Consider the following 72,089-nt stretch of genomic DNA (forward strand, 5'->3'; position numbering starts at 1 on the left):
ATATAAAGGAAGAAAGGAAGATCAAAGGTCTGGGAAGAGGAAAGGTTAAGGAAGCGTAAGGAAGAGACCGTTCGCGTAAGAGGAAGAGGAAAGGTTATGGGTATTATGGGAAAGTCACAAAAAAACAGTCTAGATATATAGTGGGCTGAGTAAATGGGTTAAATATGTAAATGAGTCTCCCCATTTGACCCAATTTTATTATTTTCCCTATATATATATATAGGGTAAATTCCAAAAAAAAACCCTGTGGTTTGATGTTGTTCCAAAAAAACCTCTGTGGTTTGTTTTTACAAAAAAAAAAAAGGACCGTGGTTTCACCGTTACCCGAAAAACGGAAAATGACTTAACACCGTTAAAAATGCTGACGTGGCAAGGGGTAGAGTTGGAAAATTATTTTTTATTTTTATTTTTCTTTTTTCTTTTTCTTCTTCTCCTCCTTCCTCTTCTTCTTCTTCTTCTTCTTCTTCTTCTTCTTCTTCTTCTTCTTCTTCCTCTCTCTTTCTTCTCTTCTTCTTCCTCCGCCCCTCTTCTTCTTCTATTTTTTTTAAATTTCTGAAGTCCAGACGTTACGTCTGAAATTCAGACGTTGAACGTCTGGATTTCAAACGTTCAATGTCTGAAACCCAGACGTTCTTAAGAACGTCTGGATTTCAGACGTCCATATTTTCTGGAAATTTTTAGAATTCTGGGAATTTTCCAGAATTTCTAGAAAATAAAAAAAAAGAAAAAAAAGATGAAAAAAAGAAGAAGAAGAGAGAGAGGAAGAAGAAGAAGAGAAAGAAAAAGAAAAAGAAAAATTAAAAAAAAATAAAAAAAATATTTTTCCAACTCTACCCCTTGCCACGTCAGCATTTTTAACGGTGTTAAGGCATTTTCCGTTTTTCGGGTAACGGTGAAACCACGGTCTTTTTTTTTTTTGTAAAAACAAACCACAGAGGTTTTTTGGAACAACATCAAACCACAGGGGATTTTTTTGGAATTTACCCATATATATACTACTTGATATTAGTCAATATGTGCTGCCTTGATGACCTAAAAGGGAGAAACCGCCGGCGAGAGAGGAACCAGAGTCCGACAAACCCACTCTGATGCTTAGATTAGCAAAGGTTGAAGAGAATGAGAATGTTAGTGACTGTGACATTAAATACCTTTTTAAGGTGCTCACCTTATCTATATATAATAGCTATAAGGATAGTTGTTGTAATATTTGGGAATGTGTGCCCTAATGACTCATCGAACATATGTCATTATTTGATTGATTCTTAAGTCCTCAAACCGTTATAACGTCAGTGCACCCTGTCATGGAAGCTACGTAATCGCCTCACATGATCCAAGGATTCTCCTTTTTTCATCATGATTCTAGTTCAAACTGTGGATATTGATGCGCCCTCGGTATGTATCTGAGTTCTTTAGGGCTGGATTTTCATATTGGACTTGGTAAAATGGCACGGTTGAACAATTAGGTAAAGTCATTTCTGTCCTTTTTCATAGATTCGGTGGAACGCATGAAGTCACTCTCTAGTGCTTGCATGAGATAGCTGGCTATAGAGAATTATGGTTCTTCAATCTGCACACGCAATTCTAGGTGTCTATTTATCACTTTCTCTCTCCTATTGGGATTGGTCAAGAATCTTCAAGCCTTAAACCTCATCATTAAACTCATTTCATTACGATCATTGTAGCGTCGTTGTTGTTTCAATTGCCTATAAATACTTCCCTTCAATGTTTTCCTGCATTTTACTTGTGTTATTTCTCTTCTAGTATTTTCAATGATATGTTTGCACTCTCCTCTTTTCCGGCGACATCTGTTTCCTCCGACCAAGATTATTCAAATTTCTCTTTCTGTTTCTTTTTATCTTCCTTCTAGTACGACCGCTAAAAATATTGATCTGTCGAACCAAACAGGAATTTGGAAACCTAGAAAACCCCGATAGCAAAAACCTAAAAGTGATAAGCATGTTTCCTTCATGAATAGTTTTTCGCTAGCTAACCTCACCGCTAAATACGCCCATCTAGAGGTGGTTTTCCTGGTGATAATCAATTTATCACCCATGCTCCAAAAGTCTATATAAAGTGAAAATGGCTATTAATTTGTAAATGACGTTGTTTCAAAATGGTAAAAAATGCCCATTTGGGTTGCCCTACCAGTGCATGCGCACACATGTCGCACTTCCAAATGATATAGGGTCATTCTCGTCAAGTCATAGCTTGGGTTAGATGCCATAATCAGAGCAACATTTTAGTCTTAAAAAGCGTTTTTATCCGCTTTCTTTTTTTGGTGGGGGAATGGGGGGCTTCTAATAATTGACGAATGTTATCCGTTAAGCCCCAATGAGCAGTTTGAGCCAGATAGCCTTAATCTGGATGTTTAAAGATTCAGATCTTACATCCACAAGAATGGTCGCAAGACATACACATTGAAAGTCTAATGTAGATGAGTTCCTAAAAGGTGGTGCATGTGTTAGCTTCCTATTAAGACATTACTTACTGAAAAAGAAGTGAAGTCCTACTTTATTGAGGACTATAAATAGACTATAAAAGATAGGAGTTAGAGAGTCTTGGTATGTTACATATTCAAACCTACTTTATCTTAAAATATTACTTAGGCATCAGAAAATCCTCCAACGAACGACGGATGCTTCTCTCTTATTTTGCAGGGAGCAATCAAACGTGAAGATAAATTAGAGATTCAACCAAATCTACACTAATTATTATTACTATATGCAACGGAAAAATGTAGAACGTATTCAAGTTATCAAATCAAATTAGAAGGCTAAAGATTAGTAATAGCCTCTTTTCTTTTTCAAAAGCAACAAATAGTTGTCATATGTTATTCAAAGATTAATTATACTGTCTGAAATCACGGTGGTAACTGGTAAGAACATCAAGTTTCTTTTTCAGAGTAAAAAAGTTTAAATATAATGGTAAATCTATTTAAAGTCAAACCAAACATTTATCTCTTTTTTCTGTGGAAAACATTTATCTCTTTAAATACATTTAAGATTCAGAGAAATTTAAAATAATGTTGGAGTATACCTTAATTATAAAAACTAATTACATATATATTTTTTATTAAATTTAAAAAAGAAAGCGATGCCAGTAAATACAAATGCAGTAGTGAGCAGAAGATCCATTTATTGTGAAAATAAAAAATGAATATTAGTAAAGTGAAGTGTTGAAATGAAAAGATTGGAGCAGAAAGGGCCAATAAATAAAATATGATTAGATGAACTTTAGCAACAAAAAACAACAACGTCCCACTTGTATCATATTTAACTCAATATCCTATTTTCATATTCACCAAACTTCCTTTCTTCTTCACTCCTTTCGAATACTATACACAACCATTTTCTGAGATTTCATCTTCTCACTATTACATTTTCTGCACAAAGTTTTCATATTTTTCATTTGGGTCCACTGATATTGCAAGAGAAGAGACAAGGAGTTGTTGGTTGATTTCTTTCTGGGTTTGATATGATATGGGAATGGAGATTGTGGCCTCTTTGCTGCTTTTTTTAATGGGTATTGCGGCTTTGGTGCTTATTCATCTTTGCATAGTTGGGAGAGTTTTTGGGGGAGACATGAATGGAGACACCAAGATTCCTGGACGGATCTCAAATGAGGACTTGAAGAATCTTCCGTGCTTCAATTACACACAAGAATCTAGTACTTCTAGTACTAGTACTGGGGATTGTGTGGTTTGCTTGGAGATCTTTAATGATGGTGATAAATGCAGGATGTTGCCTAATTGTCACCACACCTTCCATCTTCAATGCATAGATTCCTGGTTGTTGAAGACAGCTGTTTGTCCTATTTGCCGTACTAGAGTTTGTCCTTTGAAAATCACCTCGATTTCGGCCCAAGAATCTAGCGTTTCGGTTGCGGTTCAATCGTCATAGTCTATGACGGATTCAAAATTCATGAATCAATGGAGTTTTCCAAGGATCGATGGGTTTTTAAGCTCCCTCCCGGCCCTCCTACGTCCACCCCTGGTCATGGCGATGTTAATTGGACTCGTAGCAGTTGCTTGTCTTATTTTTGCTTTATTCTTGTTCATACAACCATTGGAGCAATCCTATGTTGCATTCAAATTTCTATTCTTTCATTAACTGAGCTAGAAGAAATAAAAGTATTCAGCTGGAAAGATAACTTTGTTGGATTTTACACATTACAAGGCAAATTGTGCTAAGCAAAACGTATTGTACAACTTTTATTAATGTGTAACTTTAATGCTTCTGTTTGGTGGTGCCATTTTTGGATTTTACAACTGATACTAGAATTTCCCCTTTTTTTCCGACTTCTGTATTTGTTCAATGAAAATGAACCAGAAGTGTACCAGTTTCTGTATTCAATGTCTGTTATTTACTCAACAGAGACCAATGAAAGAGAGCATGCCACTTGAATGCCTGAGAATTTGGGAGACAACTTAACTTGCTTACCTGAAGCATACTATGTTTCAGGTTCTTTTAATACGCAATTGTAATGAAATATTGGAGTAATTGCCAAGTGGAACACAACTTCTAAAGTATAAGATAAGATTCACATCCATGAGAATGGCCCAAAAGAATAATGGAGGTAATCACTAATCAATCACAAATATAAGTATTTGTATACTGTAATGAAGCAGTCAATTAAGATCAAATTTCCACTCAGAGAAAACATAATTGTCTACAGTTTCGTAGCTTGATCTAATTTCACTAATTCTTTTCAAAGTAAAATTGAAGATCCACATTCAGACAACATAACAAACAACTGAGACAGAGCAAGAGTAACAGAATAAGTGACAAGTTTGAAACTCATTTTTTGCCAGCATCCTTCTCTAATTCCTTCCTCAGCTGCAATGAGAAGTCATCATTCACATCATCATCATCCCAATCATCTTCCCACTGTTGTGCCACCTCTTTTCCTTCCTCCTTTACTTCCCACTCTGCCATTAGAAGCATAAGGATGATTCATAAAGCAGGATGTCAATAAATTTTAAACATTTGTGATGATTAGAAACAAAAAAACACTTAAAACCAACAAATCCAATGAAAATTAAAGAAACACTGGTTACATTGGTATTAAAAGACAGAGCAAGTCAAGGTGATAAGTTTTTCTCATCCTTAATGCTTGTCCATTATTCTGCTGCATAAAGTTGCAAGCTCTGTTTACACATATTTGGTAAAGATTTTGTAGCTAACATATTACGAACAATTTTTCTGCTAAAATATTTAGGAGTGCAGTTAAATAAATTTCAAATGAAATTTTCTCATCATTAAAAATCACATGTTAATCAGCACCAGCATCTAAGCTTGATAACATTTTCTTTGCTGACATTTATGAGGTTTCTTTCTCCTTTGTGATACAATATACTAAGACCATAATTATGGCCTTTGGCCATTATATTAAGGACAGCAAGAGAAGCAAGGTGCAGATATCGCAATGAGTGTATGTGTGTGCACTCATGGCCCAAGCAAACAAGGTACAGTGAATCTGTGAGTCATACTTATTTCTGATAGTGTACAAGCATTTGCGTGTGATGTGATCGATAGTAAAAGTGGTGAGATGATAGTGTATTAGAAGGCGAGCCTTGGCGCAACGGTAAACGTTGTTGTCGTGTGACCAAGAGGTCACGGGTTCGAGTCTTAGGAGCGGCCTCTTGCCAAATAAATTGGCAGGGGAAGGCTTGCCCCCAGTACACCCTTGCGGTGGGACCCCTCCCCAGACCCTCGCTCAGCGGGGACGCGTAGTGCGACCGGGCCGCCCTTTATATATATATATATATTAATAAAATAATTTGTTTTATTTCAACCATTTGGTATCAACTATGAAGCACGGAAACTCTTCATGACATGCGTTTCCCCGTTTCCGGCAGATGTGGGAAACGGAAACTCTCGGAAACTGATACGAAACGTTTCCGGGCACGTTTCCGTAATTACCCAAAATATGAAACGCGTCTCTCAATTTTTAAACAGTTTTCCCTACCTATTTCGATTAAAATTCTGGAAATTCAGACCTTCTATTTTACAATTTCTATTCAATCTAAGATTAGAAAAATTGAAACTTCCAATTTGAGAGATAATTCCTTCCATGTATCCTTCAATTTAAAACACTTACCCATATTTTTTTCTACTATAATCTTTGTCTCTTGAATCTCGATTGAACTTGGAATTTCTTCCTCTTGTTCTTCAATCTTGTTCTTTTAATGTATTATTATATTTTTAATATTTATAAATATGCCCCTATATTTTTAATATTTACACGTTTCCCCCACGTTTCCGTTTCCTATGTTTTTCAAAAATTACGTTTCCCGTATCCGTTTCCGTTTCAGTTTCCGTGCAACATAGGGTATCAAATCCTGGAAGGAAGATATTTCCTCAACTAAAGCTGGAGTTGTTGATGTACATCTTTGTGCAAAGAGCAAACAATGATAGCTGAACTGCTAGTGAGAAACAGCAGCATAACTATTTTAGTCATTACAAGGATAACACCTAGGAGAGAGCTACCTGAGCCTGTGCAAAAGTTGACTAAAAGAAGAATAACTACCATGTGAAGCTACCTGGAGTAGTCATATCGGACCGTGTTTGATGACCAACCATCATGAACAGTCAGGAAAAGTTGTGAAAATTGGACTAAAACTAAGTTTTATTTGTTGGATTCCAGTCACCACCAAATTATGATAGAAATAAACTAGAAATGATGAGGAACTCCACTTGAACCAAGTTTCATGAACCAGTAACTTGGAAGCTTCATCATTCATTGAAGTAAATCTCAAGCAACAAACTCAATAATAAGACAAGTATGCTGACCGCAAGCAAGAAGCATGGTAGTGCAAAGAGACACAATAATCACATGATCAAGAGAAAGTCAATGTTGAGACCAAGTGTTAAGAATTAAGAATTCAATGTTGCTTTCTCTAGTATTTTCCTGCTAGAATTCTCTAGGTTTAATAAAGCAATGTTATCAAAAGAGCTTTATCAAAATAGCGGTAGCAGCAGCTACAAGAAACCTCAGCCTCTTGCAGTTCCAAACCAGCAATTACTGAACCATTAATAATAGAATTAGGCAATTAACTATTTGAGCAATTTAACAATTAGCTGCATAAAACAATTCCAAGATACCATCCTATCATTTATTTCAAGAATTTGGCTACTGATAATAGAAGAATCGGGAGATTTTTTTTTTCAAAACGTTATACACTCTGCTACTGCGCCCACTCGATAGATCAACAGGAGATCCAAAACGAAATTGGGATAACCAACAAAATAAATTCATCCGAAGTGGCCAAAAAGCGATTAGATCGAAGGAGTTCAAACTCGAAACAAAACAATAGCAATAAAGAGCCGCTCAAGGTAAGTTAATAAAAGTTTACCTTCATTGATCTCAAATTCTTCAAATTCATCGTCATCCTCAAAGAGGTCCATCTTGACGTCCTCAGTAGCTGGTTTAGGTTCAGTCGCCATTATCAGAGCTCAAAAAACGTCCTACAATTGCACAGTTTTTTTATGAGACGAACAAACAACCAACGAAACAGAGATCAAGATATGGATTGAGCAAAGAGAAATTAGGAACTTGATGATAGTACAGATTTACTTAAAGAAGCACAAGCGTAGATAAAATTTACCTGAAAGAGAATGGAGTCGAAGAGAGATGTAGCGAAACCCTAACTTGTCAGAACAGTTTTGGTTAATCTTGATAAATGAAGGGGAAACGAATAAATCTCATTATATAAAGTTAATCCACTACGTCGTCGCTTGAGGGTAATTGACAAGCCGGAAGTCTTTTAACTTCACCAAGTGTGTTTATAAAAATAAAAATAAAATCACAAAATGTGGTGTGGAAAATCCCGGCTCCAATTACAACTTAGAAGTGGCAAAATGACATAAGACACGATTATACGATACAAATTTTTAGTATTAGTGTTGAGTTTAGTAAATAATGGATAATGACACTAAAGATTTCGGATCGTGTTTGGGTCAACCCGAAAAACACAAAAATGACACGGAAAAGTTAAATTATAAAAGTACCCTTATGGTTTCATATTTGATTGAGTATAAATAAATTATAAATCTTAAAAACCTAATTTTCTTCTCTTTTTACCCGGTCGACAGACACATGTTCTAATTATATTAGTACTAATTTAATAGTTTGAGTGGTTTGAAATCTTTTAGATTCTTCAAATAGGTCAGGTTGTATTAGTAGTTCGAGTCGTGTTAGCAGGTCGGGTCGTGTCGTGTTTTTCGTGTCAGCAGGTCGAATTGTGTCAAATTAACACGTTTATCTATTTCTATACAAAACTCGTGTCGTATCGTGTTTTTCGTGTCAAGAGCAGGTTGTGTTTGGATTTGAGCTTTTGACACGAAAATGTTTTCATGTCGTGTTCGTGTTTTTGACACTAACCCAGAATTTGACACGACACGAATACAGATATTGCCACCTCTATTACAACTACTCATGAGTGGTTAGCGTTCTATTTGATGAAAGATAGATTATGCTCGGATTGATTTGTAAAAAGCTGCGCTTGAATATGGTAAAACTTGGTTTGAAAACTTACGAACAGCAATGATTATAGGGTTAATAAAAAAATGCATGAGCAAATTCAATTATAATGTTCATGAACATGCTCGTGAACGAGTTTGGTTCGATTATCTTTTTTTAACAATATTTCTATAAAAGGAAAAATGTAAAACAACGTAGTTTTTCGAATGTATGTAGTTTTGTGTTAAACAAATTTCAAATCAATATAATTAATGAACATAATTAATGAGTTGTTCGTGAGCAAAGTTCATGAACTGAATTAACGACAAGAACGCGAACAACTCATGAGCAGTTCACGAACATAATGTTGAACTTGAGCTTGTCAAGTTCTCACGAGCCGAGCATGAGCAAGTCAAAGCTTGGCTCGGTTCGATTACAGCCCTATATCTTCAGAGGTTAGACGTAAAAGAACGGAAATTTTTTATTTCCTTTCTTCATAAGATGAGAATGAAAACAAAACTCTCTAGAGACGGAGATGAGGCAAAGACGGATATCTTTATTCCCACCCCCCAGAATCATCCTCACCCTACCATGTCTTTACGAGGAATCTTTGTAGGATTCTTAAAAATATATTCACTCTGATTCATAATAGATGTTTTTTTAGAAAAAAATTTTGTTTTATAATACATGACGTTTTGATTCAATCCATGCACATTAATTGTTTTTTACTAAATATACTTTTATTTAAATTGTTTTTTTTTTTACTTCATTCAAAAAAAAATTATTTTTTTTTACTTTAAGAATAGATAAAAATTTATTAGTTGAACCAATCAATACAATGATAACAAAATCTTTTAGTTAAAATTAGGAGATGTTAGTTTACTTGTTTTTCTTCTCATGTTTATCTTTTCACTTTAAAATGGGGAGTTTTAATTAAGTGTTTGGTTAGAGACCTCGTTTACCTTTTATACATAAAAAATAATTTTTTATAAAAACAGATAAATTTTTTTTTTGGAAAAGTAGCTTTTTCGAACCATAATAGCAAACAGCAGGTAAACCAAAAAGCCCCTAAATTAGATTTTTTAATTATTATGCATCAACCTTAAGACATCTATTGTGGAACAGATGGAGTATATTATATTTGGTAGATTAATATACTTTTTACATTGAAAATAAACACATAAAGTAAGGCTTACTTTGTTAAAAACAAAGTAAGCATAGCCTAACCCTGAAAATATATATTATATTTGATAAATTAATTTATCTTTTACATTGAATAATTTGTAATAATTTATATGAAATTGTAGATATTCATTTTTATATTTGGTTAATTTTTATTTATTTATATATTTGCTAAATTGATGTGCTATTTAATTATCATTGATGCGTTTTTTTTGTATTAAATATACTAATAGTTTATAGATTATATTTTCATAATAGTATTATACAACAAAATTTTAATTACACCAAAGAAAATGGTATTTAGAATTTAATTAATAGGGATTCTTGTAGGGACTCGAATCGCCATGAGGATGGGGATAGAGGTAATCTTTTCCCAATTTCATAAACGATGATGGAGATTCTCAATCTAGACGGGAGCGGAGATGGGGGTAGCAATCCCGAGCCCCAACCCACCCATTTGCAACCCTAGATGTGGATAAAAAAAATGTCAATGTCTCACTTTTGTTGATGAGTCAATTACCCCTAATGTTGATAAATTCAAGGCCGACTCTATGTCTGGAGAAACCTAAAACGAATTATTCAATTTGATATATATTTTTTAGAGTATAAAAAGTATGTAAATAAAGAGTTAACTACCTTAAAAATAAGGATTGCTTTAAATATTTAAAGAGTCATATAAATTCGTAATTAAGCAGCATATATTTAACAAATTATTTGAAGTATTTTTTTTCTCTATGAAATTTACTCCTTTAGTTTTCTTTGATGAAAAATATGTAATTAAATTTGTGTAATAAATTTAGGAAAAAGTAGAAAAATAAACCTTGTGGTTTGGACCATTTTCAAACATAGACTATGTGGTTTAAAAGTTGGCAAAAATGTACATTGAGGTTCATTTCGTTAGCAAACACATGCCAAATTGACTAACGGTGTTAAAAAAAGTCAAAAATCAAAGAGAAAAGAGAAAAGAGTTGATCAGTCCCGCTCAATTGGACCCTAATGACCAAGTGGAACTTGGACCTTCACCCTTGGATCTAGTCTATTATAATCCTACAGTTGGTTAAATCAAACAATTAAATGTTAATTAACACATTTCTTTTTTTTTTATCTATTAATCTCATCCAACTCCTAAAAACAAGGAACACCTTAAGAGAGAGATTCATAAAAGCAAGTAAGGAATCTTTGAGTTTGCAGAACCACCTCCTTCTTAAAGAAAAATCCATTGGGATACTTTTGAAGAAAAAATCTTTAATATTTTTTTAATATCTTATCCAGGAAAGACAATGGAGTGTTAGAATTTAATTCTGGATATAGAATATTTGGGGCAAATATGTTTTCCAATTTCCTCTTCCTAGATTGGCTATGAAAACTGGTAATTTTACTAATCATCAAAATAAGCACATCATTCTTCTTCCTTCCTTCAATATTAAAATTTGTAAACTTCAGTTTTGCCAACTGGAATTTTCTGGGTTTTTGTTGTTCGTTGTTCTATAAATTGCAGCCAATTGTAATTTTATGCGCGAGAAATTGCTTATATCAGTGTTCAATCTGCTCAACAAAAATAATTCAGAAGAACTCGAAATTCCATAAAGTTTTGGACATAAATGGCTCCAGCATTTTTTCCTTCTCTCCAGAAAAGCTGCGATCTGCAAACTATTTTCTCTCTCTTAAGGTGTTCCTTGTTTTTAGGAGTTGGATGAGATTAATAGATAAAAAAAAAGTACAAAAATAAACCTTATGGTTACACCTGTTTTCAAACAACACCCATGTGGTTTAAAAGTTTGCAAAATGGTACCTTGAGGTTCATTCCGTTAGCAAACACATACCAAATTGACTAACGGTGTTAAAAGTCAAAGAAAAAAGAGTTAATTTGGTCCTTATATTTATTTATTTTATAAATTAACCCCCTTTATTATCTAATTATCACAAACAAACCCCAAAATAAAAAATAAAACTCAAATACACCTTTTTCTCTATCTTTCCCTAATTTCTTATTTTTCTTTTTCTTTCTCTCTTCTCTCTCCTCTTTGTTAATTTCTCTCTCTTTAAATATAACAACCATAATTCCGTTGTAAATACAACAGTACCACTTTATCAAATTCATCATCAAAACTATCATTTTAATTCTACTTTCTCCATAAACATGGCTACTACAAGCACTTTCTCTCTAATAACATTACCTCTTCTTCTTCTCATTCTCCTCACAAGTCAATTAACTTCAGCAGCTGATCCCCCCCATCTCACCTGCATCTCTCTGTAAATTCACCCCTGACCTCTCCTACTGCAAATCCCTCATCCTTAACCAAACCTCTAATGTCTACGACTCTGCCAGATTTTCCGTTCGTAAATCCCTCTCTCAATCCCGTAAATTCTTAGACTTGGTTAACAATTATCTCACTCGCCGATCCTCTTTGACTCTATCTGCAATTCATGCACTCGAGGATTCCAAATTCCTAGCTGAATTGAACTTCGATTTCTTATCAAGTTCATTTCAAACTGTTAATACAACTACTCGAACCCTTTCTTCGCTCAAAGTCGACGATATTCAAACCTTACTCAGTGCTATTTTAACGAATCAACAAACCTGCTTAGACGCTCTTCAATCGACTGCGTCTGCTTGGAGTGTCAAAAATGGCCTCTCTATTCCTTTATCTAATGATACAAAGCTCTATACTGTTTCTTTAGCTTTCTTCACTAAAGGTTGGGTTCCCAAATCCAAGAGTTGGAAACTTATAGGGAATAGTAGATTACCCAGCTTTAGAAATGGAAGATTGCCATTGAAAATGTCAAGCAAAATCGCTTGAGGTTTATCAGTCTGTTAGTCGGACAAAACTTCTTCAGGCCAATGAGAGTGGTGTTTTGGTTAGTGATACTTGTTGAAACACCTTTCCACATAATTTTGATTTGACAAAATTATTTAAGTCAATCCATGATTAAGACAATTAAATTTAAGTGCTTTGATTTAATTGTACTAATGTGTTTTTTCAATGATAAGTATAAGAATATATAAGAACAGGAATCAAAAAGTAAGACAGGACGAAGTCAGCATGAGAACACAGCACAAGCTGAGTGGAGTGTAACTCAGCATTATAGAAGATAAGTCTTCTTCAGAACTAAAGCTTACAGACAAAGCTGACCACGGAAGCTGAGTCAGAATATGACTCAGAAACAAAGAACAAAAAGCAAAGTCAATGAAGTCAAGCTGAGTGGTCGTCAGGACAGCGCGACTGATCCGTTTACTAAAAGACAAGATCCGACAACTGTCTGCACTAATAACAGAAACTTTGGAATTACGCACAGAGTCAATTTCAAGATGCATGGGTCAACTGTCCTCTAACTAAAAGATGAAACTGGCGCTAGAAGAGGAACCTGCCGGAAGAAGACAAGCCTGACACCTGCTAATTTCAGACGATAGGATTGGCCTGCAATTCTGAATGCTGACCAAGAGAATGACGCAATAGATCCGTTTGAATCCAACGGATACTTCCAAATTCAAATCATTAGAGCTTCAGAATCAACTATAAAAGGACAAGTCCATCACTTGGACTAATTGCCGAAAAATACAAGAGAAAAAAAAAAGCATACATACAAAGCACATTCAAACAATTTGTTCAAATTCGAATAGAAAAAGGTAAAAATTTGTTCAAATTCGAGCCAAACCCCGCCTACAGGTCACGTGTCGCGACCGAGAATTGTCTAGCCGCGGTCGCGGCACGTGAAATTCAAAGAATTTTTCACTCTGATTTCGGCCTGTTTTCGCTGGACTTACCGAGAATAATAAATTCTCGGTAGAGAATTGGTCATAGACGTCTGTTTAGGTGCATTTTGACTAGGTTTGTGTGATTGAATTGATTAATTGTCTCCTGAACTTAATATAAACTGTACCTGCACTTAAGAACTTAATTGAAAAACATTAAATGCAAGGAAAACCAAGGGTTTATCCTTATTAAATTTTTAGTAATGAGACATTAAATTCCTAATTAGAGTTCTTCTAAAAAAATAATGAACGTAAGTTTATGTAGGTATTTATTCATGCTTAAAACTTAAACATGAGCTTTATTCAAATTAAATAAGCATTCAGATAATGAAACATTTAACCTTAATCGTTAACCTTATTCGAATTGATACAGATTCATATGAAATATTGTATGTTTTATTTTAAGAAGTTCATACGGATATATATAATAGTCAACACGATATAAGTTCATAATTTCATAATTAAAATTAAACTCAATGGTTGCACGAAAATGAAATTTTATTATCATGTTCAATAGTGAATAACTTATTAGCATTAAAGTGATTCATACAGATTCATGTGATAATAGTGTAGAAATCTGAACAGACATAAAAAATTAAAAGTATGAAATCAAATGAAGTTTTATTGCATAACACATGTGTACATAAATGAACAAGAACATATGGACTAGAAAAATTAAAAACGGTCCTATATACAAAAACAAACAAATGAAAATTAAACAAATCAAATGAAAATTAAACAAATCAAATTATTAATCACGTATTCATATTAAATCTGAAACATTGAAACTTATGCAGATTAATGAAATGATATACAGATTCACTTAAACATCATATACACATTTATGTTTGAAGTTTATACTGATACATTTTAATATTATATACAGATTCATTTTAATAACTTGCGTAGTTAACATATACTAAAAAAAATAACCAAAGAATCAAAGTTGATATGCTATCAAAATTGAAAAACATATGGACAAATAGAACTTAGAATTATCATATAAAATGAATGTTCATGAACTTGTTCATGAACTTGTTCAATATTAATGATTATAACTTATTAGTATGTAAAGTCAGATGTGCAGAAACATTTCTGAAATGGATATAGATTCATGAAAAATAATTACAGATTCATGTTAAAAGTTAGACTGTTTTATTTAAACTTAGATTTGGATGTATTCGTATAACTTGTTTGTTTAACGTATATTAAGCAAAAAGAATCAAGAATCAGACTTGATTGTTTTATTAAAAAAAAATAGAAAAACACATATACATAAGAACACAAAGAACATACATATAGAAAAATGAAAACAATCCTATGTACAAACTATACACTCAATGCAAAATCAAACAGAACAAAACAAATTAAACTAATTTCTCATTCCGTTGAATTGGGATACACATAGCCCGTATAACGATCAATCATCGCTTGCACGAAGATCTGTCTTTCTTCCGCAGAAAGAAATCGTGGGCCAAATCGAAAAATTCTCTGGACAAATCCCTCAGGAATTCATAGTCAAGGATAGGGAATGGTTATTTATCAGCCCATGGAACCGAAATAATGTGTTTGGTTCCTAAAATAATTTCACATATTGTATTCTCGTATCCAATTTGTCTGTCCATGGAACATGAAGCGGCAACTAATCCCTCCATTAAGATTTTTGAGGAATGAATGGTGTTGCCTTAAAATATGTCTCCTAACATATATATTCCTTCATCATGATTAGAAATAGGAAATGGTTCTCCAAACTCAGAAACTATACATTCCTTCATCATGTTTGGTGAATAAAGAAAAATGTGTCTGTAACTGTTTGGAAAAGGTTTGAAATAATTGAGAAGAAATCAGAATGGTCTGATAGAGATGCAAAGTATGGAAATCTGATCTTCTCTAATTATTTATAATGATGTTAGGATGAATTAATATGTCTGTTGGTGGTTTTGAAAAGAAGAAAAAGTTTCTGTAATTTTGTTTTTTTTTAAATGTGTGATAACTGAGAAGAAATCAGATTTTGTCTGATGGAGATGAATAGAAAATATAAGTAACAAAAATCTGATCTTTTCCAATTATTTATAATCAATCCAGGACAAATCAAGGTGTCTGTTGGGATTAAAAAGGTGTAAATTCACACCATTTGAACATGAAGAAACTTAATTTTTCAAAACTTTCAACAATGGTGCATGAACTGAAGAAGAAAGAAGAGATACAGGTCTGATATAACCCGTGTCGCGACCGTGAATGGCGATTCGCGGTCGCGGCAAAGTTTTTTTTTTTTAACTCGCTGAAGTTACCGAGAATTTTAAATTCTCGGCAGAGAATTTTGATTCTCGGTAAGTTCAGAAATTTTTTTTTTCTTCCTTTCCCTTGAAATTTTGAAAATCCTGAATTCTCTACTGAGAATTCACATTCTCAGTAAGTTCAGAAATTTATAAGGCAGAGAAAGTAAAATTCTCAACCGATTCTCAGTAAGTTCAGAAATTTTCAAAACATCAAACAAAAGTTACAGTAGAGATTTTAATTATGAAAGTTAAATTTTGTGTAACTTTTAATTCAATATCGTTTAATGCTCACAAAATTTTTATTTCTAATCCCACCATTATTACTAAACTAAAGACTAATGTATAAACTGAACTAAAATGACATGTAAGAATTAAAAATATGAAAAACTAAAAACTAAAAAATGTGATAATCCTTAAGAATTCTCAAGGAGAATCAAAATCATGGACAGAATCAATTACTTAGACCGGTTTTAAATAATGGTCCTGTCCATTTAACTTACCTGGAACAAGATGTTTTTTTTTTACATTTTTAAACGCTTCCTTTATTTAGCGTTTTCTCAATTTAAGGATCTAGTGATTTCGGTTAAATGTCCGAACTTCTGGTTCTGGCCTCGAACAAAAACTACGCACATAAACTGAAACTTTCAAAACTAAATTAAAAGTATACAATTCCTTTCTGGCGGATAAGATAATTTCATCCTACTTCTGATATATCTGTCTTAGAAGAGTTGATCAGCTATTTCTTAGAGAGATAAATGTAGGTGTTTTAAGGAAATGATAAAAATGAAAATTATTTGGGTTTAGTGTAGGAATTGAATAAATTCTTAACAAAGAGATATGATATTTTGGTGAAGGGTTAAGTTTATAGAAAAGAGGTAAAGGTGTTTGGGAAGAGGTAAATTTTCTGGAAAAATCATTTGTCACGTCTGACATCCTATTTCAAAAATTTGCTTTCCTCTCTGATGTATCTGTATACGGAATTTCTTTTCTATAGACTCCTTCTGTGCATTTCATTGATAATCAAATCTCCAGGTTATCTTTGAAAAAACTTGAATTTTTTTTTATCTGCAAACATTTAAATGCAAACGTTAAATAACAACGAGGATTTAGTCCTAGTGACCATCCTCAATAAATAAAATAAAACTATAAAATAAATAAATAAATATATTATAAACCAAGGTTCAAAATAACACGAAAAACATAAATTTTTGTTAAAAATTTGGCGTTCCCCGGCAACGGCGCCAAAAACTTGTTGAGCGATTTCCGCAAGTGCACGGTATACGCTTGTAGTAATAAAAGATATCGATCCCACAGGGAACGTTTTTTAAACAAAACTTATTTATAATCTGTTAAATTTACTTTTAGGTTTATAATATGGAAAAATCGTTTAATCGGTTTTGGTTTTGAAATTGCTAGAATGAGAATTAGATAGAGTATAAAAACGTTAGAAAATATTCTGATTTAAGAATGAATTTGCAAGATAGGAACGTTCAGTACTTTTTAGAAAAGTAAACAGATGTATTTGTTTGCATTAAGCAAAGAAAACAACTTTAAACTTTGTACGAATTATAAAGATGAAATAAATGACGGAACCTCTAATTAATTGGCTTTGAACATGACAAAACCCTTCCGGGATAGTTGCCCTTAATCAAATTAAAACTCTTTCGAGATAATAATTTGCCTAAGTGTTCAACAAAGTTTCCTTGTAAAGATTTTGGATTAAATACGTTTTAATGAAAACACCAGCAGTTACTTTAGTGGATTGGTTACCATAAGTGCTGCATAAAAATCTATCCAATAGAACAGACTTTATTAGATGAAATATAAATTGATACAAGTTTACAGAGAACATGGAGCATGGAAACATTCGACGACTTGCAAGTGAACGGGTTGTCAATCCTTTCCTTGGGTTTTGTTAGAGTTTGTCAAGCTCAGGGGCGGATCCTCTACTCAATCTTCTCGTTGAATCTTCGTAATAGAGACTGGGTCGGTCTACTACCAAAATGAAAACTAAACTGGAACAATGTCTAAACGCTACTAAACTTGTTATTATTGAATAAACAATGTGTGTACATCATATTGCTTTTGAACAGAAATGAAATCTAATCTCTGACTCATTTCTGAGTCAGAGTTTCTGCATAAACTCTGCACTAATCTCTTTCTTCTACATATCTTCAACTCTCCATCAACTCTTTATTTATAGATGTTGAAGAGTCTTGATTGAAGTGTCGTGTCCGTTGTGGAGAGTCGTGTCCGTTGTGAAAGGACGTCTTTATCCACCCGAACGAACGCGTGTCTTGGAATTAAACATGTGTTCATTGTACTTGGCAGAATTTCTGCTCTTACCGAGAATGGGGAATTGATTTTTTCAGCCTTCGGACGAAAGGGGGAAGGTGACTGGCGAAGGCGTGTCGCGACCGAGAATTTGAGATTCTCGGTCGCGGCCCCAAAATTCTCTACCGAGAATTTGCATTTTTCTCTGTTTCTGACTTCGTCTTTGTCCTCGTTTTGGTGTAATTGATCTTTGTCGCTTTTGACTCCTTTTGTAAGGTTTTTATTCTGTTTTTGAGCTCTTTTCGTTCCTATTTGGATTTTACCAAATATTTACGTACCTTGCAAGAAATAAACATATTCGAGAGTAAAAGCTTTCCAAACAGTTATAAATAGAATAAATTCGTAGCAATATTGATGTAATTATTGATGATATTTTAGGTATATTTTGGGCTTAACACCAACTTCATATTCCCTAAGGTCAAATCCTCCTCATCAGCCTCCAATTTCGAGCAGTGTTTCATCTGGCACATGCTGACCTACAAACCACTCAACATGCACGTATTTCTTATCGGTGCATTCTAACGGAGCACAGGGAAACTCAGGATGGGCTCCCTCATCACAAGAATTCTTGAGGACCATCAGGTAAGCACGGTCGAAGAAGTTGAGACTTGGGGCACAGAAATAACAACGGCTCTGCTGTTCGGGTTAGCATACAACCAACCCCTCAAGTCTAAGAAAGGAAAGGGGGTTATTGAAGAAAATGAGGAAGAAGTTAATGCTGAGGAAGGAGCACAAGCTATGCCGACCAAGAAAGGAAAGAAAGTGGTGGTGAACAAGGAACCTGCTGACCGCACTAGACAGGATAAAAAGAGGAAAGTTGTCCAAACCTCTTCCAAAGATATTAACTCAGCACCGAAGAAGATTCGGTTTGTATCAAGGGCGAAGAAAGCTGATGCTGAGCAAGGTCAGGAGGAACCTAAGTCAGCAGAGAAAAGAAAAGAGCCTAAGGAAGAAAGTGAGGAAACCCCTGAGCAACCTTTGCAAAAGAAGAAGAAAACTTCTGGGTTAAAGCCGATTGATACACCTCCTCTTGACTTTTTAGTCTCTGAAGACTCACACTTTGTGAGAAGTCAAGAAATCGATCTCGAGAAACCTCCCACTGACCAAGAAGAAGAACATGGTGGTCTTGGAGGTCAGTTTGATGCTGATCAGACGGGCTCTGCTGAGCGAAGTGAGACAGTTGCTGCTGAGCAACAAAAAACAGTTGATGCTAAGCACACTGTGAATCCAACTGAGCCAAGTAAGACAGTTGATGCTGAGTCCACAGCGAAAGACAAAGCTGTGAGAGATCTCAATGCTGACCTTGGACTGAACTCCTCTTCTGAGTCCCTTGACTCCATTGCTGCTGATCCCTCTCCTCCAACTCATAAGAACAGCACAGGCAAACGACTCAAACGAAAGGCTCAAAAATCTCCAGTCATTGACCTTTTGGATGATTCTCCACTAAGAGATCCGATTACTGCCCTCACAAAACTCCAGTTTCAATTCTTCACTGAACCAACTCCAGATCAACCTAAGGAAAAGCAAGCCTCTATTTCTCAAGTTGAGGAACAAGCCGACCCCAAAGCTCCTCAAGGTCCTGTTTCTGCCGAGCAAGTGCTCGAAGTTCCTGCTACTCAAGACAAAGAGTTAGCAAAGGAAAATCCTGCTCAGGTTAGCACTGAACTACCTCAACCTTCCGAAACCAGTCAGCTTCAGACTGACTCCGAGCAGGTCAATATCTCTATCGATCCACCTCTTCCTACTCCTTTATCGCAGAATGATAACCAGTCAACTCCTTTTGGTAATCTAAATAAAAGCCCAGCTGCTGATCAAGCTGGCACATCTAAGTCTGGACAACACCAAACATCTCCTCCATCAGGTGCTATTCCAATTCCGGCCTCTGAACCACAATCTGATGAATCCTATGCTTTCTTACATGCCACTGAGTCTGGACGACGAATCATCGACTCAGCTCAAGCCCTACTTCAGGATCTTCATCAGCCTCATGCCGATGCTGCTGGGTCTGCCTATGTTGAGCCAACACAACTTTCCTCTGTCACTCAACTTCTAACTGAAATCAAGGGTCTAAAGGACTTGATGAGTGTCATGACATCCTTCGCATCTCAACAACCCAAGCAAGAATCAATAGTGAAGCTGGCTGAACTCCAGGTGACAATGGTCAATCATATGAACTCCATCCAGGGCCAACTTAATACTTTGTCAGCTGCGAACTCACTCTATGCAACCTCTACTGAGGTTAATCCACTTTTTACCCAGCTAACTTCTGAGCTGACCGGAGCTCGTGATTTAATCTCCTCCTCCTCCCATTGTTCCATTGAGCAAATTAGTGAAGTCGTTCGCCTACTCAACTTGAGTAAAGAAGAAATGGACACAGACCAAGTAAAGACAAATGAGATTCTGCAGTACTCTCAAGCCACATTTAAACATGTCCGGCATACCAATGCTCGACGTCAGTTCTATGATGCTGCTTTGCTCAAAATGTATCATCAATCATATGCCAAGCTGACTGGCACTATAACTTGGATCGGGAAATCTCAAGAGTATCTTCTCAGTATGCTCAGTGCCACCATTAGGATACCCGCTTCCACTCTAGACGATGGCATGGCAGTCTTCAATGGTCTTCGGGAGAGTACGAGTCAACTCCAAGCGTACTCATCAAAACTGACTCGTGCTGTTCTTTGCGAGACATTTATTCCTCCTTCATTTGATGATGGCAAAACGGTGGAGAAAGAAAAGCAAGCTGCTGGAACTCAGCAGAAAATGGGGGAGGCATCTGGTTCCGCAACTCAGAGTCAGTAATAACGAACCACCAAAGGCAAAGGATTGGCTAACCAAGCTCAAGTCAACAGGAAGAAATAGATTGAATAGTCTTAGTACTTGACTTGTAATTTTATCTGGCGTGTTCTATTTTGTTAATGCTGACCATCTATATATATTTATGCATCTTTCATTCAAACTGATAAATCTTATGTGATGCTTACTTACTTGTTGTGCTATGTGCTGATCTGTCTTAAATGAACAAACAAACAAAATTAACCGCCAAAGGCAAAGGATTAGCTAACCAAGCTCAAGTCAACAAGAAGAAATAGATTGACTAGTCTTAGTACTTGACTTGTAATTTTATCTGACGTGTTCTATTTTGTTAATGCTGACCATCTATATATATTCATGCATCTTTCATTCAAACTGATAAATCTTATGTGATGCTTACTTACTTGTTGTGCTATGTGCTGATCTGTCTTAAATGAACAAACAAACAAAATTAAAAAGGAACATACTCAGTACACATTAGCTCTGATACACCCTTTCATAACTTTGATACCTAAAATGACTATGTATCAAACTGAGTAAACATATGTGTCAAGCATTGAACTCTTCTGAAAGCTGACCTAGGCTCATCTGAATTAGATCTTGGAAGGTCTAGAATTGAACTAAGTCAGTATAGGCATGTCTTAATTTTACTCGATTAAATCTTAGAAGGTTTAGAGTTAATTTAAGTCAATAGATGCAACCCTTACGGGGGAGTAACTTTAGAAGTAGAAAAGGAATTTCAATCATGGGGAATCTCAATGCTGAGTTCCATAATTAAATATTTTGCCAACATCAAAATGGCGGAGTTTGTTGAAACACCTTTCCACATAATTTTGATTTGACAAAATTATTTAAGTCAATCCATGACTAAGACAATTAAATTTAAGTACTTTGATTTAATTGTACTAATGTGTTTGTTCAATGATAAGTATAAGAATACATAAGAACAGGAATCAAAAAGTAAGACAGAACGAAGTCAGCATGAGAACACAGCACAAGCTGAGTGGAGTGTAACTCAGCATTATAGAAGATAAGTCTTCTTCAGAACTAAAGCTTGCAGACGAAGCTGACCACGGAAGCTGAGTAAGAATATGACTCAGAAACAAAGAACAAAAAGCAACGTCAATGAAGTCAAGTTGAGTGGTCGTCAGGACAGCGCGACTGATCCGTTTGCTAAAAGACAAGACCCGACAACTGTCTGCACCAATAACAGATGCTTTGGAATTACGCACAGAGTCAATTTCGAGACGCATGGGTCAACTGTCCTCTAACTAAAAGACGAAACTGGCGCTAGAAGACGAACCTGCCGGAAGAAGACAAGCCTGACGCCTGCTAATTTCAGACGACAGGATTGGCTTGCAATTCTAAATGCTGACCAAGAGAATGACGCAATAGATCCGTTTGAATCCAACGGATACTTCCAGATTCAAATCATTAGAGCTTCAGAATCAACTATAAAAGGATAAGTCCATCACTTGGACTAATTGGCGAAAAATACAATAGAAAAAAAAGCATACATACAAAGCACATTCAAACAAGAAAAAGATCTTACACCAAATTTCCATTTTTGTGTAAAAGCTAGATTGAATTTTTTTTTCATCTAGAAAGAACAGATTTGTATCAATTGTAAAAGATTGAGAGAGTGGTGCTGAGTACTCGGTTTTAAGTACTCAGCGGTAGAGAATCTGAGTGTTTGGTTATAGCGCTCAGTAGGAGTTGAGTAGACGAATAGAGGAATGTACTCTTGCATATTCAACTTCCTTGTAAACGGTTTTAGCTCTACCTTTAAAGAGCTCAGTATTGGATTGAAAAAGCCCGGAGGGATTTTGGGGACTGGACGTAGGCGGAGAGGCCGAACCAGGATAAGTCTGCTGAGTAATTTCTAACTCTCTCTCAATATATATATTTGCATGTGTTGCTTGATTAAATTACTCAGGATATAAATTGTAAAAGCTGACACTAAGTAATCTCTGTGCTGAGTTGGAAGCTGACCTCAAGTGTTAATTCCCAACTCACAAGTAAAACAGTTCTAGTCAGCATCTGACTAAAGCTGTCTTACATCTCTCGGCCGTGCTGACCTAAACTAAATTAAGTAACTTAAAAAATTGATTAAGTCAGCATAATTAAGCGAAAAAGTTACATTAGTTCCTAACCACCCCTAGAACTAATCACACGGGACCAACAATATTGTGACGGTGAATCAGAATGGTAGTGGCGATTTTGTTATAATCAATGATGCTATTTCTGCAGCTCCGAAAAAATGGAATGGTGCTAATGGTTATTTCATGAGTTATGTAACTGGTGTCTATGAAGAATATATCAACGTTCCTTTATAAAAAAAAATAAAAAAGAGACGAAAGGGATGGTGTAATTGATTTTTATTTTTTATTTTGAGATTTGTTTGTGATAATTAGATAATAAAAAGAATTAATTTATAAAATAAATAAATATAAGGACTAAATTATCTCTTTTCCCTTTGACTTTTAACCCTGTTAGTCAATTTGGTATGTGTTTGCTAACGGAATGAACCCCAAGGTACCATTTTACAAACTTTTAAATCACATGGGTGTTGTTTAAAAACAGGTGTAACCACAATGTTTATTTTTGTACTTTTCCCTAAAAAAATAAAAAGAAATACGTTAATTAATATTTAATTGTTTGAGTTAACCAACCGTAAGATTATCAACAGACTAGATCCAAGGGTGAAGGTCTAAGTTCCACTTGGTCATTAGGGTCCAATTGAGCGGGACTGAGAGTTAATTTTGTCCTTATATTTATTTATTTTATAAATTAACCCCATTATTATCTAATTATCACAAACAAACTCTAAAATAAAAAATAAATATCAAATGAGCCACCTTCTCCATTTCTATTTAATTTCTTACGTTTTTTATTTTTCTCTTTCTTCTCTCTCCTCTTTATTAATTTTCAATGGAAGAGTTTCCTTCCACAGTTCCTTCCCAACAGTCAAAGCTTTTATGTCACCCCTATGAAATCATTAGTTAATAAACAAATTCCACTTTGCACACAAAATGCATTAGAATTCAGAATCATAATGAATCTAAAGGAATATACCCATGGAAAATGTGAATTTTAGTGATATCACCTCTCACTTAAAAAAGCCTTAATACATCAAGAGCCTCCGAAAGTTGGTCCAAAAAAGGGATTTCCTCCATGAACTTATAAAGTGTCTCGTTAACTCTCCGAACTTGCTTAAAGTGACACGATGAACCTCTTAAGTTGATGTGGTAGAGCAAGAAATGATTAAGACAAATTGAAATGTATATCATTTTAAGCAAATTCAAGACCAGTAGATCATAGTAAGCAAGTTGATGGGATCAATGAGTCACTTTAAACTAATTCAGGTAGCTAATGAGACACACTATATGTCCAAGGGGTCAATCAGGTTTTTTGGCCATATTCACGAGGGGTCTGGTATATTAAACCCTTAAAAATAATAATAACCATGCCAGTAGGTAAGAGAGTAATAAGGAGGGGAGGGGGAAATTTTTAACAACTAGATGTTGATGTCATTTAATTTGACATGAATGTTGTATGCATCTATACCTAAAACCATTACAATGTGTCAAAACCAAACAATAAGTCTAAAACTCATCAAGTAATTTTAGAACTTCTGTTCTTAAAAACAGAATGAGCATTTATTCCACAAGAATGAACAGAAAAAAAATTAATCAGCATTGCTCTACAAAATTCTATTGGAAATGGCTATCAAATTACATTAGGTAAAAGTTGTAAACAATTTATGGAGATCAGAGAAGTACATAGTTATGTGTTTATTAAGTGTGAAAATATCAATTAGAGCCACATACCTTAAAATATTAAAGAAGAAACTATTGCATGTCCAGAAACTAGAACAATTGATGTCATTTCAATCATTTAAAGGCACTAACACAAAATCTTCAGAACATCCAATGCCTTTCAAAAAAAAAAATTCAAACATGAAATGGTTACACGAATTTAATAAAACATATGAATCAATTGTTCTTAACAAGCATGCACAATTATCATATTATCCTTTTAAAAGCCTTTAGTTACTAACTTTCACCAATACTACTTTTTATTCACCTAGCCAACAACTATTAGCTTGTAATGTTAAGACAAAAACGGTAACCAAATCCTCCTAAAACTTAATTCCCATATCTATTCAAAATATCATGTCCATACAAATAATGATTACAGTTGTATGTTGTCAAGCTCTAGTACATCAACCATACCCCTAAAATAGCTTATTCAAACCATGCTAGTGAGAGGTGGGCAGAAGATGTTAACATATCATAACACACTGTGCAACATTCTAAAAATGAAAAACCAATATTAATTATACACTGCCATCTAGACTATAATCCACAATTTAGCTTATATAAGCAATACATTGCTTACCATCACATTTCTCAAACTTACAAACAGGGCAAACAAGCTGCAAATCTGATAGCAAAAAACCAGGTTATCTACTATAGAGTATTCTTAAGGGCTTCTGCAACAAATATGTTCATAAATACCAAAATACGTTGGTTGAACCAAATTTAAGTTACGTGCCACCTAAACTCCCTCTTTGACGTTTCTTAGAACAGAAGCCCTACATACTTCCAACATCTTCTTTGTAGCATCTTGTCTGATTTTCACTTGTAAGTTGAATCTCTCTACTAGTCCTGCTATATTTGAGTCAAATTAAAATGCACCAACTCGCATCCAATCGGATTGTCAAAAAAGAAAAACCTATATTAGGTGAAGAAACTTTATCCTAGGGAAACACAAACACTAGCTATATGCCTTAATCCGCTGTGGTTTGTTTAAAGAGCCAAAATGCTTGTGTTCATAATATCAAGTCTATAGCAGATAGAAAAGCTCACATAATTACCTAAATCTCGTAAAAATGGAAATATTCAAACGGGTAAAAAAAAACCTTACTCAAATGCTTCTCTTGCTCGTGGAAAGTGCTAGAGTTATTGTCATCGTGGAAATATTCAAAGTGTAAATTTTAAGATATTTTCGCCCATTGACCCGAGTATTTGTTTCTGGCTCCGCCACTAGCTATGTTTCTAATTAATGGACCTTGTGAAATGAAGGTGAGAGTGTACACTGCATTTAATGTTTAAAACAAACTAGATACAACAAAAAAGAAATTAAACACATCAATCAAAATTCATAATCAATAGTCAAACTAAACTTAGAAAATGCAAACCTATATTGAATTAATAGCCTTATTCCTATTAATTCAAACCCCATAAACACCCGAATTTCAAATAACAGAAAAGCAATTACATGTTGCCATTGTGGAAGAAAAATAGACCTGGAAGGACGGTCAAAGACAAGGAGGTGAGTGATGATCGGTCGTTTGAAGGACTTCAGAGCATTTGAGGATGTTAATTCTAAAGAATGAGGGATTTGGGCGGAAGGTATCGCAAAACATGGGAAATGGATGGGGACTTCCACTCTGTTGGGTTTAAAGCGTGTGAGAGAGAATAGAGTAAAATGTTTTTTTTATCTGCTCATAAAAATATTTCTTCCCACTCATAAATTTGTCTCATGTAATCAATATATTTACGTATAAAAACTTAATTAATTTCTATTAGTTGAATATTATCTTTTATTATATATTTTAAAACAATTGGAGGCAGTTAATATAGTTGTCCCCTATATTAATTTTAAGATTATAACTGAGGATAAAAATTATAAATCGTCTTTAACTATTTGTATCCATAAATCAATATTTTTTTGTAGTGTTTGATGGGAAGTTAGGATGGATGGACTCTTGATTGATTTGGCCTTCTGTACCTGTAGCAGGAGCGGTCTCTGGAAGACACTCTAACAATCAAGTTAGTGGAGTAGTTAAACATAGTATAAAATATTGAGAGAGAAAGTAGAGAGATAGATGAAGCATCCATGTACCATGAGATGAATTCTCTTATTTATAGTTTACCATTGCTGAGTGTGGTATGCCTTAAATGACCCTGAGTTGACTCATGATCTCGTTGTCGCAATCGTCGCATCAGGTTAGCGACGATAGATTGCTGGTGGAATAAATAGGCTAAAAATGTAATCGTTGGTCCAAATACACTCTTTGGCCCATATCCTTCATCAGTATTTAAACTTTACATATAAAATGAATAAATTTTAAAACTCTAATAATTATTATTAAAATTGAATTATAAAATATATATCATAATATTTTATTTTATTTTATTTATACAATAATAATAATAAATATTTACTCAAAAACATATATATTTTTTTGAACTTTTTATATCTTATGTTATTTTTAATTTATCACATTGAATTTATCATTTTGATATATCAAAATACTAGAAATTGGTATTACAAAAAATATTGCTATGAGTACAATCTTTATTAATAGTATCAATATTTTACTATATTAGACTATTAAATAAAAATAAAAATATCATTTTTACATGCTTTTTAAAATTTTGATTGCATTATGATTAAACGTCGATTGAACCTTTAACCTTTGATCATTTATTTTTTCAAATTTTTTGACCGATCTGATTTTAACAATCAATTTTTTCTAAGTATAAATCCCTATGTATATAGAAGAAGAATTGCATCTTATCACAATCACTTTAGGAGTTTTAATTCCATCTGTATCATGATAGAATTTTATCCTATTATTCATGAATAAGATTTTATTTTATTTCAATCACCATAAATAAACGGATATAAATTCTAATAACAAACTAGAATATATAAAGTATTAATTTTGCATAAATATATACATACGCAATACACTATCAATTTGGTATATACTAGCAATATATATATATATATATATATATATATATATATATATATATATATATATATTCATATATATTATTTCTGTTAATAGTTGTAAATTGAAAATTTATTTATGTTCAAGTTTCTATTCTCGGTAAAAAAAAAATTGAATCCTTTTGTCCAACATCCAAATATTATTGGAAAGATATAGTCACCACCGACTTCTAGAATTTGGTGGAAAATTCTACCAAAATATCCTATAATAATTGAGGTAGATCTTTTGATTCCACCGATTTATTTTATGGTTGAAAATAATTCAATGTTCCTATAAATAGGAAACATCAGTTGATAGGTGTGTGTATTATTGGTAGAGAAACAAAATTAAATGAGTGAGGGTGTGTGCACATGGTGGTGAGATTGAAGACAAAGAGAGTTTTTTTTTGTAGAAATTGTTATTTAGTTATAATAAAAGTGCTATATTTCAATTTAAGTCATCTAATTCTTCAGCAAGTGGTATCAGAGCAGGCGGCCAGGGACCAGTACATGGTCGAGTATGAGCAGGCGGTCTGGGACCAGTTACCGAGTGCTAGGAGTTCGCGATCCGGGATTGTGGTGGTATGAGGTACTTTAGCGTGCAGTTTAGGATTATGGAAATTATTGGCCGGTAACCAAATTTACTTGGTTGATTAAAGGAGATAACCAAGTTGTCATGGCAAATATATCTACCTCGGTAAGCACTCTGGAAAAACTTAATAATAATAAATATAGTACTTGGAGTACTCGTATGCAATTTTATCTGTTTGACCAAGATTTATTGGAGACTGTTGGAGGTAATGAAACAACGCCTAAATGACCTTAAAAAGTGGAAGGTCAAGTGTGGTAAAGCTATGTATACTTTACCAATTCCGATGGAGAACGATTTGCTGCAACGCATCAAGGATACCAAAACCCCTAAAGAAGCATGAGACACTCTTGCCGGAGTATTTGCAAGAACGAACGACGCCAAGCTCCAACAACTCGAGAATAAGTTACTGTCGGTCTCGCAAAAAGACACGACAGTGAGTCAATACTTTACTAAAGTTAAAAACTTTATGCAATGAAATTTTAAAATTGGATCTTGAAAATAAAATTACTGTAACAGAATTAGAAGAATAATAGTCCATGGATTGCATCTCGAATTTAACGCATTTGTCACAACAGCCCATGGATGGGCTAAAGAGCCAAGTTTAAATGAATTAGAAAATACCTTAGCTAATCAAGAGGCTCTAGATAAACAAATGTCTAAAGTCCCAGTCAATGATGAAGATAAAGCTCTTTTTAGCAGTAAATATAGCAAGGATCCAAAAATCACGAGATCGAGAAATGGCAGAAGATTCAAACAAAGATAGCAGCAAAAGCAAGAAGGAGGGAGTTGGCAACAAATGGGAGCTGACCACAACCACAACCAACTGAACGAGAAGGCACAACGTCACAAGAATAATCAATGTTATAATTGTCTCAAAAGAGGCCACTATGCTCGAGACTGTCGATACAAGAAAGTAGAAGGAAATGATGTAACATCCACACATGCTCAAGACGAAAGAGATGAAGATTGGGACTTCGAGGATCCGTGTGAAATTATAGAGCCAATGACATGTGATACAGTTATGCCCTCCAAAATAGATGCACAAGATAAGTTAGCACTTACTGCTATAAGTAATAAATTTATCAATTATAATGATGATTGGATAGTGGACTCTAGATGCTCTAATCATATGATTGGAGATAAAGAAAAATTATCGAGCATGATAGAGTACAAAGGGGAGCGAGTTGTTGTCACCGCGAACAACTCAAAACTACTAATCACATATGTTGGCAAGACAATGGTCATGCCCAGATACAAGTCTAAAGTAGTGCAATTGGAGAATGTATTCCATATACCTTGGATGATAAAGAACTTGATATCAGTATCACAACTAACATCCTCAGGAAACTATATGGTATTTGGTCAACGATATGAAGGTCTATCGAAGTCTGAAGCTGACAAGCACACCGTTTATGGAGGGAAAAAACTTGAGTCTGTCTATGTAATGTCAGCACAAATAATCTATGTAGATAAGGCTAGACAAAACGAGACAGTCGATCTGTGGCATGCACGATTGGGACACATGAGCTATCATAAGTTAAAATTATGATGATGAAAAAGTCGATGCTCAATGGACTTCCATAACTTGATGTTTGAGAAGAAATTTTATGTGTTGGATGTCAGTTTGGGAAAACACACAAGTTGTAGTATGAAGATTCTGAGTATCGAGCAAAGGAGCCATTTGAGTTGGTGTACTCTGATGTATTTGGTCGTGTGAAGCGGCCATCAGATAGTGGTCATCAATATATGATAACTTTTATTGATGATTTCTCAAGGTACGTGTGGGTGTACTTCATGGAAAACAAATCAGAAGCATTTAGCAAGTTCCAAAAGTTCAAAGAGAAGGTCGAGAAGGAATTTGATCGAAAGATCCAATGCCTTCGCACTGATAATGGAAGAGAGTATGCTTCGTATGAGTTCTGAAGATATTTACAAGACTACAAAATTCAACGCCAACTGACTTGTCCTAACACTCCACAACAAAATGGTGTAGCAGAAAGGAAGGACATGCATCTTGCGAAGATATGTAGAAACATGTTACATGTGAAGAATGTTCCACCTCGGTTCTGGGCAGAGTGTATGAAGACAGTTGCAGATGTTATCAACAAACTACCACAAACACCACTTGGATTCATTTCACTCTTCCAGAAGCTATGGAAGATCAAACCCACTGTAAGTCACTTTCGAGTGTTTGGCTGCATATGTTATGTTTACGTTCCTGATCATTTATGCATTAAGTTTGATAAGAAAGCTATAAGATGCATCTTCGTGGGTTATGATAATCAAAGAAAAGGGTGGAAGTGTTGTGACCCAACAACAAGGAGGTGTTATATGTCAAGAAATGTGTTGTTTGATAAAGCTTTATCCTGGTGGTCTCCTTATGAAGTTGTATTACCTGATTCAAAAGAAATTGATGAGAAACTACAAGAAAAAGTTAAAAGGGTCGAGCCAGTTGAAGAAATCACTCAATAAGTGGAACTGGTAGAAGAAAACCTTGGGATAGTCACCTGAAAAGACTTAATCTCCATGGAGTATATGAGTGCATCATCAAACATCTAAAGAAGAACGAGCAATTCAACTCGAGGAGATCATTGATGATCATAAAACAACAGAAGAACAATAATCACCGGTACGAAGTTCAACACGAAACGGAGACCAAATCCTAAGTACACAAATACGGGAGTGATCGAAGAAGCAATAGAGGAGCCTGCAACGTACGAAGAAGCATCCTTAATTAAGGAGTGGAGAAAGGCTATGCAGAAAGAAATAGATGCCTTGAAGTAGAATGAGACTTGGGATTTAGTTCTCGAACCCAAAGATGTAAATCATATTTCCTGCAAATGGGTTTATAAAGTAAAGCAGCGCCTTGATGGATCAGTCGAAAGATACAAGGCTCGATTGGTGGCTCAAGAATTCTCACATAAGTATGGTCTGGACTATGATGAGACATTTAGTCCAATTTCAAAGATCACCACAGTATGTGTTCTACTAGCACTTGCAGCTAGTAAAGATTGGAAGCTATGGCAAATGGATGTGAAGAATACTTTCTTACATGGCGAATTAGATTAAGAGATTTACAGGGATCAACCTCAAGGGTTCGAAAGAAAGGCTCAACCAAACTATGTATGCAATCTGAAGAAATCGTTGTATGGATTGAAACAAGCACCAAAAGCATGGTACGGTAAGATAATAGAGTTCCTAATTCAAAGTTGCTATATGATGGCACCGGCTGATGCTAGTTTGTTTGTGAAGGTCCAATGTGAGAAGTTGGCTATAATATTAGTTTATATTGATGATCTTATAATCACAGGTGATTATGCTACCGAGATTAATCAAGTCAGAGCCAACTTATCGGTAGGTTTCCAAATGAAATCTTTGGGAGAGTTAAATCATTTCCTTGGTCTTGAAGTTGAACACACAAAGGAAGAAATTTTCTTGTGTCAACATAAGTATGCTAAAGATCTTTTGGAGAAGTTTGGGATGCTCAAATCAAGCCTATTACAACTCCAGTAGAAGTACACATAAATTTATGTTCTGCTGAAGGAAAGGATTTGAAAGATGCTACGATGTACAGACAACTAATTGGAAGCCTGATTTATCTCATTCTGACGAGGCTAGGCATATCATATGCAATAAGTATGGTAAGTCGGTTTATGCAGAATCCGAAGAAGCCTCATTTAGAAGCTATCCGAAGAATTCTTCGATATGTTAGAGGTTCGATGGACAATGATATCTTATACAAGAAAGGAGGAAAGTGTGAGGTATGTGGATATTGTGATGCTGATTACGCTGGAGATCATGACACAAGATGTTTGACTACATGTTATATTTTTAGTCTCGGATCAGGACCTATATCTTGGTGCAATAAAAGATAACTTACAGTGTCCTTATCAAGTACCGAGGCAGAGTACAGGGCAACAACAACAATAGCTCAAAAATGTACCTGGCTAATACAGCTTGTGAAGGATCTGCATCAGCCAATCGATTACTCGGTACAGTTATACAGTGATAATCAGTCAACTATCCACTTGACTAAGAATCCAATGTTCCATGCAAGAACTAAACGTGTGGAGATGCATTACCACTTTGTACGAGAAAATGTCTTACGTGGAAACATTAAGATGCAATATGTGAAGACTGAAGACCAAGTTGCTGACATCTTTACGAAATGACTTCATGGTACAAAATTTGAACAATTCAAGATATAGTCACCATCGTCTTCTAGAATTTGGTGGAAAATTCTACCAAAAATATCCTACAATAATTGAGGTAGATTTTTTGATTCTACCGACTTATTTTATGGTTGAAAATAATTCAATGTTCCTGTAAATAGGAAACATCAGTTGATGAGTGTGTGTATTATTGGTAGAGAAACAAAATTAAATGAGTGAGGATGTGTATACGTGGTAGTTGATGGATGTGTATATTATTGGCAGAGAAATAAAATTAAATGAGTGAGAGTGTGTGCGCGTGGTGGTTGATGGTGCGTGTATTATTGGCATAGAAACAAAATTAAAATGAGTGAGAGTGTGTGCATTTGGTGGTTGATGGGTGTATGTATTATTGGTAGATAAATAAAATTAAATGAGTGAGGGTGTGTGCAGATGGTGATGAGATTGAAGACAAAAAGAGTTTATTTATTTTAATTTATTTTATAAAAATTGTTATTTAGTTATAATAAAAAATACTATATTTCAATTTAAGTCCTCTAACTAATTCGTTAACAAATATTTTTAGGCTTTAAGATTATTTTTTTGCTAATCCATGGAGAATTTTTTAAGAATTTTGGCTAATCCATGGAGAAATTAAAAAAAAAGACTCGAATCCCGATACTCTTTAACACTTCGTAGTTTTCATATAAGACCATCTCTAATGGTTCTAATAACCTTGTTACCTTCAATCAAATTGTTATGACCAACCACTAGAGCTCTTGTTGCTAAATATTGTTTGTTATATATTCTAGTAACAACCTCCTCTCTCCTCAAAAAATTGACTATAATATTTTCAAAAAGATAACATAAATACACACAAGCATTTCATTGGCTGTTTTGGGCGCGTACACCAAAGAGCAAATGAGGTTCTTCTTTTACATTCATTACCATTAATTATAATGTACCTTTTGACAAAAGGTATAATAATATTTTATTCTACTTTACTTTTAGTGTTTGGGTTATTATTTTATTGTATTCATAGATATTTAATATTTATTTTATTGTTTCATCATTTTATTGTGTGCATAGGTGTTTTATTTTATTGTTTCATCATTTTCGTAGTTGTATTTAATTTATGACTATTTTATAAATTGATGGGTTTTATTATTATTGGTAAGAAGTAGTTAAGTTGGTAAATATAATTAATGTAATAAATTGTGTAATAATGGTGGAAAATTTTACTTTTACTCTATAAATCAACATAATTTTCACTCTTCACCACCAATAATCTTCTATTCTCTCTAATTTAATTGTATTCTGTTTGTTTTTCAATGGAGAACAATGAAGAATATTTTAGCCAATATTTTTCTCAAGTTCCAAACACTCAAAATCCCGAAACACAAAACTCACAATCCCCGAACCAAAATGCAAAAACCCCAAATACGTCAACTTTTGAAAGTTCTCCTATTAGGCCAACAGCACGAGCCTTTTATGATCCGTATATCTTCATTATTCTCCAAACCCTCAAAACTTTTTCAATCCCGAATTCCCTCACCCCTATATGAATATGTCAGGAAATTACCCAACGAGGCCGAACTACTACCCACGAGCGCCATTCGCTAATGATCCGCTTACGGGTCAACAAACAAAACGAAAGGCCGGTTATAGTCAAGTCCCCATTAATGTTGAATCTCCAAATACAGGTTCAATGGATGAGTGCGTTAAAGCAACCATACCTCAAACACAAGCTATTGGCGGGTCAACAACGAGGTTCAAGTGGAATAATACACTTGAAAATTTTTATGCACTAGTTGGTTAACAATTGCAAACGACGAAATCGTTGGTACTGATCAAAGGATGGGTGATTTTTTGAAGAGAATCACCAACCATTACAATATTTACAAGCCCGAAGGTCCTTCTTTAATCAAAGAGAATACGGCTTCAATAAAATTTTACAGAATTAGTAAAACAGTAAGTGATTTTGTTGGGTGATATTCTGATATTGTCCAATTGAAACCAAGCGGGCATTCAGATTCGCAAATTATTGAGAAGGCCGAGGAATTGTATGCTCAGAGGCATGGCTCCAAATTTCAGTTTCTTCATTGTTGGATGATAATGAAAGACGAGCCCAAATGGCTCGCTTTTAAAGAAAGACACAACGATGGCGATTCATCAAAAAGAACGAAACTTTCGTCGATGGGAGAACACGGTTCACCCGGTGAATCAATGAACGACGTGCAATCGTTTCCTCAACGTCCAATGGGACAGAAAGCCGCTAAGAAAGTTGCTAAAGGAAAACAAAAGCCGAGTGCATCTTCTAACTTGGTGAAAAATGAATTTTTCGTAGAATTACAAAAGGAAAAAATTAGAACAAACCAACTATTAGTGGATCAAGGGGTAACGTTTCTTCGTAATCAGACCGAGGAAATTAGGGTGAAAGATTTCAAATTTCTCGAGAAAGATACATCGGATATGGATGCGACAAAATTGGTTCAACACGAGCAAATGTGCGCATACATTAAGTCCAAGTATGATTGTTTTAATAAGTAGTTTATTTTAATTTAGTTCGTTTTTAGTTTATGCTTATTTTTTTTTTAATTTCAGTTGTTTTTAATGTATGTTGTTTAAATTAGTTTGTTTAAGTGTGGTTTTAATATAGTAATATAGTTGTTTAATTAAGTTGTGTAATTTTATTGTTTAATTTACGGAATATATAGTTGCTTACAAACTTTGTGTGTGTAAATAGTTTGTGTAATATAGTTGTTCAATTTATTGCAAACCATTAATGGTCCTGACTTTTTCACCAATAAATTAATTACAAATAAATTATGACCAACACCACATTTTGACCAATAAATTTATAACATTAAATACCAATTCGGATGTGCACAAGTTTTACCAATAAATTAAGTCTAAGGTTCTCACAATTCTCAGAAACTCAAAAATTGTATTCTCATATTTTTATTGTATTCTTCACAAAATGTCAAGTTCGGATGGTCACAATTTTTACCAATCGAGAGTAAATGCTATTAGAAATATGTGGGACGAAGCTGATGAGCAAATGGAACTCGAGTTTTTGCAACAAATATCAGAACCATCCGCACCTCGACGTCGAAAATATGTAGATCGAAATCGTGAAGAAGGTGCATCACGTTTGTATAAGGATTACTTTGCTGACCAACCAGTATATGATGATACCTTTTTTCGTAGAAGATTTCGCATGAGTAGACCGTTGTTCGTACGTATTGTGGAGGCATTGGGGAATCACACTGTGTATTTCCAACAGAGGGTTGATGCAACAAAGAAGAAAGGACTTACTCCACTTCAGAAATGCACAGCGGCACTTCGCATGCTTGCATATGGAGAATCTGCAGATCGTGAAGACGAGTACATTCGAATTGCTGAGTGTACTGCATTTGAATGTCTTGAAAATTTTTGTCGTGCTATTATCGAGGTGTTCGGAGCAGTTTATATGAGGAAGCCTAATGCTGCTGATGTCCATCGCTTATTTCAAATGCACGAGGAAACCCATGGGTTCCCTGGGATGCTTGGAAGTCTTGACTGTATGCATTGGGCTTGGAAAAATTGTCCTGTTGGGTGGAAAGGACAATACACTAGAGGAGATCATGGGGTTCCTACAATCATGCTTGAAGCAGTCGCTTCATAACTATGGATTTGGCATGCGTTCTTTGGTGTTGCTGGGTCGAACAACGACCTCAATGTGTTGAACAGATCACATTTGTTTCGAGACAAATTACAAGGAGTAGCCCCAGAAGAGCTATACACTGTCAACAACAATGTGTACAAGATGGGATACTACCTAACAGATGGTATATATCCCGACTGGGCTGCGTTTGTGAAAAGCTTTCCACATGCAGTTGAACCAAAGAAACTCACTTTCAAATAGAAGCACGAGAGTGCAAGGAAGGATGTTGAGCGAGCATTTGGGGTACTACAAGCCCGTTTTGCTATTGTTCGTGGACCAGCTAGGCTTTGGGACCAAAGTAAATTGCATGATATTATGGAAGCTTGTATTATACTGCATAACATGATTGTCGAAGATGAGCGCCACCTATACTCCAGAACCTATCCTTTAGAAGTATATGAACCAGTCGGTATTGAAAACCTTCGTCATGGACCTGCTCCTGATTTTGCGGCTTATCTCACACGGGATTTACAGCTCCGTAGTAGAGTCACCCATATGAATCTCAAACTCGATCTAGTTGAACATATATGGCAACATTTCGGAGTCACCGACTTTAATGCATGATTCTCTTATAATATTATGTTATTTCGTCGTATGTAATCCGTGTTTTAATCAATTAATAATAATTATTCCAATAGTGTTTTTTTAATTTTTTTCAATTATAATAAATAATTAATCACATAATAATTGTTCATTTATTTAGTAAAACTTATTTTTTATTTAATTTTATTAAAGTAATAATACGTATTGAATTAATTATTATATTGGATAAATATTTTTGTAGTTTTAATAATTAGTATTGAATTTATTATGTTGTTGGGTAAAAATTAGTAATTGTATGTTAAATGAATAAATATAGAGTATTTTATTATAAGTGGTGCCTACCAAAATTTGAAGTAACAAGTATTCTAATGGTGTGTAATTATGGGATGTTGTTTTGGATGATGTGGATATGGTAAGTAACAAACCATTAGGGGTGCTCTAAGACAAAATTTCAAAGTTAAAATAAACTAGTTGTTGATATTGAAGAATTATAGATTGAATTGAAAACCCTCTCGCTTTTAAATTTACTAGTGCATCCTTAAAACGTATAAAATAGTAAGCAATAACATTAATCAAAATAAAAATTAATGTCAAAATTTTTTTACTACGTGTAATACATCTGACCAATCAAAATTAATAGAAAGAATTTATATACAACCTACTATTATTTATATGGCAATTAGCTTCCATAAAAACCAAGCTAATCGTCACATATAATCCAAAAACACAGTAAACATTCCCAATAGAAAAATTAATCTAGATCTATTAAAAAGACAAAATTACTGCATATGAAATAGGTGTTCACATGCACCGGAACCTATAAATCTGGAAGAAGTACTTGTTTCTCGAAATTTATGCAGAATTTTCAATAAAGATCGAGCCTTATTGCTTGCATGAGAAGTACCGTCTGTTATAAGAGAATACAGTGAACTCGTAACACCCGAGTCTTTGGACAATTCCTCCATCACTTCCTCACCTCCATTTTTACTCAAACACAACAAAATTGAAACACAATACTCTTTCCCAACTTTAGATCCCAAACTCTTCAAACTCCTAATAGTCATAGATAAACCTTTACTTTTCAGAATTTCTGATGTCCCCTCAACACTGTCCCCTACTGCTGCAATAACTGCTAGTGAATCTGCTACGAGTTCATCTTTATCCGACGAACCTATAATCTCTATCAGCGACGGAATAACACCCGATTCAACGACTTTCTTATGGTTTCCCGGGTATAAAAGTAGTGCGAAAATCGCAGCTACTGCATTCTTCTTCCCGCAAGTTGGCTTCTCTTTGATCAATTCCACAAGACCCGGAATTGTTTCGGGGTTTTCCCCGAGTAATTTCCGGTTCTCCTTCACTGAAGCGAGGTAAAAAATTGTCGCAGCTGCTATCTGTTTCGCTTCATAGCTTAGTCCACTTTTGAGAACCGAAAGAATCTGTTTTAATCCGCCGATATCCATTATGATCTTCTTGCCGTTGCTATGTTTTGAGAGCTTTAACAAAGCTCCGATTGCATTCTCCTGCGCGATTCGATCTGGTAGAGATAGAAGCTTTACAAGAGGTTGGATTGTTCCTGATTCTATCAAACAGGATCTGTTGTAGATGTTTGATTTTGTGAGAATTCGGATTTCCTGTGCGGCCGTTTTTCTCTGCTCAATTGAGCCGAAGACTAGCCTTTTAGCGAGAAATCTTGAGAGGACTTTTATGGTTTCTGCTGCTGCTGGACTGCCTGGAAGAATAGTTCTTGTAATGTCACGAGTTCTGCTTCCTGATTTTGATAGAGAAACGCCATAGTCTGCGCAGAAACGTTGGATTAGCTTTAGGAGACTCGAATTGGGGACTAATTCTGTGTTTCTAAGCTTCTCTCCTGTTTTGGGACAGATGATATTTCCAGCTTTCAGCCATTTCTCAATTGAAGGTCGATCGTATGTTTGGCCTGTTGATATTGTTACTGGATCAGTCATTAGCTCAAGTGAGATTGGGCATCGGAAATCTTCGGGGTTTAAGCAACTTAAAATCTGAATCTCCATGTTGCATCTACCATCGATTTGTTCGAAACTCCTGTGATCGAACGACTCGAAAATCACTCCTCTGCAGTAACTCATTAACCCTAACAAACTGCTTAAAAACGGAACCTCTCTTTCATCAGAATCTGCGGATTGAAAACCAATCTCTTCTTCTAAGAAATTGATTTCCCTGGCGCAATCAGTCCAACCTCTAATTTCTAGATAATCGAGAATGCACTTTATAAAGCTCAAATCAGGCTCAATTCCTTTCTCAAAGTAATTTAAAATCCACACTACTTGTTCTGACACCCATTCATCTTCAGGATCCAGATCGAATTTCGCCTTTCGTGCTTGCCTTGTCACTAGTTCAACTAATTCCTTCACTTCAAACCCCACATCTATCAAATTCAACGGAAGAATATCAAGAGCTGTGGAAATTCCTCTTACCAGAACACGAAATCGTGTGGAAATTAACTGAGATTTCATCAGAATCCATAGCTTAGCACCTTCACGTGTGCAGTCTTCTAACAAAAAATGGATTTTCTGAAAGGTGAGGTGAAGTTCAGAGAAGCAAAGAACCACGGAATCCGGCAAAATCAATCTCCGGTCTCTGATATCCTCCAAGAATATAAGAAGAATTCCGATTTGTCGAATGACTTCACGAGCATTCCTCTTTTGAGAGGGAAAGAATATGGAATTGAAATTGCATATGTTTTGGGAGAGAGTGAGCAAGGAATTGAAAAGTGTAGTCGGAGAAATACCTTCGCATGGATGAACTGCCGGAGAAGTAAGTATCCGGCGATCAGTCGGATTAAAATTTCGAATCATGAGAATTGAGGAGGGAAATTGGGAACGGAACAGCAGAGGAACTCTGTTTTTGTTGGAGTGTAAGTAATGAAACGGAAAGAGATTCAGTCGATCCAAATATAGGAGGCGAATAACTAGAATATCTTTTGAAGACGCGTGGCACGTGATGATAGGGATGGGGATGATGAGCTCACGGTTACAAGTGAAGAACACGTGGATATATACATACATACAGGTTTAGAAAAGGAAAGGGCTGATTGGTCATTTACTTGTGTGGATATGTGTTGGTGTACGGTACGGATAAATATTTACGTAAGGTTAATGTGGGACCTAGTCACCGGCTTTGATACGTGGACAAATAAACAAATGACGTGTTGCTTGGGGAATGGGGTGTCAATGTCTTCAATGCAACTTCGCATGCAGGGAAGGGATGACTAAGATAATAGATATTTTGTTTTAATTTAATTGAAAGTATTTTTCATAAATGAAAAATGAAAATTTAATGCAGTATCAGAATATCTAGATTCGTTGAAGCTATTCAAGTGGAGTATCATTCCTAGTTTTGAATTTTATTATCCAATAATTTCAGTTACATGAATAAATTATCTCAACAGATTAAAATCTGTACACCTAATGTGCTCCAGTATATGCATCACTCTAAATTTTGTCATATTTTATTTATTATTGGTTGACTCATATTGAATTTGGATTTTTTTTTTGTTTGATAGGAAGATTTTTCTTTTTCTTTTTTTTTTTTGAAACTAATAGGAAGATTTTTCTTATTTCTACTAATAAATATATAGAGATAATAGTTTTTTTTATAACAAAGAAATATTATTAAGCATATAGATTAATATAACCAGAGTAGATTAAAGAGATGTTAGATTGAGGATCGATCTTTTAGTGAGTCCTTTGACAACAATTTCAGCAACTGATTCAGTAATGGTCAGATTAAAACAGCAATCATTAGCGTATTTGAGCGCTTCGATGATAGCTCATAGCTTGGAGTTCAACCTCTTCCATCATAGAGCAGCCAACAATCGGGATCTCTGGTGATTCGAGCACTAAACCTTCTGAGTCTCAAGCAATAATTTCGACTCTACATAAGTTATCATTCGAACACCGGGTTGCATCATATAGTTAAGCTTAATGGTTCCATGAGGCGGGGATGTCCAACTTGTATCTCGTTCGATATCTCTAGGTGCAGTCTCTGTCGCGATTTTAGATACATGAGGAAGTGATTGTTGGTTCCACTCCTCAAGGTACGCCATAGATTTTGTGAGTAGAACCGGGGTAGGGATTATAATTCCTTTATGAACAAGTTGATTCCTACATAACCAAATCCACCTTAATGTCACCATGTAGACCTGATGTTCCGAAGAGTTAAATACCTGAAAGCACAATTAAACAGATCCCACGTCTTAGTATAACTCATTTTATCCATCTGGGTAGACAACAAAATCTCTTTCCATATATCCCTCACTCCTGGACATTTAAAAAAAAAACATGATCCTCGTCCATTGATCCACAACATCGGAATGCTATATCAAGTTCAATTCCTAATGGCTTTAAATTCACCATACAAGGAAGATTTTTTTTTATTAATTTCCAAGTGAAATATTGTAGATTTGGGGGCACTCTTATGTGTCGGATTAGTTTCCAATTTCGTCAATTAAACTTGAAATTATACTAACTCATAAATATGTTAGGTTTAATATTGTACTATTTTATGAATGGATGCTAACCACTCTCCCGTGGTAACCATAGCTAAATTCCATCTACTTTCCAACTTATAATAATAATAAAATATATAAAGGGCTTAAATTTATTATCTTGCATTGGGCTTTTAAACAATATTGATAATATGATCAAGGGTAAAGTAAAAAAATATCTAGAATTTTCATTTTTGTCAAATTGGTATATGGCAAAAAATATTGTCGATCTACACCCACAACCACAGCCTCCCACTGCCTTTCTCCGTTTTTCTGCTTCTCTTTCCCTACCTCTCCTAAACCACTGGTTTTCCTCCTCCCCTCCCTTCCTTGTTGCTGCTGTTTAGTTGAGGAGGAAGGAGGAAGCTTGTCTTCTTTCTTCCTCCTCCCACCGTTTCTTTTTTCCGTTTTCGTGTTTGTTTTCCTTTTGTTTTGGGTCAATTTCTTTAGTTGGATCATATATATTTCATCGTGCTTCTGGATCCGGTTGAACTGCACCTGTTGGTTAAATTCTCAGTTTTGGTAACCTTTTCTGTGTTAGCAAGAACAGAAACGGTAGATCTTATCCGTAGATCACTGGATCTACGTGGTTGCAAAAGAAAGGACCTAGATCCGAAGGTTCAGAATGGTTCAAATTCTGGAGATTGGACTACAGTTGCTTTGCGGCGAATTTGGAGTTACGATCTATATATGTTTCAAATGTTGTCTTTGTTTAATGTACCTTTAATGACTTTTTTTGCTTTTAATAATCATGTTTTTGCTTTTAATAGTCATTTTCTTACCCTAGTAGACTATGTATTAGGCTTAGCCTATATGTGTGTAAGGTTTTATTCCTTACTGGTTTCATCGTGTACTTACAATTTTATGATTTAATGAAATATTAGCATTCCCTATCAAAAAAAAAAAAATATTGTCTAAACGAGAATTATGATTTTCGTTTTGCTAAAAACGATAATTGTTTAGTTTGACATTATAAAAATAATTGTTAACAATCTTTTTGCAAAGAATGAAAGAATTGTTATTAAGTCTCTAATTGAAGGTCATTACAAATAAAGGGCGGTGGAACAGACCTCCACTCACCATAGATTCTCTGGTTAGACTATGAGCAATCCTATTTAATAAATGATAGAGAGGGAAGAGTAACCTCCCTTGCTAGGAATTTGCAATCTTCAAGAATCATACCAAATGTATAATCAATCAAATTATCTTTAAGAAGCATTTATCAAAACTTGGGAATCAGACTCTATATAAACATTGGTAAAGGACGAATCCTTGAACCAGCTAAGTGCCTAAAGCTAAGGGCTTCGGCCATAAAATGGTCGGGGGTACCGTTAACAATCTTAAAATAAAAAAAAAATCAAGAATTAAAGTTATTTAATAACACATCTATTATAAAAGCAAATTTTAAAATTTACCATTTTCACACTCTCTAACCATTCACTTTCTCTTATCTCATCAACCAATTCTAAAAATGATGTCACAGTTAAAAAGTTTAATATTTTCAATTTTAAAATGGTAATCACTGATTTCAATTTTAAAGTCGTGGATAATTTTTTATTTTTAAATAACAGTTTGACAAAAATGAAAGCTCCTATGTTTTTTTTTTTTACTTTATCAAGTTAGCTCATCAATTGTGATTGTTTCCTCCTCCAACGGAATTTCTGTTCCGTCGCAATCCTCTCTTCTTCTACATGGTTATTTTATGATTGACTAGAATAATTTATTGTTCTATTTTATTTCCTCCTCCAACAGCCTTCTTCTCCGTTCAGCCAAGTTGCTTTTCACCCTTTACCAGTCGATACTCCTGGCCTCTTTTCGACGATGGATGACTGGTCTCGGCTAGGCGATGTTGCTGCCGTTTCTGCCAACAGTTTTTTCTGTCATTTCTGCTCCGTCTAGCAGCCAATTTTGATGTGTGAATGGGGTTGACGACTCAAACAGTAAGGCTGTTTTTTCCCTTTGTCTTTTGTTTCTTGCGCGTTTACCCATTTTGTGTTAAAAAAAAAAAACAATTTGAATTTCAAGCAAAAGAAAACCTTACTTTATGAAAACACACAACTATATAACTATATACTATTACTAATTAAGTGTGTCGTAAGCTTCAATTGGTGAGTCATGCTACCTTCACGCGTTTTATTTTTGTTTCATTATGCTAATAATTCTATATTATAAAATTATGAACCAATAGAAAGGTGCCACTCTATTCTATTCTATACATGTCAAGTATGTATGTTTTATTGACTTCTACACCTGGACTGGACTTTAAATAAATCTCACAGCCAATCCCTCTCTGCCACTTCCTATTCCACCTATATAAGTTGGACCGTTTGGAGTTGTCCATCATTTTGGATTTATAATATTTGCATTAAACAATTACTTAATCTTAATCAATACATTGATTCAACAGATTACCAATTCATTTGTGTTGTGTGACTATAAATTCTCCTTTTAACCTAATATAAACTTCTTCTTCTTTTCATTTATAATTATAAAAAGACTTTACTTTTAGTTCTTAAAGCTAAATATACGTCTCTATATCAATAAACAATTAAATTAATAAATAAAAAATTCTAAGAATTTTAATGAAATTATCTACAAAATTTGGTATTATAATTAGTACATAAAGACTAGAATAATTTACTGTTTTATTTTATTTTATCACTCCCAATATAACATAAATAAATATTAAAATAACTAAAACTCTAAAATACAACAAAGAGGTGGAAAACATCTTTTTCATATGACCTTTCTTTAAAAGTAATTTCTTATACTAACATGTAAGACATTACAGATTCTGCTGTTGAAAATCGTTTGGTTAGGTGTTAGATTCTGTTTTGATGTTATTTTTATAGAGATCGAACTTGTTTTGACACTTTACATATAGATGGAGATTTTGGCTACATCTGTGATGGGAATAATTCAAAAATGAAGATTGAAAGCGTTGGAAGTTCGCCTAAAGCTCCACAATGACGTTGTTAAAACATTTGATAATGTGAAGTTTGTACCTAGTGCTAAAGCCAACATAATTTCGTTGGGTGAATTAGCTTCTCGTGGGTATATTTACATTAATACCAACAACTTCCGTAAGGTGTTCAATGGTGCTAGCTTGATATTGCAAGATATGAAAAAAGAAAAAAACATTTATTATGTAGATGGATATTCCCTTAGCAAAACAAAGAAAAAGAAGATTGCAAAGAGAGTTGGTTTTCTGAAGCTATCGAAATATGTATGGTTTTGAGTCTCGGAAGAATTTATTGGGATATCTTCCAAATCCCACATTCTAAAAAAATGGAATTCTCAAAAGGTGTTTTCTTATAAATAGGTTTTAGACTTTTAGGTTAATTTGTAGCAATCTAAATGCTAGTTAACTAGAGAGGTTTAACTTGAGTTTTTTGTTTGTGAGTATGCGAGGTTTAACTTGTAACCGTTTTATAGCGGAGATTTAAGTGGTCTAAGAATCTCGTGAATTTTCACGCTAAATTCTTGTATACCTTTTTTCCACAATTCTTATGCATATTTCTTTTATTTTAAATGAATTATCATTTCTGATATGATTTGTAGATGGAAGATTTTGCTTTTACACCTTTAAAATTTGTAGTCCAATTAGTGAATTTCATCAATGCACACATATGTCCAATTGTTACTAAAAAAGAAGGCCCTTTTGTTGAAGCTTTAACTTCATGACGTTCTTATTGTTAGTAATGGGCCCATTAGAGTAAGTGACGCCGTCTGGACAAAGTTCGAGCTAATTGTTGAGTTGGGTTGGGTGGAAATTAGAGATATTGATACCCAATTGAGTTTTGGGTTATACTTTAGGGCCCAATTTTAAGGCCTTCATTCAAAAAAAAAAAAAAAAATTAAGATAAATGAGAATCAACATACACAACAAAGTAAATAAAGCTAGGAGGACTAGTAATCCACTCCATCGATTCCGACAAAGAATGACTCACTCCTGTTAAAGCATTTGCAACTTCATTCGCATAACGTCATGTAAAACTAACTTTCACATTAGTACATTCATTAATCAAACTCTTACAATCATCAATTAAAACACTATAAACCAAACGATAGCTTGGACTGGAAATATAAGACACCACATTAAATTATAACTTTAACAATGTTTTATTTAAAATATATATTATGAACATTGTGATATAATTTGAGAAACAGTTAATATTTAAATATAAATGTAAAATTATATTTGATCAATATTTTTAATAAAGTATATTAAAATATTATCAAATAAAATGTTAATGAAAAATTTCAACAAAAAACTGGGGTTGTATCTTTTTCAAAATTCAAATTTTATGTTTTGTGCATAACTAATATGTTTAAAAAATGCATAACTAATATGAAAAAGAAATAGACATGATTAGAATTATTAAAAAAAAGAAGATAAACTAGGTTGTTTTGATTTGAATGTTTATGGTTTTGATTTTGAGAGTTGAAAAAAAAGATGCAATATAACTATCCCTTTAAAAACAAGAGTAATAATAATAATAATTACGAAATTTATATAAATAAAATAACTTATTTTTGTACTCTATACTAATAAAATAACTTTGAATATGTTTTTAGTTTAAATTCTCACACAATATATATATATTTTTTAATTAATTAAAAAGCTTAGTTAATTCAACTATCGATCAGGTAAGCCTTACGTGTATTAATTTCATGTTACATGGTATTCATTTTTTCTTACTTCTTAACCTTTAATTAACCTAACTAACCCGATTTGCTCTAAAAATGTTTAACGTTGTTTTACTGTTACAAAATAATGAAACAGATGGACTAAAAAGCCTATATAGGCTTCCCACACGCGGGATCTTGTTGTTGTTAGATCTTTTTACCTTTCACACACGTGGTCAAAGATGTTAAAGGCTCATCCTACTGTATTAAGGGTATTGAGGACTTTGTGCGCCCTACAAGCTAAACCTATAAATAATGGGATCACACCACGTGATAAAGGATTCAATCTTTCTTTTTTTTACTCTCCCTCTCTACATATATTATCACATTATTTGTACTCATCACTAACTTGACCATCAGAGTATTTTTCAAGAACAGCTCCAAGCGCAGGTACCAAGGACCAGTTTAACAAATGGCTCATCAATCTCAACTTCTCATCATTTTGTGTGGTGATCATGGAAAAGAACCACTTAAAATTCCTCCGAATCCACTGAGAAGTATGGACATAACAACATGGTAAGAACGCCTCCACCAACAGGACCAAGTCCCACTAAAGAAACGGTTGGCACCAGCCAACCAGAAAAGCAAAGGGTTGAAGCAACGACAATAATCCTCAACTTTGAGGAAGGGTAGCTGTGGAAACAAACTTTGAGGATGAGTCTCACGATCCAACGATAAGGCTAATGAAAATGCTAAGAGAATTCCAGGCAACCCAAGTATGGCAAGCCGAGACGCAGCAACAAATGATGGCCACCCAAAAGGCTATGCGGGAGGACAATCAGAAGATATGAGAGCTTTTCTAGGCCAAAACACATCATCAACAAGAGGATGCCCCCATGAAAACGAGCAAAACAAGAGCCACGGATACCCTCCTTGCGGGAGATCAACCCCCTCCCCTAACGTCAAGCATTCCCCAAAAGCCTAAAGAACCATCTGAACAGAGAGAAGATTTATAGGCCAAGCTCCAACGATTCCATGATAAAAAAAGTCTTGGGCGACGCTATGAAGGGAGGATCACATCCAATAAAACCCCTCACGTCGAATGAATCATAGAAGCTGGCTTCCCCTAAAACTGGACAACCCCCTATCTCTCATCCTACATAGGAGTCAATGACCCCAACGAACATTGCGCCACGTTCATGAGCACGATTAACTTCTACTCCAAAGAGGATCACGTCATATGCAAATTCTTCCTAGCGATCCTTATCAGCATCGCCTATAGGCAATGATGCTGATAAGAGCAATGACTGCTATTCATCCTCAATCTTCTCTCTTGAACTCAATAGATGACAACCCAATTGATTAAAATTATTAATATGGTGAAGAATGTTACCTCATTCATCCATTCTAAGTGTGTACAGATCCATCTTCAAACACCACCGAGTAGCCAACGACTTCAACAAATAATTGTTCTCCAACTTCTTTCATAAATCTTTAGGATATTTCTCCTTGAACACGATATTTTTAAGTTTGGAGAGCAAGAGCTATACTAATAGTGCGGACAACCTTCCTCTAGATTGTACTAAATCTCCATCTTTCATACTGCTTGCTAGGCTTCTCATCTTCTAGTGCGACATCAAGACCCTGTTGCACCAAATAGTCTTGAATCGTGCTCTGCCACAACGTGAAATTGCTCTTTCTATCAAAGAGCGGAACCTCATACTTGAAAGTTGTAGAGGACATCTTCTCTACAACTCGGCTAATGCTCTTGCTCTATTATCTTCTGTAACACCCGATTCTCAAAAGCCATTTATTACTCAACGAAACATATAAATGCGTCAATACTAGTCAAAACTCATAGCTTAAACATTAAATTCTAAAGTCAAAAATTTACGAATAAACTTCAAAATAAATTATCCCAAACTGATTAAGCACATACTATACTCCAAAGCTATAATTTAAATCTAAAATAAATTCCAAAGCTGCTGGTTCACTTAACACGGTCAATAGGAACTGAAAAACTGGAGAAGAAAGAATCGAACCGCTAAATTTTATCTCCTGAAAAAAAATAGGTGGCAAGGGATGAGCTGCCTACTCAATAAGGTGATAGCTAATATATATTTATCACATGCAACATATAAGTCACCAAAACATTTTATAGTTGAATATAAATACAAAACAATAAAATATCACATAAATAACTTCTCATGACTCGTACTATAATTTCATACGTTCTTTTATATTAATTTATTTGTTAAGGGCCCCGCTTGCCAAGTAGAAGTATACCCAATGGTTCACCGGTCAAATCACTATCAAAATCTCAATCATAATCTCGCCATATTATATATCAACAGCACAGGATACCTTTCCGTCAGGTATCCCCGCACCTCCCCAGTGCGTAGCAAAAACAGCACAGAATATCTCCTACATCCCGAGATACTCCGACACTAGCCATAAGGACAAGTGCCTAGCAAATCATATCTCAACTGAACCATAAATACCAACAGCATAAAATTGACCATTGCGTATAAATCCACTATGACAAGCTATTAATTAACCATTATTCTCGATTTGTCATGTTTATCTCATAACACATCCAATATCAGAAAAATCAAGTGCAACATCATTACTCGTGTCCATAGCATCCATAATTCCAACTCAACCCAATGTCATAAGATCTCAGACAATCAATTTGCATAACGCATATCATAATCATCTCGATTTCTCGTCAATTGTATTCATAAAAGACAATTGCTTGTTAAAACATAAGTAGACACAACAATCAAACAAATATATATCAACCATCACTTACTTGGAAATCCACGTAACCCAATGAAACACTAAGTCTCGACCGACCGTTAAATGTCTACTTCTTCGGTATCACCTGATGGATGATTGACGGTTGCTGCAGAAGATGATAGTCGAATAGGGTTTTTTTTTCTTCCTTTCTCTTTTTTTTTTCTTTTTCTTTCTTATGTTTTTTTTCTTCTAATTGGTTTCTATTGGGATGGGTTGTTGATCTATCCGTAAATAATGAATACCATATATAACAATTAAGCCCAGTTCCAAAAAAAAAATATTTAGTTTAGCCCACTTAATTAATATCATTGTTAATTTATTTACATCAACCATATCTTACCGTCCTAATTAATAGTTAGTCCTAATCAATTATATAACTGTTTTATTATTATTATTCCTTTTTTTTGGACGTTACATCTTCCCTAGGCTGAAAATACGCTCTGATACCACTTTGTTGGGGCCAAAACAAATAACAATATCATCATAAAGAAATAATAGAGAAAAAAGAAAAAGGCACACAAGAATTTTATCGTGAAAAACCTCTTCAACAAGAGTAAAAACCATTGGACCATTAGACCACTTAAATCTCTACTATAAAACGGTTATAATTTTTTAACAGATAAAACTGTAAGATCTCTCTTTCACTCACAAACTCAAAATCCAAGTGACACTAATCTACTGGAATCTTTAATTAGAGCGTTGATTAGTGTCATTTTACCCCTCTTTTTTCTTCGAATCATGGGATTTCACACTAGATTTCCACGAAAATGTCATTTGTACTTAAATCTATTGGTTAAAATAAATAGTTATGTGCATTCTTCAAGTTAACGATATGCTAACAAACTTTTAGAGAAGACAAAATAAAATCGTATTCTTTCTTATTGAAAAACAGAGTAGATAGGTATTTATACAAAATAGTCATGACAACTATACAACTTACGATTGTCAATTTTTGTACCTCTAGTAACTAACTCTAACAAGCTAGTTCCTTCATGAATGACTCACCTGCTTCATTTTTATCACCCCCTCCTCTCGTGAGAAACAACTATAGAATTTATGAAGTTATAATAGAATGAATAAATTTGTGTACCTTGAGCTAAGCTTACTCTATCTATACTGATGTTGAGTCATAGAAGACGGTTATAGATTGTGGAGCAGGGTGAGCCACGTGTTTCCTAAGTCTACTAAGTCAGTGATTCTCGGAATCGAACGTGATTATGACAACGACTGGATCCTTGAGGTCTAGTGAGACTTCCTGAATCAAGTTTCTCTATACGCAGTCGTATTGCTGTATTTTATTGAGGAGACACCACATATTTTATATCTTTAAAAGTTGATTCGGGCTTCTATCAGTATCACATAACAAAGTTATATTTGCTTGATATCAATAACTATCAGTTCGGTTATTCAAATTTTCCAATTTACATTTTTTTTTAGTTTTTGGTTCTGATAACGGGTTTGAGCGTTTTTTCTTTTAACACCCTAGTATCAACGAGTGTGTCCGTTGAAGCATGAACAAGGTGAAAAACTAATGATTGAATGTGACCACCTTCAAGGATTAATACAAAAGAATGGTTATACAAAATAAAAATGTTAAATATATTTTTATCTGATTGGGTAATTAATGAATATCTGTTAATATATTAAAAGCTGGATACTATGGTTGCTGATGTGGCGTAATTTTAGAATTTTTTGTTGACATGTCAATTTTCTAAAGCAGCCTGTTAATTATTTTATTAAAAAAAACCCAACGCTCTTTTCTTCCCACGATGGAAACTGCTACGGTTTTCACACTATGTAACCGTCCCCTCTTTCATCTTCTCATTTACATTCCTTCTTAATGTTTTCTCTAAGCCCAACTTCTTATCTCTTTATGAAATGAGACTTCATCTCCTATGGTTGAACTGAACTCTTCACATTCCGCCACCCTTAAGCTTTCCGGCATTAAGCTTCCTCCCATCAACGGTGGCTTCAAATCTTTGCCGTAGGTGACAGAATTGGCGGTGGATTTCCACTCTTCCACCGATTATGGTGTTCGTAAGAGGCTCACCTTCTTCCTTTCTTATTCTGATTCAGATCTGATGTTGGGCTAAAGATGTTTTCTTTTGATTTTTGGTAAGAAATCTATTCTCTTTTCTCTTTTCATTTATCCTTTCGCTTTGATTCTCCATTACTTAAAATCTCAACGTTCGTCTCATCTCTTTTTTACAGTAGCTTAGTGCTCATTCATGGTGGATCTTTTAGTGCTTGCTTCTCTTTCATTTTGTTTTTCCTTTTCACGGGTATATTATTTGACATTTAGTAGATTAAAATATGGTTTCCTTTTACTGGTGAAATGCAAGATAATTTTCTATTTCCATTACTTCCTCTTTCTATTGAAAATTTTCTCTTCTCTTCTAATTTCTTCCATTTCGTATTAGAGCCTTTTAGCAGTTTCTTCGTACCTTCGATTGAAGAGCATGTTCTTAATTATGTGATGTTTTTTTTTTTTGCAGAAATTAAAGCTTTCTGAACTTGGAACGGGGGCAGTGACATTGGAAAACAAAGTGAGATTTACTTTGGCGTTGTAAGGGTGAAAATTTATCTTTGGACAAAAACTAGACTCTGCACATGAAGATTTTGGCAGGTATATTGATCTCAAATCTAATTTCTAGTGTTGATTTCATATCATTTGATGTTTTGTTATGATTCAATTTTACATGCTACTTCCTTCTCTCTAATATGAATTTCTAATTTCCAATTCAATTTTGCAACACTGGTCTGTTTTGATTTTGCGTCTTCATGCTACATGTGAGATTTCCTGTCTAATGCATTTTCTCATTCATTTCTGCTTTCAATGCTACTGATTTTGGAATTTCATTTATTTTTTCTTTATTTTGGGAAATGATATCGTCATTGCACTTCACAATATGTGAATTGATCTTTCAGATGTGTTTAGAAGGTGCATATTTAAGCTTTTTGGTCACTTACAGTATTTAATTGTATATGTATAAAACAGGTGCATATATATATATACTCGATATTGAATGAAGTTGTTATTTGTCATATTATGATTAGAATTCTAAGTATCAATGTTTGGTCTTTTGGTTGCTTCTGCACTGCACATGAACTCTAATTGAGGAAGCCAAACCAAAATTTTAACACGAAAAGTCCATGCGGTTTTAAGGTGAGATTTTATTATATTTTGGTCTTTTGGTTGCTTCTTGGTTTTAAGCCAAACCAAATCAGAATTATAATATGTAAATTTTTTTCTATAAATTTAAAATTTATTGATCACTATAATTTTAAATCATCGCTTGCTTTTTTTTTACCAAAATATTATAAGGCATCCCATGCAATGCACGGGTTTCATGCTAGTTTTTTTTTTTTTTGACTAAAAGAATACTTTACTGGCTAAAATCAGCAAAAAGAATAGAGTACAAAAAAGGCGGAATGCAATGCCACTCCCCACGAACAGACGAAGAACTGACCGCTCTAGCTAGACTATGAGCTGCACAGTTCGCTGAACGTTTAACAAACGAGATAGACGCGTTGTCTAGCTCATGAATCAAATGAATACAATCACTAATAGTATCAGAAAAATATGAATTGGCCTGAAGGCCGTTGTTGATTGCCTGTACTACAACTAAGCAATCCGATCTCAGCTCAACGTTCTTGAGTCCACTCCCCTTTAACCATGATAAAGCCTCCTTAACTGCAATTGTCTCCGCCAGTACAGGATCGAAGAAGCCGTCAAGAGCTCCGTGACAGGCAAAAATGCAGGATCCTTGATGATCACGAATGATAAAACCGTATGAACAATACCCCCGTCATGAAAAATTCCGGCATCAGTGTTGCATACGAGGGATCCTTCCACCGGTCGAGCCCACACAATGATCTGACTGTCCTTTTGGGAACTCTCCTTATTGCGCAAAGACACTGCATCCTGCCATTCCAAACTTTCTGCAACAGCAGTTCTAACCAGCTCTTCATGCTAGTTGTAAAGAAAACACTTGTAAATGTAATTATGAAGTGCAAGTAGGGGAAGCGTCCAAAGAAAGAATACATGGAACGAAAATTTGGTATACCATACATAATATAATACATATACAGCAGTAAATTAAAACTAATGGGATCCACAAAAATGCTTTGAATGGAAACATCATCATATTCCATGTCTCAATTATGTCACCCAAAGGCTTAATACATCATTTGCCCCCTGAACTTGTCCAAAAAGCTTGATTGGCCCCCTGAACTTTTAAAGTGTTCCGATAGCCCCTTGAACTTGCATAAAATGTTCAGTTAGCCTCCTAAACTTGCGTAAAATGTAATCAATTGATCACTCGGTCGTAAAAAAGTAAGTTAAATACGGAATATATATTCCACGAGTCTTAAAAAACGTAAAACGACCAAAATCGGAGTATACAATTCTAATATTAGAGAAGACAAGTTGTATAGTTGAGCAAACAATAACTTCATTTTTAATATATTTTTTAATTATGTAATAACATTCTAAGATGCGTGGAATACATATTCCGCATTTAACTATTTTTTTACGACCGGGTGATCAATTGATTACATTTTACGCAAGTTTAGGGGGCTAACTGAACATTTTATGCAAGTTCAGAGGGCTATCGGAACACTTTGAAACTTCAGGGGGCCAATCAAGCTTTTTGGACAAGTTCAGAGGGCAAATGATGTATTAAGCCGTCACCCAAATGTCACCTTGATGCTACATAAATTAAGTGGATTGCTATTCGTCGCCCATATTTTACTTACCGTCGCCTTCTGTTTGACATTTTTGCCCTTTTCATTTTTCATTCAAAAAAGTGAAATTCTCTCAACCGCGAAGAACAAAACGAAGAAAAATCATGCCTCCAAAACAAGGAAAAATAATTGAACATCTAAGTTTCGTATTTACCAATAATCTGAAATTTAACGAATTTAACTTGAAACGAATTTTTTTCTGTTGAATTTGCTCTAAACGGGTAGCCCATACGGTACGGTCCATGGATCGGTAGGATGACGTTTTACCTAGATAAAAACGGGTAGCCTACCCGTTTCTACCTAGGCAAAACGGATAGCCTACCCGTTTCTACCTAGGTAAAACGGGTAGGCTACCCGTTTTTATCTAGGTAGAAACGGGTAGGCTACCCGTTTTCCCTAAAGGAAAACGGGTTTATTTATTTATTTATTTTAATTATAATAAATATTAATTATAGATAAATTATGTATTGATTGGATAGAAAAAACGTATAGATAAATTATTGATTGGAAATAAAAAAATATGTATTGAAGTGTCCAATTAATTTTTATTTGGTAAATTATATTTATTTACCTTTTAGAACGTAAATTTAATTATACGTAAATTATGTATTGACTGGATAGAAAAAACGTATATGTAAATTATTGATTGGAAATAAAAAAAAATACGTATTAACGAGTGCAATTAATTTTTATTTCTTAATTTATATTTATTTATCTTTTAGAACGTAAATTTAATTATTGATAAATTATGTATTGATTGGATAGAAAAAACGTATAGATAAATTGGAAATAAAAAATACGTATTGAAGCGTCCAATCAATTTTTAATATTTATTATAATTAAAAAAAAAAATAAATAAACCCGTTTTTCCCTAGGTAAAAACGGGTAGCCTACCCGTTTCTACCTAGGCAAAACGGGTAGTTCATCCTACTGGTCCATGGACCGGACCGTATGGGCTACCCGTTTAGAGCAAATTCAACGGAAAAAAAATTCGTTTCAAGTTAAATTCGTTAAATTTCAGATTATTAGTAAATACGAAACTTAGATGTTCAATTATTTTTCCTTGTTTTGGAGGCATGATTTTTCTTCGTTTTGTTCTTCGCGGTTGAGAGAATTTCACTTTTTTGAATGAAAAATGAAAAGGGCAAAAATGTCAAACAGGAGGCGGTGGTAAGTAAAATAGGGGCGATGAATAGTAAAACCCTAAATTGATCATAGACTTTAATACATCATTAGCTAGCGTATCTCACCAGTTCTCTAAATTTGTTTATTTTGTATCACCAGCTTTCTAAATTTGTCCATAAAAATAGATTAGCTCCTTGAATTTTACAAGTGTCTCACTATCTCTCTAAACTTACTTGTTTCGTAACAATTAAATATAAAAACTTATTAAACCTAAATTCTAAAATACATCTTCATCTATTCAAGAGGTAATTTTTTCTCTTCTCATACCTATGAGCCTATTATAAGACTTAATATTGCATTTTTTAGAGATCAAATGGATGAAGATCGATAGTTAGTATTATGGTTTTTGTATTTAGTTGTTACGGAATAAGCAAGTTTAGAGAGCTGGTGAAACACTTGCAAAGTTTAAGAAGCTAATCTATTTTATGGACAAGTTTAGAAAGCTGGTGATACGAAATAAACAAGTTTAGGGAGCTGGTGAGACACTAACAAAGTTCAGTACTTTTATGGAAAGTTCAAAGAGTTTGTGATGTATTAGGCCAATCATAAAATACAAGTTAATATTGTCACACAAAAAATAACGAGTTAATTTTGTTTAGAAATTTTGCTAAAATTAATTATTAATTCAAGAATACTATAATTAATAATGTCTATTAGCAATATTAGTCCAACAAATAAACGAAAGATGAATAGTCAGGCAGATTGGATGGTTTGGATTTCTCACCCTCCCCCTGTATCTGTACGGTTCTACTTTCTGATATATAAAATTCGATTATTCATTATCAAAAAAAAACGAAAGATGAATAAAATAAAACAAAAATATTATTAATTAAAAATATCAGTTTTTTAAGATAAATTTAACTGCAGTATAACTATCATTTCTTAGGATACAACAAAAATATGAAACTTAAACCATCCGTAGAAATTATCATCGGAATACATATTAAACAGTTGATTACTTCTCTAAGGAAATTAATACTATTATTAATAGCTTCAAGGAGGATAATTTATCTAGTACTAGCCAGAGAACTGTTGAGCATCTATTTGGATGGAGTAGACCGGGTGAAGGGATTGTGAAGTTAAATACTGATGGCCCGTGTCTTGTGGACGGCAAAATTGCGGCTGGAGGGGTTTTGAGAGATGCTGGTGGTACTTGGGTGTCTGGCTTTGCTCAGAATCTGGGGGTGGGTTCTTCCTTCACTGTTGAGCTCTGGGGGATCTTCTCTGGGCTTAGGCTTGCCAAAAATCTGGGTTTGAGAAGACTGCTAGTGGAATCTGACAACCTTGAAGCGGTCAAAATGATATCTGATAATAAGGCTATGGGTTTAGGTAGCCAAAACTTAGTTAAAGAGATCAAAAGATTGTGTTCTTCCTTCGATACCATCAACTTTGATCATGTATTCAGGGAGCAGAATAGGGTGGCAGACCGCCTTGCAGCTGAGGGCCATGCGAGGACGTTGGGAGTCTCAACTTTCTCTTCTCCTCCTGACTTCCTTTTTTTGTTGCTTTCGGATGATATGGTGGGGGTTAGCTTTCCTAGGCTAATCCCGAATTAGTTTGTGGGGTTTTTTCTTTTTTGTTTTTTCTTTTCCTTTCTTACAAAAAAAAAAAACAGAGGGGCAAAACTAAAATTGCAGTGCATTATTCTTTAATTGAACTTAAAGAATGTTGTAAGAAAAAACCGAAAAGATTGACTATGTATCTGTAACCCACAAAAAGAAAATCAAACAACCAATTATATGGATGAAAGCAACATTTTTAAAGTGTTGCGATTTTGGGATTAACTTCTAGACAATGGCAACACTTGTGAATGGTTGCATTTGTTTGGATTCCAACTGCCAAATGGCAAAGGCAGCGGTTTTCCATACAAAAGCAACGCTTTTGAAGTGTTGCAGTATTTGGATTACAACTTATCAATAGTTATAACCGTTTTTTATTTTTCTTTTAAATTAAAGTTAAAATAATTTTTTTATTTATTTTTATCCAACTATTCCCTACACAAATAAAATTGTAAACGATGTGATAACTTTTTACATTCGATATTTACATAGAATGGGTTGACAATGACCTTTGAATGAAATATATTTACTTTGATGTCATTGAACTATTATTTTCATTTGTGTAAATGATAATATACTTCACATAAGTACCAACACAACATAATTTTTGATTTTCTATGTTTGTTATGATCATGAATATCTCCTGGTTCTGTAAGAGTTTTAGAGAACCAAGGCTCATTAGTCTCCTTTGGAGCGACCAAACTTCACTCTCACATAGATGATTTCTTTTGCTTAGAGTTCTGACACACAAAGAATCGTTAAAAGCATACCTTAATCTTTCTTGTTTTACGTTACTATTTACATCATAGCAATGAACTGGGGTTGACCTTTATAGTGACCTCACAAGATTTATGCAATTAGGTTGTCCCTTTGAACCTAGATCATATGATCTCCAATCAACAAGCTTAGTTTTTCCTTCGTATAAAACCTTAAATATTAATAGGTTTTAGTCTCATTCCTTTGAATGACTTTTCAATTGGATTTCGGTTAACACTTTGTTTAGCAGATACGTGATATCATCATTTTATCCTACAAAATTAATAGAGTTCACACCCGTTGAGATCGATTGTCTAATGATGTCATGTTGATAACATATGTGATTTTTACTGTTATACACCATGTTCTGTTTTCTTCTAATCATTGTTTGATTATCACAATGTATACAAATTATGAGCACAAGTTTTGACTATATAGGAGTATCCTCTCAAAAGTTTTGTAGCCAATTGGCTTCTTCTTTTAATTTATCTAAGGCTACAAACTCAGACTCCATAGTGGATCTGGTTATGATCATTTGTCTTGAGGATTTCAAGAATACTTCTCCTCACGTATCTACTCGTTCCTTTGGAATCTCTTATATCAGATATCCAACTAAGGTTTTAAATACCTTAAGAGCATGTTTGGTTCAGCTGTTAGCTAATAGTTGTTGTTGTTACTGTTAGCTGTTTGCGGTTGCAGTAAGCTGTTTGCTGTTGTTGTTAGCTGTTTGTTATTAGTTGTTTAATTATTAGTGTTTGGTAAAATTATATTGAACTGCTGCTATTACTATTTAAAATGTCTAATATGAACATGTTTTAAATTAATCAACAAACAAATTATAAAATAAAAATAGATTATAAAAATTAATAAAAATAATTTAAATAAAAATAAAAAATTATAACGCAACAAAACCTTGTTTTTCGGCAATTATGCTCTAGAAATAGAAATAATGTTAAAGAATTATATATAAAAAAAGAAATAATGTTAAAGAAAGAAACATATGTTGTGTAAATAAGAAGGATAATTTCCTTAATAACAAACAACTACAAACAGCTATTTATGAAAAGCTAAAAAAAGGAGCTTTTCGTGAAACGTCAAGAACGCTACAGTTTTTAGAGAAAATGATAAATGTTGCGGTTATATAAACCCAACCAAACGCTATAATTTATGCGGTTTGGAGTGAAACGTTAAACGCTAATCCGAAAAGTTGAAACAAACACCTCTCTAAGTTATATGCTAAATCTACTTCCGTACTAATCATAGAGGTAAGTTTATATTATTATTATTATTCTTATTATTATTTTGTAATAAATTGTATAGTAAGTGTGTGGTGTGTGAACTAATTAAGCAGAAGTCGTGATATTGACCATAAATCTAATCATTTATAGTTCCTAACGACCAAAAAATCCTTTTTGATGAGGATTTTCACAGCCATCTGAAGGAATACTTACAACAAAAGCATAGTAAAAGGGATTTCATTTGGTGAATTCACACTCTATAATATAATATATGCATGGTGTGAAAATATATACTATATGGTTCCAGTTATGCTTTTCGTGGAGTTTAATTAAGTGTTCACTCTCTTTTTTTTACCACTGAAATTCCAATTACTATTATTAATTAAGATTATTAGTATTTTGACCACCAAAAAGTAAAATTCCCTAATAATTACATGATTGGTTAAGGAAATAACTAAGAAGACCCATTAACGCAAATCACGTGAAGATATATGGTGGGCTAAGCTAATCTACAATTATACTTAGTTACTCTTACAAATTTATCATTTTTAATCATGTTTTATATATTCACAAAACAAACAAACAATAATCTTCAAATATACACTGTCAATGAAAATAAATGTTCAGTTCATGATATAATACTCTTCTCTTATATAAACTAGTCGAAACCCCGTGCGATGCACGGGTATAAAACTTTTATATAATTTAGATAAATAAATAAATTGATATATTTACTTTTAAATAGTTTTATATCATGCTATGAAAAAAATTTATATTATGTATATTTAAAATTAATATGTATTTTTTAATGATAATTCAAATTAAATTAATTTTAAAAATTGACTACTTTTTTTATACAATTTTAACTAAAGATGAATGATTTATTTATTTTTACAAAATTCAATGATTTGTACTGTTTAGGAATTTTAATATATTTTCATATTCCAAAAATTCTGTGAAACAATAATAATAAAATAGCAGATTAATTAAGAAATATATTAGAATATAATAAAAAACCAAAAATTGAATTAAACTATAATTAAAATTAAGTATTATATTTACGATACAAAAGAATTACAATATAGGTTAAACAAAAATTGAATTAAACTACAATTAAAATTAAATATTATATCTACAATACAAAAGAATTACAATCTATGTTAAAATGGAAGCAACATCAATATATTATTCTATAAACTATTATAATCAATACTTTTCTAATGTTGCATATGAAGAAACTTTATCAATTCAATATGTTACATATAAAAAAATAAAATTCGTAAAAATTAGTCACAAATTCATCTGGATGATAATTATTTTGGTTGATGAAATTTCATGATCACCAAGTATTTGAATTCAATTATTCATTCTGCTACAATAACCCAATATATCTAATTGAATCAGTTTAAGATGATGATTTCTCCTATTTTCATCTCGTAATATTTCATCAAGGCATTTGATCAATTTGTTCTTCATTCTTTCACTATATAGAATATCAGCCATATTCGCAGATATCACTTATTTGACTTCATCAATATTTTCTAATAATTATATATTCTTGAATTTTGTAAGTAATAAGAACAAACAAAAGAATTGAAAAAAAAATGAAGGGACGAAAAAGATAATTAGGAGAGAACCATCTTCATCTCAGGTTTTTTTCTTTTTTTGAAAATAAGAGAGAATGTCGAGACATAAGCGTATAAAGAGGAGAGTGAAAATATTTTTTGTCCATTAATTAAACATTTTATTTTTTCTTAATGAAGTATTAAATCCATAAATTAATTTTAGTTAAATAGAATTAAATCGCAATTGTAACCACTCAGTATAAAAAAAACGTTTTATAATTAATATGTGAAATTAATTATATTAATTAGAATCATTATGCTCAACATTTGAGAATTTGAAGAGATTCAAATAATAATATTTTCTTAATTAATATTTTTCAATAATTTGTCCTATGATCATATTTCATTTTCATCTGTTAAAAACTCTTGAAATACTAACAATTTTGCATGAACCATAATATAATAGTTAAAAATTATATAAGCCAATGTTGCAAAAACAATTATCTCAATATCCATAATTAATGTACATTTTTAGGATTTTGAGCATCAAAATTTATTTTTATTTCAATGATTTTGAATTTGTATCTAGCATAATCCACATTCTTCAAGAATAAACATCTTATCAAGCGTATTGGACGTTTACAATCTCATTGTCTAGAAAATTGGGAAAAAATAACTTCTTGATAATAATAATAATAATATAACATAATTTATATTGAAATAAACTTCATTGTAAGTATAATATTCCAATATCTCTTTAATATTTTATTTAATATATCTCAAACTTCAATGAACAACTATCATGTGAAACTTTATATCTATTTGTACCAAAATGCATAAAAATAAAAAATACAATCCATATCAATTAGCTAAACTCAAACTAAAAAAATGGGTGGATTTCAACATGTTCCGAATTAGAAAAATTAATCTAACTTCAATTAAAACTAAAAATTGAGTTCATAGCCGAAAATCTAAATTTTAGTTAGAGTTGACAATCAAAACAATAACACCTAGGAACATATACTAAAAAAGAATGCAAATATACAAAATCTTTATTTTAGTCATTTTAAAAAATAAATAAATAAAAAAGAAAACATTGATAAGGTAGCGAGAGGTGTGGAATCTGGATAACGATAGAAATGGAATTTCATCTCTGAAAGATGAAACTATAACAACAATCGTTTAATAAAAATAAAACAACATCACAATTGAGAAGGCCAAAAATTGAATTCATATAAAGCCGAAAATCTAAATTTTAGTTAAGAGTTAGCAATCGAAATGATAACACCTAGCAACATATACTAAAAAAGAATACAAATTACAAAATCTTTATTTTAGTCATTTTGAAAAAAAAAACAAATAAAAAAGAAAACATGGATAAGGTAGCGAGAGGTATGGAACCTGGGTAACGACAGAAATAGAATTTCATCTCTGAAAAATGAAACTATAACAACTATTGTTTAATAAAAAGAAAACAACAACACAATTGAGAACAAAAATAACTGCAACATATGAAAAAAAATCGAATAATTACCTTGAGAAACATACGAATTTCTTATAATTTTTGACACTTTTGTGTTTCCGGTAGTAGTTGTTTATGCATCTTCTATTTCTGTCGGATTTCTTCAATTGAAGCTATCAGTTTGGAAAAAAAAGACAAATAAAAAAGAAAACATGGATAAGATAGAGAGAGGTATAGAACCTGGGTAACAACAGAACAGAATCTGAAAGATGAAACTATAACAACTATTGTTTAATAAAAATAAAACAACAACATAATTGAGAACAAAATAACTACAACATATGAAAAAAATCGAATATTTACCTTTTGAAATATAATACTATCTATCGTGACCAATGAATATAATGATGAAATACTATCTATCATGCTTTATATAGAAGTTTATTTGTGACTTTTGGATTTCCTTTGCTTTGTGTTTTTTCATCTTCCTGTAACTCTTGCTTTCTTTTATTATTTTAATTAATAGGCTAGTAATTATTTAATATATTATAAATATAAATTTTTTATTTTTTAATTAATTAAATATTTATTTTTAATTAATTAAATATTTTTAATCTGATTTTTTACTACGTTGATAACTCATCAAAAAGACCTCTAAAACACTTCTTCTCATTTCTCTCTGCTTCCGTAATTATATATAGTATAGATGTGGGTTACTAAACCCAGCCACTAATTTATACTTCTAGCCCCGTGAATAGACCGAACTACCCTTTGCACTAAATTTGAAAAAACTCAAAACCTCTCAAGAACCCTACACGATTTTTGCTCAAATCCGGACAAATTAGTGAACCGAATCATGGATGGTGACAGAAACCGTAAAGGAAAAGCTAAAGTGGTAAGATTTACCGTTTTATTTCGTTGATTTTTACATCGAACTGAAATCTGTGATATATTTTTTGTTTTCGCCGGAATCGCAGTCGGGCGTATGAGAATCACGCCCGACCTGCGGTTCGGGCGTATGAGTATCACGCCCGACCAGTGGTGCGGGCATACGTGATAGCCACATGCCCACACCACTGGTCGGGCGTGATACGCATACGCCCGAACCGCAGGTCGGGCGTGATTCTCATACGCCCGCACCACTGGTCGGGCGTGATGTTCATACGCACGACCAGTGGTTCGGGCGTGATTCCCTTACGCCCACAGTTTTTTTTTTATAAAAATTTACATTATTTAAAATTTTAGTAATTTAGTGTAATTTTATAATTTTAGTTTAAATTTAGTATAGTATTAGCATAATTTTTACAATTTTATTAATTTAGGGTAATTTTATAAATTTAGTATAATTTAGTATAATTTTAGTATAACTTTAGTATAATTTATTATAATTTTATAATTATAGTATAATTACAATTATATTAATTTAGTAGTATTTTAGTATATTTTAGTATTTTAGTATAATTTAGTATAACTTAGTATAATTTTAGTATATTTTAGTATAATTTTATAACTTTCAGGGACAAGCAAACGTCCCAAAGCTGGTGAGGACGAGAGCTGGCTAGTTACTGCACCGGTGGATGGTGGCCCCGTTGATGGTTCCATGATTCTTAGTTTTCTAGGACATGTTGCCTCACGGATGTTGGGAGGAGAGATTCGGTCGTTTCTGACATGCTACAACAGATCATCAACATGCCGAGATTTGTGTCAGTGGTTTTCTGGTGCGTCACCCGAGGTAAGAATAATATAGTGTGTCAATATTTATTATAATTTGTATTTTTAACTATAAACATAAAAAACATTCAGTAATTGTATAAATTGTATATGTGTCATTTTACAGCTCAGGGAGATGATCGAGAAGACGGGTTTGTCTCACCTTCCACATGTCATGTTTAAGAACCTCGACACTCCGCTGTTGACTGCGTTCGTGGAGCGGTGGCAGCCCGATACGAACTCCTTCCACATGCCGTTCGGGGAGATGACTATCCAACTGCATGATGTGTGGCAGATTCTTCGGATCCCGATCGACGGTCCGATGGTGTCCGAGTCTCCCCCTACTGCCGGGCTTCATGCCATGTGCATGATGATGTTTGGGGTGGGTTAGGCTGAGCTTCTGTTACCGGGCCGACATTTATGGGGTGGTGGAGGTGTATTTGTTGGGGCTATACACGGGCTTGTCACCGAGGGTAGGGATGACGCTACTCGGGCCACAGCGTGGATGTGGCTTATGCTTGGATCCACTCTGTTTGTTGACAAGAGTGGAGATAGGATTAGGCCGACCTATCTTGCTGAGGTTTACAACGGTGTCAGCGGGGCAGCTGGACTATCATGGGGGTCTGCTACACTTGCCATGTTGTACCGGCAACTGGGGATAGCGAGCAGAGGAGACTGTTCAAGTATATACGGATGTTTGACCATACTGCAGGCATGGATATACGAGTATTTTCTGGTGTTCCGGCCACATAGAGGAGCTCACTTGATCCCAGCTGACCATGCCCGTGCACTGAGATGGGAGGTCGGGGTACCAGGCAAGACGACCACCCGACTAGATACCATACGCGGGCAGCTGGACCGTATGACGACGGCAGAGGTATTTTATAAAATTTTAGAATTAATTTAAGTATTATTTATAGTATATTATTATTTTTTATTGAGTATTATTTTTTTTTCAGGTGACGTGGTTGCCTTATGGTCCTGTCCCCGATGATGATCGGCTTCGAGTGTCCTACGCTGGTTGGATACGGTGTAGAGACATCGTCGAACCGTATATGCCCGATCGAGCGCTACGACAGGTCGGATATACTCAGCCTATCCCAGCTGAGCGTATTAGACCTGATAAAGCAGTACGACCATGGAGATCTATAGTGTATAAGCTCACGCATTCCTTAGTCACAGTTGAGGATACCTGGCGGAGATTTCCATCGGCTCGGGGCATTGATCGGAGGAGATACCGACCAGTTGGATACGATCCCACTGACTGTGATCCTGCTTATATGGACTGGTATAGGCGATATTCGCATCCTCATCTCCTTCATGCACCACAGGCTGGACCGGTACAGCATGCTCGCGCCAACAGCGAATTTGTAAGTTTATTATTATTTAATATTATTATTTAGTATTAGTTTATATGTGTTTAATTTTTAATATTTATTTATTAATTTTTTTTTTTTGCAGTGGGTTAGCTGGTTGTGGCGTGTCACCCAACTATCGGCTACCAATCGATCTGACGAGGATGCTCCACGCATTAAGTGGGAGATGGATGAGTTTATGGATGCGTGGCGTCGGGCGAGCTGAATTTTTGTTGTAGAAATTCATACATTTTAACACTTTTGATATTATATTTACTCTTTTACGTTTATAAATGTTTATGTTTATTAATGTTTATTTTAATTTTTATGTTTTTAAATTTTATTTATTAAAGGGTAATACGAGTTAAAATGCCATAATGTTTATTAATTAACTTATATTATTTTTACTGATTTTAGGACTAAATTGTATGGTTTTTTTAGTTTTAAGTACAATTCTGTAGTTACGGGTTTAACGGCCTATTTACAGGTTTAACGGCCTATTTACGGGTTTAACGAACTATTTACGAGGTTAAAAAGCTATTTTTTTGCCAATCCGACACGCGGGCGTGTGGCTATCACGCCTCACCGCGTGGTCGGACGTGACAGCTAACTGCCCGACCTTGCGGTGAGGCGTGATATCTATATGCCCGACCACGCGGTGAGGCGTGATATCCACACGCCCGCGTGTCGGATTGGCAAAAAAAATAGAAATTCCCCTCCCCAAAACCCATAAAAGGGCATTTTCGTCCTTTCACGGGGCTAGGGGTGGAAATTTGGGTCTGGGTTTAACAACACCCTATATAAATTCATCACGTGCATGTATAATAATAATAATAATAATAAGTGACTATCCATGAATAAATTTGAATATAATACCGTAATGAGATTACACCTTGTAGACATTAGCAAAGTGAGCTAATGATATACACATGTTAACAATGTTAGAGTATCGTGCACTTGTTAGAGATGTGTAGCCTTTTGATTAACATGTATTAAAAACATTAATTGTATCTATTATTCTATAATCCATTTGATCTCTACAGTTTTCTATTATCACAAGTATGCACATGTGTCCAATTATCCACATAGTGAAATATAGAAACTTGAAGATGTGAATATATGAAAATCTTTCTATCTTACTATATTCCTTACATCATAATCTAACTCGCTTGTCTAGTCGATCATTTCTAGGCCGAGTAAGTCATAGCCCTTACAAAGTATCTTTCTTAGATAGCCACATTGGATTATACTTTTCGAATAAGTTAAGGGTCTTGGTGATACAATTTTGAAAATCATAATTTTATGAAGTGATTCTCACACTAGGAAAAAGTTGAGATCGAACCTTTTCCATCTAGGGATAACTAAGCACACATGTCATGAAATCATGTGATATGGTGTTTCTTAATTCCTTTTAAAACAAATGCATGTCTATCATTAGCGTCATACGAAAGTATTGGTTTAAATGTGCCAAAACATCTAACCTTAGTCCACTTTTTTCAAGGACCACTTTCGGCTATACAGATAGAAGGCTCAGAGTTATTCATAACTTGACTTTTAGAGTACAAACACTCTTTTGTATATATATGTTTATCTTGCACTTTAATGAAGTTATTTTCATAGTTTAGTGAATATGGCTTCTATTATGGAACAAGCTTTCGATTTGCTCAAAAATAACCTCGCCTTTATTTTTCATCGCGTGAAAAAATAAGAGTAACACTTATGTGAGTGAATTACTCACCTGTCTGACATACATAATAATATAACAGTAAATACTAACAAATAATATTCACACTCGTGTATTGGAACAACTCAAAGCTTTATTGAATATCAAAATACATGAAAAAATATGTTTAGATCTGACACAAACCATGGGAACTAACATGTTTTACATAAACATTTCTCATTATAGGTTCAGTAAGGTTCTGCTAACATGTCATGAGTAGATACATACTTCATATTAAATTATTTGCATGCAATTAGATCTCTAACGAAATGATACTTAATCTTTATATGCTTGGATTTGTTATGGAAGCCTTGAGCTTTACAAAAGCAGTTACAGATTGACTATCACTATTTATTACTACATGAGTATATGAGGTAGTAAAGTTTAGGTGATTCATGAATCTATTCAACTATACTGCCTTCAGGGCATTCTATGGGCCCTAGACGAAATAATAGATAATAGGATTATTAATAAAAAGAAATTGTACTTAAAAGTTTAAACTATAATTTTGGACCCTTTTAAGGCCTAAAATATCATATTATGGTCCAATTTTAGACCTAATTTGGTATTATAACTACATTTACAATAACAAAATTATTATATACATAGAGAGTAAAAAAAGAATTATGCCCTTTTTAGCCATGGGTCCTGGGCAGCCGCACTCTAGGGTCGGTTCTGACTGCCTTGAACTGAAGGCGCGTATGATACATACTCCCATTTCATGGTGGATAGAACTACACAAGTTTGTTTGTTTCTACTTCATGATATGGAAGCATAACCTATCAAGAAAACGTACCCCGATGTCGATTTCCTATCAAAGTCTCTTGTCCAATCTGGATTTGTGTATCCTTTTAGTTGGAGATCCTTTCCTTAATAACACATGGAGCAATCCAAATTTTCCTTGAGATACCTTATTATCCTTTTCACAACAGTCAAATGTGCTTATCTAGGGTTGGACTGATATCTACTCACCATCAGGGCCGGTCCTAAGAATTTATGGGCCCTAGGCGGAATAATAAATAAAGGCCCCTTTAATGTGTCATTTTGTAAAAAAAAAAAAAATTAACAAATCGATTAATGTTTCATCCAAAATGTGTTAAATGACATTTATGGAAATACTTGAAGAAGAAAATGTTACCAAATGGTATGATAAAATTTTGCATATCACAGAGTCCAAATAAGAGTTTTAATTCTTAAATTAACCTTAATTCTATATTCAAAAAATCAATTAGACCTATTTTAATTTTAAAATATTAATTATTTTGACTTTTTAAAATCTAAATAATTTTTAAGGCTTTTTACATGAATAACACAATTGGTTACAAAATTATAATTCTGTCCTAAGAATTTATGGGCCCTAGGCGGAATAATAAATAAAGGCCCCTTTAATGTGTCATTTTGTAAAAAAAAAAAAAAAAATTAACAAATCGATTAATGTTTCATCCAAAATGTGTTAAATGACATTTATGGAAATACTTGAAGGAGAAAATGTTACCAAATGGTATGATAAAAATTTTCATATCACGGAGTCCAAATAAGAGTTTTAATTCTTAAATTAACCTTAATTCTATATTCAAAAAATCAATTAGACCTATTTTAATTTTAAAATATTAATTATTTTGACTCTTTAAAATCTAAATAATTTTTAAGGCTTTTTACATGAATAACACAATTGGTTACAAAATTATAATTAAATCATATAATCAAAATTACTTTTTAATATTTTATTATTTTTTATATATAAGAAAAAAAATATGATTTTATATATAAGAAAAAATTATAATTAAATCATATAATCAAAATTACTTTTTAATATTTTATTATTTTTTATATATAAGAAAAAAAATATGATTTTATACTCTAATTAAAAAAATTAGACCCTAATTCAAAATATTCAAAGCTTAGTAAATATATTAAATAAATTTTCAAAAGTGGATTTCTATATAAATTTTTTAATATTAATATTTGTATATATTTTTTTTTGTTTCCTTGTTTTTTAAAGCCAAATATTTGTATAATTTCTTAGGAAAAAATAAATACTACCAAGGGAGTCGAACCAAGGCTCCTTCCATTGACAACCACGTTCTAAACCCCTGGGACATTTGCTAACTTTTGTTTAAGGTGTGTTTTACGTTTTTATATCTACATATATCTATGTAATAAAAAAAATGTTGGGCCCCCTAACAGTCATGGGCCCTAGGCCAGCGCACTCCTAGACTAGGCCCAAGGTCGGCCCTGCTCACCATCCAACGACGTGGAAGATACCGGTCTTATACATAATATGACATACATTAGACTTCCTACTGCATAAACATACATAACATTTCTCATATATTCAACCTCGTGTTGTGTTTGGGGACACATTTCAATGCTAAGGGTCACACCCTTAGCCATTGGGCTATCTACGGGTTTGCAATTTTGCATATTGAATCGCTCAAGGATTTTGTTGATGTATGTCTATTTAGACAAGGGCAACAATTTCTTTAAATAATCTCTTGTAATATTAACTTCAAGAATATACGCTGCTTCACCCATATCTTTCATTTCAAAACTCAAGTTAATCCAAGCTTTGATTTGATTTACCTATTTAATGTCATTTATATCTAGGAGCATGCCATCATCATATAATGACAAGATGAAAATTTTATTTCCAAAGTGCTTTGTATAGATACACTGGTCTTCTTTAATTAGTTTGAAGTCATTCTATATCATCTCATTGTGAACTCGAATATATAATTGTCTTAAAGACTGTTTGAGGCTATAAAATGATTTACCAATTTGCAAACCATTTATTTATACCCTTGTTTGATAAAGTCGACATGTTGTTTCATATAGATTTCTCTATCCAATTCTCCGTTGAAAAAAGCAGTCTTTACGTCCATTTGATATACCTCCAAGTCCAAACTTGCCACAATAGCTAAAATTAGCCTTATTGACGTAACCTCACAACTTGTGAGAAATTTTCCTCAAAATATATTCCTTCCTGTTGTATATATCCCTTAGTGACCATGTGAGCTTTGTATCTTTCGATACTACCATCGATCTTTTGCTTTATTTTGAAAACCCACTTATTCCCAATTGCTTTTCATCGATTTGGTATATCAACTAATTTCCAAACATGGTTAAATCTTATGGAAGACATTTTTTCTTCCATTGCTTTAACCCATTTGTCTTTTCGGGACATGAAAGAACATCTTTAATGTTTTTAGGCTTTATGTCATCTTGTGGAGTGACAAAAAGAGTGTGCCTTCGATACAGACTTGACGATGTTCAAGTTTTTATCTTTTAGTTCGAAGCGGTTCTAAAACTCAAAAAACATGTCTCATATATTCCTTATAATTTGGATTGCTTCCACTTGGACCATGTTCCATATGCTCATTTGTTTCAATCATGAATCATACTCTCACTTAAGATATGATCTAGAACATTCTAATCGTTTTGAGGTATTGGATCATTTTATTGTTCCTCAAAATTTGTTCCAATCGAATGGAGAGATCCGTTCAATTTTATATCCTCATATAAAGTGTGATCATGAGTAACCTCACCTAATTTAGGTAACTCGTTCTTTAAGAAGACAACCTCTCGTGATTCAAATTTTATTACTCTTCCTTCAAAGTTTTCACCCACTAGGACATATCTTTTGATACGTCCAAATATCTTATAAAGATACTATATGTATCTTTTGGGCCTAATTTCCCAAGTATCACAGGAAAATACTGTGCAACCACATGGTTTAAGTTTAACTTAAATCAGGTTTTCGATTTGTCCATAACTTGTATGGAGTATTTGTGATAGATTTAGAGGCCACTCGGTTAAGGACATAAGTTGTCGTAATCAAGACATCGCCTGTTGAAACACAATTTCCAAAAAAATAAATTGATTCTGACAAAAATTAATTAATTAAGGAAACTATATTCCTAAAAATATTCAAATCAAGGAATTAAATTAAAATTGATTTAAGCTAACATGTTTGTTAAATGATTAAATCAATAGTTTTAGATCAAAGTAAAAACAAAAGGCCTTATGCAAGCCAAAGGCTGACTTCTGGAACCGAGAGGAGAAGCCCAAAGGAACTAGAAGCCCAGAAGCAAAAGATACAGACAGCTGGCATTAACCCTGTCATATCACGCATATTTTCCAAACTGGAAATAAGTACAAGCTACAAAAGCCTTGTCCCCTCAACGGAATTTCCTTACCAGTAGAAGAAAGAAATCTAGAACTTTTCCCCGATCCCACAAGTACCCGGGATAAAGAGGTCTGAAACCACAAAGTTATGAGAAACATTATCTTTCCTAACACACATCATTGCCGAATCAAACCAATTTATATTCTTCTTCCCATTATCTTTCGCACCCCACCAAAAATAATTCTTCATTCTCTGTTACTCATTAGAAAGAGACTTTGATAACAGAAAAGTATTCATACATAAGGTAAGAAGTGCATGAGCCACAGATTTCAACAGAATTTCCTTACCAACAGAAGAAATAAATCTAAAACTCCAGGAGTTAAATCTTTTCCTAAGCCTATTTTTCAGAAAACCAAAAATAGATTGTTTCGACTTTTCTATATGACCGACTAGTATCAAAATGAGCATGCACATTCAAGACATCACCGGTGTCCCCTCTCAAGTCCGTAGACACGTTTGAACTAAAAAGTGCTAGATTTGATGTTATTCATTTGTCATTAAAACATGTAGTATAAAAATATAGACAACTACTAATTAAATATTTAATTTAAAAAATACAATTAAGCTTTTGAATTTAGGTTAACTAAAAGCTGAAACTTTAATTTTATATATATTAATAAATAAATAAGGGATACAACAACAATAACAATAACAAAGCCTTAGTCCCAAAATGATTCGGGGTCGGCTAACATGAACCATCATATAAAACCATGAAATCAAGTCGTGTTAGCGACACAAATTCTCTCCCTCCACTCTTTCCTATCCACTACCATATTTTCCTCAATCCCCAATACACTCATATCACTCTCGATCACCCTCCTCCAAGTTTGCTTAGGTCTTCCCCTATCCCTCACCACTACATCCCTTTGCAACTCTTCAGTCCTCCTAACCGGCGCATCAAGCGCTCTTCGTTTTACATGGCCAAACCACCTTAGTCGGTTTTCCCTCATTTTATTCTCAATAGATGTAACCCCTACTTTTGTCCTAATTATTTCATTACTCACCTGATCCTTTCTCATATGACCACACATCCATCTCAACATACGCATCTCTGCCACCGACATCTTATGAGTGTGACAGTGTTTCACTGCCCAACCCTCCGTACTATATAATAGTGCTGGTCTGATTGTCGTGCGATAGAATTTTCCCTTCAATCTATTTGGCATGTCGAGGTCACAAAGGAAACCGGTAGCACTCTTCCACTTCACCCAACTAGATTTAATCCTATGAGCAACATCTCCATCTACATAGATCCTAAATACTGAAAGCAATCTGATGCCTGAACAACTCTCCCATCTAGTGTGAGTGTCCATGCCTCCCTACTCCTATCGCCGCTAAACTTACACTCCAAATATTCTGTCTTACTTCGGCTCAGCTTAAAGCCTCTATATTCTAAAGTTTGTCTCCATAGTTCCAACATCCTCTCAACGCCTTCTTTCGTCTCATCAACTAACACAATATCATCTGCAAACAACATGCACCATGGTATACCATCTTGAAGTGAACTCGTTAGTTCATCCATAACGATGGCAAAAAGAAAAGGGCTTAGTGCAGAACCTTGATGCACTCCAATCGTAATAGGGAACTCTTCAGTCTTCCCAACACTGGTGCGTACACTCGTGCATGCTCCCTCATACATGTCCTTTATGATGTCAACATATTTTCGCGAAATGTCTTTCCTTATTAGGGCCCACCAAAGTACTTCCCTTGGTACCTTATCATATGCCTTCTCCAAGTCAATGAAAACCATATGCATGTCTTTCTTCTTATTTCGATAGTGCTCTATTAATTGTCTCATTAGGTGGATGGCTTCCATAGTTGATCTTCCCGGCATAAAACCAAACTGGTTTTCCAAGATCTTCACCGTCCTCCTTAGCCTTTGTTCGATCACTCGCTCCCACAGTTTCATAGTGTGACTCATTAATTTGATTCCTCGATAGTTGGCACAATCTTGGACATCGCCTTTGTTCTTATACAACGGGATTAGAATACTTTTCCTCTATTCGGATGGCATCTTATTGTTTCTCCAAATTTTGTTGAAGAACGT

The 72,089-nt window shown here is 33.9% G+C and overlaps 2 protein-coding genes and 1 pseudogene across 2 annotated transcripts; 1 reads left to right on the forward strand and 2 right to left on the reverse strand.

Moving 5' to 3' along the window:
• Nucleotides 1-4,588: 4,588 nt before the first annotated feature.
• LOC136230890 (protein DELETION OF SUV3 SUPPRESSOR 1(I)-like) lies at nt 4,589-7,761 on the reverse strand. Its single transcript, XM_066020087.1, has 3 exons — nt 7,607-7,761; nt 7,355-7,466; nt 4,589-4,927 (listed from the first exon to the last, which is right to left on the reverse strand). Exons 2-3 carry the CDS (start codon nt 7,443-7,445, stop codon nt 4,797-4,799), a joined length of 222 nt encoding a protein of 73 aa, XP_065876159.1. The 5' UTR covers nt 7,446-7,466; nt 7,607-7,761; the 3' UTR covers nt 4,589-4,796.
• Nucleotides 7,762-35,332: 27,571 nt separating this feature from the next.
• On the forward strand, nt 35,333-36,622 carry LOC136217962 (uncharacterized; annotated as a pseudogene).
• Nucleotides 36,623-37,179: 557 nt separating this feature from the next.
• On the reverse strand, nt 37,180-39,515 carry LOC136230897 (U-box domain-containing protein 19-like). The gene has a single exon (XM_066020098.1). The coding sequence runs from the start codon at nt 39,436-39,438 to the stop codon at nt 37,381-37,383; it is 2,058 nt and encodes a 685-aa protein (XP_065876170.1). The 5' UTR covers nt 39,439-39,515; the 3' UTR covers nt 37,180-37,380.
• Nucleotides 39,516-72,089: the final 32,574 nt, after the last annotated feature.

The sequence above is a fragment of the Euphorbia lathyris genome, chromosome 1, assembly GCF_963576675.1.
Source record: "Euphorbia lathyris chromosome 1, ddEupLath1.1, whole genome shotgun sequence".
In the NCBI taxonomy this organism is placed as follows: Eukaryota; Viridiplantae; Streptophyta; class Magnoliopsida; order Malpighiales; family Euphorbiaceae; genus Euphorbia; species Euphorbia lathyris.

Excerpts from the sequence above, each read along its gene's own strand:
- LOC136230890 (XM_066020087.1), bottom strand. The coding sequence starts at position 7,445 with ATGGCGACTGAACCTAAACCAGCTACTGAGGACGTCAAGATGGACCTC. Across the intron at positions 4,928-7,354 it reads AGAATTTGAGATCAATGAAG|AGTGGGAAGTAAAGGAGGAA; the intron begins GTAAACTTTTAT and ends TTCTAATGGCAG.
- LOC136230897 (XM_066020098.1), bottom strand. The coding sequence starts at position 39,438 with ATGATTCGAAATTTTAATCCGACTGATCGCCGGATACTTACTTCTCCG.